Below are 57,243 nucleotides of genomic sequence, written 5' to 3'. Positions count from 1 at the left end.
TCAGGTAGGCGCAGCAAACACCTGGTGCGTCCTGTCACTGTAAATTTCTACCTCTCGCGTTTGCTCAGAAAGGCATGAAGATGTGATTCAAAGGCAGAGTGCAGGGCGGGTTCTTAAATAACCGATTCCAGGCCTTCCAATACCGATTTTCTTAGAGCTTAATAACAGAGCAGAGCTTTTCAAGGAGTCTTTGGTCTCCAAAGCCACTTTCCAAAGTCCAGCTTGTTCCCATAAATTTGTGGCTAAGGCCAGGTCTACAGGGGAAACTTGCCAGTGTAGCTGTGTTGCTTAGGGGTACGATTTTCTGTGATCTTTCTACACTGGCAAAAGCCCTAGTGTAGATGCTGTTGTACCACCATCAACGTGCTTTTGCTGGGAGAGCTTTTTTCTCTTGGGGAACTGGTGTATGCTCTGCTGGCAAATGCCCACTTTGCCGGATAAACGACATCTCCACTTGGAAGGTGTGACTCTCCGTACCCCCAAAGCAGCACCCTGGCACCCCCCTATTCACCACTGTCATATGACTAGGCGATGTTTTGTGCAAAGTGTGCCTTGGGAGGTATCATTTAAGAAGTCTTCATCTGTTGAACATTAATGTCCGGTTGGGTCGTACGTACTATCATTGTGCGTGAAGTTATGAAGTATTGCTATACGCATTACCGAACTATGTTGGGAGACGCCCACAGCCAGCCTTTCAGTAGTGACAAAGGGGCAACCATCTAGTCAGACAGGTGTTGACAGCCGATCAAGAAGAATTCACTCTCCCGAGGCTCCTTAGGGAGGGCACATACCCGAGGCGGACTGCCTGACCCCCATGTCACAGCAAGGATCTTTCTAGCAGCTAGACGAAAGTATAAAAGCGGGAGAGTAACATCATCACTTGCCTCCCCCCACCCTGCCCCGTCTCAACACCTGGAAGATCATCTGGAAGAGAGAGACTTTGAACCAGGGAGATTGGTCCTAGGCTGGAAGGGAGTTCAGTCTGAGTGTTGAGATCATAGGTGCTTTCTAATTTTACTGGGGGTGCTTGACCCCCACTCTGCCCCAGGCCCGACCCCCACTCTACCCCTTCACTCAAGGCCCCACCCTGCCCTGCCTCTTTCTGCCTCAATACACCCCTCCCCTAAGTGTGCCCCACCCTTGCTCTGCCATATCCCCCACCCGGCGCCTCCTGCATGCCTCTGAACAGCTGATCAGTGGCGGGCGGGAAGTGCTGGGAGGGAGGGAGAGCAGCTGATTGGTGGGGCCACTGGTGGGTGCTGAGCACCCACTATTTTTTTTCCCGTGAGTGCTCCAGCCCCAGAGAACCCACTGAGTCGGCGCCTATAAACTGTAAGCTGCCTATCAGCCTATCAGCATCTATCAGGGTGAGAGACTGTTTGATTCAAATCTTGCTTAGTCTGTGAAAGTTAGAATTTAGACTGCGATTTTATGTCTATTTCATATGTAACCAACTCTTATCTCTCTGCCTGCTACTTATCATCACTTAAAATCTATCCTTCCGTAGTTAATAAATCTGTCCTACATGTTACCTAAAACAGTGTGTTTTGGGTTGAAGTGCTTGGGGGAATCTCAGTCCAGATTAACAAGGGCGTTTGCGCGTCCACTACCTTTTTGTCAGTGGTGAAGTAACTAACCAACTTGCCCTGTCCAAGGGAACCTTGAGCAGTGTAAGATGGTATATTTCTGAGGGGCAGGGCTGGGGTGATTGTCTGGTGCCTCTCTCCGTGTGATTCATGAGTGTCTCAGGGAACATCCATGCAATTTAGCTGGGCGTGTGGCTCCATATGCTGATGGCTGAGTGATCACAGCACCTGGAGGGGTTTGCTGCTTGTCACTGGCATAGCTCCATGAGAGACAGCCCAGGCTGGAGAGTTAAGGGGGCACAGCAGCCCCACAGCCCCAGGTTGTACCCCGGGGATCCTGTCACAGCGGGTTAGCCAATCTAGCCATTCTGGTCGAGCTGTACTGGCAAAGGTTTTCCAGGGTGGACCTGATCTGAGTCACCCACCCAGAAAGTCATGGGGTAAAGCGCATTTCCTCCTCCTGTTACATGTTCAAACTTAAACATGTCCCAACTGCAGCCTGTGGGATTCGTTGAATTGGAACGTACACAAAGCCAAGGCAAATTCTTAGGAAGGAGCGTTGTGCAGTTGATCGCTAAATCAGTTATCTGTGGCAGATTGCCCCATCCCTCTGCCAACAGACGGTTTTCCCTGGAAGCCGTATAGCTGAACAAACAGACATTGTGCAGCTGGCCTGTAAAGTTGTGCAAAGTTCCCTGTTTTATTCTGCCAGCGCTCAGGGCCTGGTTCCCTGCTGCGATCCGTCTCCTATGCATTGCTCACGCATTGCAAAGGGACTGGCAGGGCTGGACTTATTGGTGGGTGCCGTGGTCAGGGGGTGCTGTGCTCAAGAGGGTTAAATGAAAACATTCCAATAGCAGCCCCGCTCTGCCCCAGCCTGGCTCTGCACCCCCAGCCCTGTCCTTCAGCCCCAGTTCGGAGCAGGACGCAGAATGGGAGGGGAACAGGGAAGGGAGCTTGCATATAGATTAGTGGGAAGACAATCAACAGGCTGTTTACTCTGGGATAGGGAAGTGAACAATTGGCACACTGCCAGATAGGGGAAGAACAAACGGATTTTGTGCCCTTGTGCCCCCTCCCCCAAAGGACAAAGACCCCTGAACACAAGGGAAGGGCCCCCTCCCCCAAAGGACAAAGACCCCTGAACACAAGGGAAGTGCTGGGCGCTAACGGCTGTGAGTTGCATGTTCCTCTTAAGTGGTTTGGCCAAAGCGTTGTGGTTGTTACAGGCCAATGGCCTTCCTATACCCCGAGCCCCCTTTCCCTGCCATTGCCCCCTTTTCCCCCCAACCCGGCAAGAACTGAAAGACGGTTCCCACCCCTGCCAACCTGTGACCGCGGAGTAATGCACAGAGCAGAGAGCGACAAGCCCGGAGGCTGTGGGCTGGATTCTCATGAGCCCGGTGTACTTCCAGAGCGACCCCACGGCCGTCCATGGGGTCAGGGCTGGGTTCTGCTCTCGGTGTCCCCCCCTGACTTCAGCGAAGTGACCCCGGTTCATAACTAGTGCAGGGCAGAACAGCCCGGGGCTTTCTGTGCAGACAGACAACAGCAGCTAGTTCTGCTGGTTCATCCCACAACGCTGGGGGCAGTTCATGGTGCAGGCACCTCTCAGGGGTTGATCCTTTACCAAGAGCTGATACGTGATTGCCCAGTGTTCCAGTAAATGGTTAATCGTTCTACCTTGGACCCTGACAAGAGTGAGGAGAACTGAGGGGAGCCCCGGAGGGGGAAGGACCTTTTGGGTGTGCAGCAGCTGGGACTGGGAAGGCCCCGGATGGGGACTGAACCGGCACTGGACTTGGACGAAGGGCTGGTGCCACGGAAAACCCAGAGAGGGCGTCGGGAGAAGACACTGGCTGGGCGGCCAAGGGAGTGGCCAATTGGTGGGGGTGGGGGGGGTGAGACATAAAAGCCCCCTGCAAGGCCCCCAGAGGTGAGGATACACCCTGACTGTAGAGGGCATGGAGGAGGTGAGGGAGCGGGGAGGATAGCTCAGTGGTTTGAGCATTGGCCTGCTAAACCCAGGGTTGTGAGTTCAATCCTTGAGGGGGCCATTTAGGGATCTGGGGCAAAAATTGGGGGATTGGTCCTGCTTCGAGCAGGGGGTTGGACTAGATGACCTCCTGAGGTCCCTTCCAACCCTGATAATCTATGGTTCTATGATCTACGATTCTGTGGCTGCTGCATGGCACATGCCAGCACCCCCAAGAGATGGGCAGCCCCTTTGGGACCCAGCGTGAGCCCCAGCAGGCCTGGTGTGGCCCCAACCCCCCGGGGTCAGGCAGCTGCACTCAGCCCTGTTGTGGTCTCTCTGCCTTTCGATTCCCCTAGGGAAGCGCGGGGCAGCTGAGAATCTGGTGCAGAGCTATTGCAGGGCAGGGAAGTGTTCAGTGCAATGCAGCCTTTTCTGAGAAATGAAACCTATGCAGCTTGGCGGCATGACAAGTTTTTCGGTTTTGTTTTCTTCTCAGCTCTTTACCAGGCAACAGTAATCTCAGAGCTCAAATGTCACGCGAAGGTGCCATTGATAAACGGGCGATGACCCCTGGATCGTCCGAGCATGTCACAGACCTGGGGCAGGCTGTGTTCCAGCTGGATATAAGCCGCCTCTGGACCAGCTGGACTCTACCAGGCTGGAACAATGATTAACCATTTACGCAATCACTTATCAGCTGTATATAAAGGATCAAGTCAGTTTGTTCTTCCCTAGCTGGCAGTGTGCCAATTGTTCACTTCCCTATCACAAAGCAAAGAGCCTGTTTATTGTCTTCCCGCTAATCTATATGCCAGCTCCCTTCCCTGTTCCTGTTTTCCTTGGTTGGTGCCCAGCAGAGCTCCAGGCTCCAGTCTGACAGGCTGGATAAGGCCAGCAGGAGCAGGGCTTCCCCCTGGCCCAGCTCAGCCGGTCCCTTGGCTGTAGCTGTCCCCACCTGGCCAGTGAGGATCAGAGCTGCCCTGGGCGTGGGCCCTGCTGGCATGAACCTCCCCCTCCATGCCCCACCGACTGCCCCAGGGACAGGGACAGAGCCCACTGGAAAGGCTCCCCTGACTCCAGTGGGTTTGGCATCCCCCCTCCCAGCCCAGCGCTGTCACCCTGGGGGGCCTAGAGGCAGGCACCCCAGTCAGAGGGGCTGAGGCCTCGGGGCAGCCCAGGCTAACCCGCGTCTGCTACAGCCCCAGGATTATCAACACACCTAGCCCATTAGCTCAGGGGTGCCGCCGGGTGCACTGGGAACAAACCCCCTTGGGGTCAGCTGCAGGGACTGAACCGGGGACCTTGGGAACTGAAAACAGGAGCCTTCACTGCTTGAGTTACAAGGGCCCCTCTGTTAATGAAGAGGCAAGTAGCAAACTCTGCTGTGGTGGGTCCACTAGAGGAGGGCAAAGCCCCACTGGGTCAAGAGGGGTTAGGTACCGTGTGAGAATCAGGCCACGTTCAGCTGACCGGCTTCAGGTGCCTGGGTTTGAAAGCGTCCGTCTGTCGTGTTTGCAATTCTCGGCCCACCCAGCCCCACCGCCCGAGCCGCAGAGACCCAGCAAAAGCGATGAGTTTGCAACAACGGCTCTACTTCAAGCCAAAATCGGGAACAGTTTTTCTTCTACTTGCGCAGAGGGCTCGTTTCCAGGGCCTTCCCGCAGGAATGGGCCCTGGCCTGCAATTGTGATGATTCCCATAAAATAATTTATTCCCTTATAACTGAGAACAAATGTTCCCATGGCAAATCCCCTTCCTACGAGAAGCCGGGGGCGGGAGGTCAAAATAAGGCTCGCGATGGTCCTCTGGCTGCAGCTTTAACTAGAGGGTCGCGTCCTTTGTAGCTTGTGCTGGCTGAGCTCCTTGTACCCACCTGGGATCCTGGTGTCCCTTCGTTTCCTGGGTGTCCCCCGCCCCTTTCCCTCTCTCGCAGGGACATGTGCGAATAGCTCAGCTTGTGTGATTTATTTCTTTTCATCGGGGCCGGCCTTACGGCTGGGTGATGTAGGCGACCGCCCAGGGCTCTTTGGTCAGCGGGCCCGGGGGGCGCTGTCCGAATGCTGCGTGCTGGCCGGCCTCGGCTGCTGGAGTGGGGGTGAATGGCCAGTCAGGTGGGGGGCTGAGTGATGCCACCCAGAGCTGCCAGCTTGGCGGGGAGGCCCAGGCAGCCGGGCTCAACCCTGCAGAGCAAGCCGGCCAGCGACTGGGTTCCTGCGGGCATAGGCGGGAGCCATGCACCCACTCTCCTCCTCCTCCAAGGGGGCCAGGGGGTGTCTGGCCGGGGGAGCCCCCAGGCTCGGAAACTTCTCCCTGGGCAGCCCGGCTGGGCTGTGGAGTTGCGAGCTGGTTCCCGCGCCGCTGTTCTCAAACTCAAAGAAAGGGCACCAAGGTACGAGTTGGCCCAAGGTGCAGTTTTCCCTAAGGCCGGCCCTGCTTTTCGTTCTGCGACGGGGATCGGTCATTCAGGGTGTCCCCCTTTTAAACTCCAGGGGGACGCTGAGCAGAGCTGAGATGGGGAGTTGTTAGGCTGGGAGGTTTTAACAGCTGCCATCAACCAGTTCTTTGATCCAGAGACAATTACAGACCTGGGTAGAGGTGATGGGGAGCTAACCCAGTGCCAGGGGGTCTCTGTGTGCCCCTTTCTCCCCCGGATTTTTACCCAAATTGATAGGGTTCTGCCCATGGATGCCTAGAACATTCCCCAAAACTTTGGGATCGATCGGCCGCGGTGTCCAGAAGTTATCCCGTTACAGCCAGGCAGAGAAGCCACGTCACGTTGACCGTCGGGCTTTGCTTCATTCGGCCACCTAGGGCGCCCCGGCCAGCGTCTGCACAGAGCTGCAGAGAGCAGATGCCCTTCCCAAGCGAACAGGGCCGGTTTTCCAGCTGGCGCAGAGCGGTGTTGCTCCATTGGATCAAGAGGGCCCGATCTGCCGCTGATGTAGGGTGGGGTTGCTCCCTGGGAGTCAAGGGGCTGATGCCGGTTCATGCTGACTTCCTCGCGTTGTCGTGACATGTACGACATGACAGACAGGGCCCTTCCTTCCCTGAGGAATCTGTCTCATGTCGGGTGTGAACCATGCGGATTCGTAAAAACGTTTCCTCCTCCTGAGCTATTTGGCAGCTGGGAGCTTTAGCAGCGAGACCCAGTTCATGCCTTTCTCCCATACTCCCGAATTGCCCCCCCAGCTGCCCCCTTCCCACCAGCCAAACCTTCCATTTCCCCCCCCGCCCCCTACAGTTCCTAGATGCAGTTCTGGGCCACCCGTTCAAACAGTCCAGACACCTCAAAGGATGGGAATGTGGGGGCTGAGGAAACCGAGTGGGGTTTAAGAGAAACAGCTCACCAGGACACCGATGCGTGAGTCATTTTCAGATCTGATGCAATGAAACTGAGTTCTGCAGAATTTCCCTCCGACTCCACTGGGATGACTCAGGCCACCTCTACACTATTAAGTCAGCAGAACATATGTCGGCCCACAGCCACGGGGGTAATTATGGCGGCTTTTCACGCCCACGCCAGGTGCCTTGTGTTGGCGGCGGGGGGCTTCCTTGCCGGGGGCACTTTCACCAAATTAACCGAGGTGGTGGGGCACGGAGAGCCTGGAGCCCTGCCCCCCCCCCCCCGGGCCTGAGAGCCGGAAGAGTCAACGCCGCGTCTCCCCTGACCCCGGGTGGACCGAACTACGTCGACCGAAACGCTGCGCCTCCTGCAGAGGTGGAGTGATTAGGTCGGTGTCGTGGGTGGCTCACGTCGGCGGGAGCAGCATTGTGGTGTCGAGGCTTGTAGACTGAGGTCAGTGTGAGCTGCCTTACGTCGGCCTAACTCTGTAGTGTAGACAGGGCCGGTGCAAGGAGGTTTCACGCCCTCGGTGAAACTTCCACCTTGCGCCGCCCCCCCTCCACCCTAAGGCGCCCCCCCTGCGGCAGCTCCCTGCCGCCGCCCCCCACTCGGCCCAGGGAGTCCCCCCTGCGGCAGCTCCCCCCCCTTGGCCAGGGGAGCCCCCACCATGGCAGCTTCCCCCACCCTCGGCCCGGGCAGCCCCCACCCCGCGGCAGATCCCCGCCGGCCCCTCCCCTCCCCACGGCAGCTCCCCGTTGCCCCCTCCCCGCGCCCCCCTACCCCAGCTCACCTCCGCTCCACCGCCGCCCCCAACCACTTGGCGCGCATGGCGACCGCCTAGTTTGCCTAGTGGTTGGGCAGGCCCTGAGTGTAGACCCGAGACCCCAGAGGTTTGGTTTAGGGCTTAGGTCCAGACAGCCATGGTTTGTTTTTATCCTTGTGTGGACATACTCACCGAACACCCTGGGCATGGACTCATGTTAGTGTCCCAGCCTCTCCCCTCTCCTTTGACTGTAGTTAATACTCCGCCAGCCCATTTCTCTGGTCAGTGGTTTGCAAATTATTGTTCTTGGGCTGAAGCAAAACAGACGCAGCTTTAATCCTGGAGCCACCATCCAGGAGAATATGGGCATTGGGCATCTGGTTGTCTTTAAAGAGACGGGACCCTAAAAGAGTTAGCTGGGAAAAGATCTATAAGACCAAGTCCATGCCCCTGTCAGGACTGGCCTCAAGAGAGGAGGGTTCGAGGAAAATCAGTGGGGTCTGGAAGAATCAATGTTTTGTCACTGATGCGCTGTGTGAGCATGACCAAGTCACTGCACCTCCCTGCCTCAGTTTCCCCATCTGTAAGTGGAGTGATAATATTTGCACACCTACCTTGTGTGTGTATTGTAAAGCTTAATTTGTTCGTGTCTGTGCACTGCTTTCAACACGCAGCATACTATGTAAACGCTACGTTGGATTATTAACCTAGAAAGTTTGGATTTTTAGGAGGCTTTTTAAGAGACCTGGTCGAAACTCTTTTTTCCCTCCAGAGAAAAACTCTTGAGCAAAAAGTTTCCATCCAAAGATTGAGTCCGAATTTTTCACAGGAAACTTTTGCCCCGGTTCAAAAACTCTGACGGTTGGAATCACTGTCCCTGCGGGGTGCAAACTGAATAGTTCAGCTGTTCGCTGTCAGTAACGATTCTTCTTTTGTGAGTTCCTTCTGCTTATTGTCCTGAAGGCCTGGATCCAAACCAGCTGGTGTTTCCTCAATGACTGGCTTTGGATTGGTGGAGCGGGCAAATCCTGTTTGGACGAGTCCAGTGCTCTAACTAATCCTCACCCATCAGCCAGGTGCAGCCTGGGTTTGGTGCTAATTAAATTGTCAGTGTGTATATGCGTGTGTGTTTTCTTTGTCACACTTCAAAGGACTTTGTGAAACAAACCCGCTGGGTGGGAGCTGGGTCGGGCAGGCACTCCAGCTGCAGGAAGATCCCTGGAGGGGTCAGCGGGGGGGGCCGGTTTTTAGAGGGAAGGGGAAGCGGCAAGTGGATGCTCAGAAGGGAAAGTTGAGGCTGGGCCCTGCAGCCAACTGTCTCCTTAGCACGAGCTTTGGGCCAGGCAGGCAAAGGGGGGAGAGGCTGGACTGCTGCCCTTAGGCTGCTTTAACTTATCCCACGGGCTGAGCCCTGCGGGTCCACAGAATACAGAGCACAAAGGGGGCTTCAAGCTGCCTTGACCCACCTCTGTCCCTTTCCCAAGAGCAAGAGAAAAAGAATGAGGCCCATTGGGAGCTACCAGAGCAATGTGACTATGGTACAGGGAGGGCTTGTGAGAACTAGTTGTGGCTGGCAAGGCGCGCTGTGCTCCAGGGTTTAACTGGTGTAGATTTACAGGGCTGTTACTGGATTGTCAATATCTTTATAGGTGGGTGTTGGAGCAGCCTGGTGATATGCCAGAGAGTTCTCACACTGCTTGGCACCATTACTAAAAATGCCCCTTGCATCCCTGGCATATTATTTTCAGAGTGTGCAGGACCCTTCCAGGGGTTTGTGTTGCTGGCGCAGGGCCTTCCGGGCTTTAGATGCTCTTGAAAATGCCGCCCATAGGTGCCAATCCTGCAAAGACTTATGCAAGTACAGTACTTCGCTTGATGCATTGAGTAGCCTTTGAAGTCAAGCAGGCTACTCGTAGACCGAAAGCCCATGGGTGAGTGTTTGCAGGATCAGGGCCGTAAGTAGCACATGGAATGTGTCTTGGTGTTAATTCCACCCCTCTAGAAATATCAGTGGGCTATTGCAGTTTTTGCATAATATTTGCCTTGTGCAATGCGTTTCTTTTACGCAATGCAGGAAATCACAGCTGGTATTTCCCAGTGCTCCAGAAATCTGGAGTCTTTCCCCCTATTGCATAACTTTCTTTCTCCACAAGTTCCCTACAACCCAAATCCCATGAACACTCAAAATTGCTGAACAGAGTTGGTTAGAAAACATTTTTTCCATGGAAAATTCAGTTTTTTGAGTGGAAAAAATTGAAACCCAAATATTCATAGGTGAAGACCAAACGTTTCAATTCAGAAATGCTACCCCAAAGCCTTGTGGGGGTTGTAGTTCAGGTGCTTCATGCCTCTGTTCTTCTCTATGGGCCAGGCTCCCCAGTCGGACTACATCTCCCATGATGCACCATGGCCTCTTCTCTTGTTGAGCCACTGCAGTGCGTCATGACAGTCCTGTGGCCGATAAGCGTCGTAGAATCGTAAGACGGGAAGGGACCTCAGGAGGTCTCCTAGTCTGGCCCCCTCCACTGAGGCAAGACTAAGTATTATCTAGACCGTCCCTGACAGGTAATTGTTCTTAAAAACCTCGTGATTCTACAACCTCAGTAGGTAACTTATTCCAGTGCTTAGCCACCCTGACCATTAGGAAGCTCTTTCTAATGTCTAACCTAAATCTTCCTTGTTGCAATTTAAGCCCATTGCTTCTTGTCCTTTCGATCCTTGACTGAGTCCCCAGTGAAGTGGACAGACAGCAGAGCGAAGTGCAGGATGCCGTTGTTGAAAGCAGGTACAGGAAAATGCGATGGGCCGAGCATAGAGCGAGGCTCCCTGACAATCAATGGACTGCAGCTGTCGCCGAGTGGCATCCATGGGATCTGAAACCACCACTCAGCTGACCTCCAAAGAGGGGAAGATTTTATTGTGGAAAAGCCTGGCTGCACACGGAGAAGGAAGGCCAGGGTAAGAGAAGAACAGAAGACGTGTTGTGATTGGCACAATCTATATGAGGGCTGAAGGACCGATTGATCAAGGTGATCAGGGCTACTTGTTCCCTCCCCAGTGGATAAGGAGAACAATGAGAAGTCCTAAGGAATCTCCATCCTTAGAGGTTTTTAAGGTCAGGCTTGACAAAGCCCTGACTGGGATGATTTAGTTGGGGTTGGTCCTGCTTTGAGCAGGGGATTGGACTAGATGACCTCCTGAGGTCTCTTCCAACCCTAGTATTCGATAATTCCGGGGTTCTATTCCCAGTTCGACCACAATCTCTTTTGTGCAAGTCACTTCACTCATCATAACAACCTTTTACGTACTTGAAGACCGTTATCAGGCCCCCCCTTGGTCTTCCATTCTCCACACTAAACAAATCCAATTTTTTCAGTCTGTCCTTATGGGAGATGTAGTCCAGTTGGAGAGTCAGGGAGCAAGGGCAAGGGTGAATGGGGCCCAGTCTGGTTGAATCAGTATTAATTACTGCATTCGCACCAAACAGAGCGCCTCCGGGACAGGGGAAACAGCCCGAGTTAGGCAAATGGAAAAGGAGCCTCGTTTGAGATGGAAATTTCTCAGCTGAGTGGGGATTTGCATAGCAAAGAGCCTGGGACCCACACTTTTGAGGAAGCTGATCCAGTCACAGTGTCGATAGCTGCTGACACTCCGCAGCGGTGGAATCAGGCGCGTGTGGTCCAAGTGTGACAGTGTATAAGGGTGGGAGAAGACAGCATGTGTGTGGTCAAGTAGAGGGATGAGGCTGAAAGAACACTGTGCCTATGTACTGTGCAGCTCTCACCCCTAGACTGTGCGTGGTTGGGGCCCGGGTCCCTCACAAGAGGCTGTTAAGGAAACTTAAGGCAGCTGATCCAAAGCTCATTGACATTCACGAGTGGCTTTGCATGAACTTCAATGAGCAATGGGGTGAGGCCCAGGATCAGAGGCAAATTATTAATATGGGAGTATCTGTGGTCACCAGCCCTATGCAAGCACACAACACAGAGACCAGCTCTTTTGCAAGAAGCTGTGGGAGACAAATGGTGGCAGGTGGAAACCTGTCCTGTGCTCTCCATGCTGCTTTCCCCTGGAATATCCAGTCGATTTCAAGGCCTTGATCCTTATCTTCAAGGCACTCCATGGCCCGGGCCCAGGGTAGCTGAAGGAGCTGAAAGCTCCGAGATGGGGATCATGGGTAACAACTCTGCTTCTCAGGCACCCAAGGGATCCCTCTAGCTTAATGGTAAAGCACGTCAGTGCAAGGCGAGCTTTCTTGGGGGACCTGCTTTGAAACAGGCGTGAATTCCCCTAGGCACTAAAGACCATCACAAACCTCCCCACTTACAACTAGCTGAAATATTTCAATCAAAAAATATTGGCAAAAAATTAGATGAGTCAACAGTGAAACAGTTTGCGAGTTCATGTCGATTTCGCCAATTTGCTCATTTCGGGGAGCGGGAACCCCCCTTAAATGCCAAAGAAATCACAACGCTTTGTTTTGCCATCTTCCGTTCAAAATATCTTTTTTTTCCATTCAGAAATTTCCTTTCGTTTTAGGCCAATCAATTCAACCCTTTCAAAAAAGAAGCCTTGAAATCAAAACCCAATGTTTCATTTCGGGCCAAGCGAAAGGCGTTAAGTTCCACCTCTTCCCCTTTTTTGGGACTTTTTCTTATATAGGTGCCTATTACCTCCCACCCCCCCATCCCGTTTTTTCACAGTTGTTATCTGGTCACCCTAGATTTAATGCACATCTGGTGACAAGGCCGGGATAAGAACATACTGAACAGAACTGATTGTCACCCACTCGCTAATCAAAAACCTCTCAAGGGCTTTTGCTAAAGCTTTCCCATCGAATGCTTCCTTTTCTCCCATGCTGACTCTTCCCTCCCTTCTCGCTAGGCTGAAGGATTTCTCATAACTAGAAAATTTCTGCTTGGTTCCCGCTCATGCTCCCTGCCTTTCCCGGCCAAGCCTCTTTCTATAGGAAGATGGAAAATGAAACAAGTTTCTCCTATCCAGGAGAAAGGCTGGCTGGCCTTTGCTTTCTGATGGGGATGAGCTAGACGTGTTCTGGACTCTGTAAAGATTTATGCATGTGATTAACTTTATGCACAAATGAACCCAGCAAGTTACTCAGGTGCTTCAAGACAAGTACATGCATAAGTCTTTGCAGAATCAGTGGCTGGTTCTGTTTCCTAGCTACTAAACTCCCTGGATGGTTTTGATTTTCCCCTCTGCATGTCACCGAATTTTGAAATACCTGCGTGGGGCATTTATATCCCCGGTTGCTTGTGGATGGGGTTCCAGTGGAGGGAATTGGGTGGCTAACTCCCTTGAGCTGTGATGCTTCAAAGAAACCTTAAAACAAGTCATGATCATTCTCTGGGTGATGGCGTGCGCAGGGCTTAAATTCAGCCAGAGCTATCCGGAGCGGAGCTCCAGTAAATATTTTCAACCCTTCTGGAGGTTTCATAGCATGTTGGGCTTGGGGACTTCCAGAAAATACTCTGTGCGTGATACAGGGGAGATGTTCTAAAGTCTGTTTGGAAGAGAAAAATCTAATCTTGAATAGCATAAAACTGCACCCAAGGTTATTGTCTCATTAGCCGAGACATTCAAACAGTGCACAGCTCAAAAGCAATATATATTTTTATGAGGCTGTTATTGTAAACGTTCATTCTGGTACCGAACGCGCTGGTTGATTTCAGATTCTGTGTATAACACCTAGCTTATGTTGAAGGGGCCATTCTGACCATCTAATCTGATCTCCAGTGGGTCACAGGCCAGAGAAACTCACCCAAGGATTCCTGCATTGAGACCATAACATGTGGGGGAGCTAGAGTGTATTTTAGAGAGATCCAGGCTTGATGGAAAGGCTTCAAGTGAAGGAGAATCCGCCAGACCCTTTTCTATAGATGGGGGGAACTGGAAGATTGGGTGGAGGGATAGCTCAGTTGTTTGAGCATTGGCCTGCTAAACCCAGAGTTGTGAGTTCAATCCTTGAGGGGGCCATTTGGGATCAGGGCAAAAATTGGAGATTGGTCCTGCTTTGAGCAGAGGGTTGGGCTAGATGACCTCCTGAGGTCCCTTCCAACTCTGGTATTCTATGAATTGCACCTGGATCTCGTAAATACCTGCCCCCGACCTTAAATGCAAGGTCAGCCTTGCACAGCTCAGTGTTCTTGTGCCAAAGCTAATCAGTCATTATGACTTTCTGGAATGTAGGTGACAAGGGTCAGTGTCTAGAGCTCAGAAACCAAGGTTAGCTTCCCCAACCTGTGTGTGACTTATTATCGAACAGCTCTCCCAGTTAAGGCTGCAATGGGGAGCCCATTACAGGTATGTCTGTATCTGGGAGGGTGATTAGATCCCACCTAACCTCAATGTCTTTTCCTAATGCAGACATACCCTGCAGGGCAGATTTTGTTCCCTTTATTTGAGGATGTAACCAACGGCCTCTCTCCCCCGGGTCACTTTGCATTGCTGGGGGGCTGTCAAAGCCAACCCCGAAGGCAGAGGTTCTCGCAAGAAATTGTCTGGTAGCCTCAGAGTGCGGCCACCAACTCTTGCTGGTGTCCGCTCGGACACTTTTCCCTAAAATACTTAATTATCTTTAGGGAAAACAAATAAATCTGCCTCAACACACGGCCAGATCATTGTAATTTATGTACATAGCATTTTTAAAATTTTTTTTGCAGATTCAATAATAAAAACAATGGTGGGGAAAGAGATATACGTGTGTTTGCTAATATCACTTTTCACAGCAGACTTAGTAGCTAACTGGGAAGCCCTGATAAGTGATATTAACAAGCCTACAAGTATCACTCATCAGGGCCCCCCAGCTAGCTTTGCTGTGAAAAGTGATACTTGCATGTTTGTTAATCTCACTTTTCTCAGGTTTCAGAGTAACAGCCGTGTTAGTCTGTATTCGCAAAAAGAAAAGGTGCCGCAAGTACTCCTTTTCTTTTTACTTTTCTCAGTGAGCCCCAGGGCAAATTAAGCCCTGGACGGGCAGCTCAGAGCCGGAGGCAGCAGGGGCCAGGGGTGATGAGGGGGGGCTGTGGGGACCTGGGGGTGGTGGATTGGAGATTGGGGGAGGCAGTGAGGGCCCAGGGCGACGGGCGTGGTGGTGAGCCTGTGTGGCTGCAGCCAGGGGTCAGTGCCCACCGCTGGGCGGTCGGAGCTGAAGCCAGGGATCAGAGCCTGGTGCCACGCGGCTGGGACCCAGGGCCAGCTTCCACCGCCCCACAGCCAGAGCCGGGGTCCAGAGCCTGAAGCCGGGGCCACGTGGCTGGAGCCAGGGGTTGGTGCCTGGAGCCCCACGGCCAGGCAAACAAAGTCCCACATAAAGCGGTATAACTACGCCTGTCTGACAAGGGCCCAGTTCTCTCCTCCTTTCCACATGTCACCCCAGCCGTGTATTGCCCTTGTAACACCACCGTGGGGCCGTGTCTGGCGTGGGATGGGACCTAAGCTCTGGGTACTCCATGTACTGTGAGTCAACAGATTTCTGTGGGGGGGAGGGGGCAGCGCTCCCCCCAGTGAGAGGGAGAAGAAGTGAGATCAGTTCCAAATAACCTTATTTCTGACCCACCCTGAAAACTCCTCTTTCAAAGGCAAGACTGTTTGCATGGGGCTGAGTTGCCTATGGCTTATATTTGCTAAGACTGTTGCTTTTCCTTATTACATGGACTTGGACTTGGATCGCTTTGTTTTCTTGATTTTTTAATGGCCTGTTGCTGTTGTTTTTTTTAAAAAAACTACTAGAGGATAACTGTACTGGTGTCACTAGGCAAACACATCCCGTTTGGGGTGGAAGGGGTCAGCTCTGTGACTCTTTTAGAGGCCTCAGCATGGTGTATTCTGTGCATGCCGTCTGGGGACCAGGAACGCTCGTGTAGATATGATCCAGGAAGGATGAGGACATGCATGGGTGGTGGGTAGCATAGGCAGGGGAAGGCTGTACCTCTGCAAACAGCCCTGTGAGGCCCCGCTCACGCTCCGCCCTGCTTGCCACGAGTTGGCCCCAGCCGAGGCAGCCGGCTCCTCTTCCGGGAAGCCTGCTGGGGCTAGGGCAGCTGGGGCTTGGGGTGGCCCCCGGTCCACTGGGGAGGCCCCCGGTGCTGGAGCTGTGCTGCCCAGCCCTCCGGGGCTGGGGTGAAGGGGGTGGGCGGCCATGTGGCACTCACCCACCCGCTCAGCGTTCTGGGGCTGCGGCAGGGGGCCGTGAACCGCCTGTCCACTCGGCACTCTGGGGCTTGGGGGGGGGGCACGCCATCCCCTGGGCGCTTTGGGGCTGGAGGCGCTTAGGTGGCCCGGGGCTGGCGGCCGTGTGGAGGGGGCCTCTGGGCTTCTGTGGGGAAGGGGGGGCAGGCGGAAGGGGTGGACCGGACCGGGGGCTAGCCTCCCCGAGCCTGGGGTTCACCCCTCACCCTTGAGAATGTGCTGTGGATTCTCTTTCTATTCCTTTTCCTGGAGAGGTGGACGCTTCAGTAGCCACTGAATCCAGCTGAATCAGGGGCAGAGAGGCGTTGTATGTCTGATATTTTAGGAACCACTGACAATGATCTTAGAACTCTCCCATGCATAAAAATGTCATGGCTCAATAGTCAAATATTCCAGGTCCCGCAGGCGTAGCATTGCATGCTGGGAATCGCTCGGATGCTGTGTGAAATTCCCATTTCTCAGGCTGCAGGCCTGTCCCTCAGTCAGGACAGAATGTTATGTTAGGCCCTAGGGAGAGGAGAGGAGAGGGGAGGGGAATTTGGGGGGGAAGGATGGTGCAGAGGTTAAAGCACTAACTTGGGAGACCCCCAGTTCAATTCTGTGCTCTGATACAGACTCCATGTGGTGTAGGTTAAAAAAATCCCTTCGTTTTTTTCCACTGCCTGTAAAATGACCATGATACAGACTTTCCTATCTCAGGGGCTGTCCTGAGGCAGTTACAGTGCTGGGGGCGGCATCAGTATCTAACACAGATTAAGGGAAATCCCACCACCTGGGGGAAAGAACAAAAGCATTTCCACAAAGGTCGATTACAAAGGAAAGGCTGATGGGAGAAGCAGAGCTGGGTGGGGACTAGTTTTCCTACCTCATGAAAATTTTTGCGATTTTTAAAAAAATTTCCTGTTTCTCATCAGGATGAAACCGAGCCCTTTTGGAATTATTTTCCAAAAAATGAAAGAAAAGATTAAGAACATAAGAACAGCCATACTCGGTAAGACCAAAGGTCCTTCTATCCCAGTATCCTGTCTTCCGACAGTGGCCAATGCCAGGTGCCCCAGAGGGAATGAACAGAACAGGTCATCACTGAATGATCCATCCCCTGTCATCCATTCCCAGCTTCTGGCAAAAAGAGACTAAGGACACCATCCCTGGTCCTCCTGGCTAATAGCCATTGATGGACCTATCCTCCATGAATTTATCTAGCTCTTTTTTGAACTCTGTTATAGTCTTGGCCTTCACAACATCCTCTGGCAAGGAGTTCCACAGGTTGACTGTGCATTGTGTGAAGAAATACTTCCTTTTATTTGTTTTAAACCTGCTGCCTATTAATTTCATTGGGTGGCCCCTAGTTCTTGTGTTATGGGTAAATAAAATGTCCTTATTTACTTTCTCCACACCAGTCATGATTTTATAGACCTCAATCATATCCCCCCTTACTCGTCTCTTTTCCAAGCTGAAAAGTCCCAGTCTTATTAATCTCTCCTCATACAGCAGCCGTTCCATACCCCTCATCATTTTTGTTGCCCTTTTCTGAATCTTTTCCAATTCCAATATACCTTTTTTGAGATGGGGCGACCACATCTGCACACAGCATTCAAGATGTGGGGGTACCATGGATTTATATAGAGGCAATATGATATTTTCTGTCTTATTCTCTATCCCTTTCTTGATGATTCCCAAGATTCTGTTTGCTTTTTTGACGGCTGCTCCACATTGAGTGGACGTTTTCAGAGAACTAGCCACAATGACTCCAAGATACCTTTCTTGACGGGTACCAGCTAATTTAGACCCCATCATTGTATATGTATAAAGACAGATGGAGAGAATACCCCATATGGCCGGTGACCTGGGCTGTGGGAGATCTAGTTTTATGTCCCTGCTGCAATAATGATTTAATTATTTATACAAAGTGGACAAGCTCCCACGGGAGTGCGGGGGAAGGACACACCCTATAGCCCAGCAGTCAGGACGCTCACCTGGGGTGTGGGAGACCTTCACTCGGGTTGTTGCTCCCAGTCAGGTGGAGCGACTGGGGTTTAAACCTGGGTCTCTCACACCCCAGCTGGGTGCCCTAAGCAGCAGGCTATAATGAGTGGGTGGGGGGGTGGGAGGTGGGGCGCAGGGGGGTGTCTTTCTGACCAGAAATTCCATCCTGGCCCTGATGTCCCATCTGCCTAAATGTCAGGGTTCAGTCAATTCTTCCGGCCAAACAGGAGCAGGGAATGGGAAACCAGCCCTGCTGATGTCAGTGGAAAAGGAGCCTGATTTGATATGGAAATCTCCATGCCGAGACGGAATTTGAATTGTAAAGCACCCACTGAACTAAGGGTCCTCAGCCTGGGACCGGCACAGTTCTGCAGCGCAGGGGCGGGTGGATGGTTGTGTGTTCAGTTGGGTAGGGTGGGTTGGAGGATGGGGTGGCCCAAGGCACAGGGCTTCATTAAGGTGATCCAGGCACACCAGAACCTGTCCTGCCCCACAATGGCCATTGTGCCCTTACCCTGACCCCTCTTCTGTGACAGGGACTAGGTTTGCAACAGCGGTGTGCTGGCTGGATTGGGGGGCCCTGTCTGGTCTGGTTTTGGGGCAGGCTGGGGTTCTCTGCCTCCCCAGAAGGGCAGGAGCAGCTGCAGGGATCACTATCCCATCAGGAGAGCAGGGGTAGCAAGGAGTTCCCACTCCACTCCACAGATGCCAATCTGGCAGTGGGAGTCCCCAGTACTTAGCCCAGCAGCTGGGGTGTCTCTGTTTGGAGGAGGGGGACATTGTAGTCTTCCCCATCTGCCACACACACACAGCCCCATGCTGGAGTGGGGTCGACAGGATGCCCTGAACAGTGGGGTTGGGAGTTAGCACCCCATTGAGATGAATGGTCAGTTGTTCCCCCCAGGTCACAGAGCAATTGGTTCAGGCTCTCTGCAGATTTAGGCAGCATTGCTGCATTGATTATACTCAGAGCCATTCCACTATTTCAGAGCAATCAGTTCAGGCTCTCTGCAGACTCAAGAAGATGTCACTGTGTTGGTTACACTGAGGATACTCTTTTAAGGTTTTCCACACAACCTCAAGAGCTAGAAATTGACTACTTCATTTAATATGAACTGAGACACCCGACAATAATTAATTGCCAAAATTAGGCTATCCCATCATACCATCTCCTCCATAAAGTCACCAAGCTTAGTCTTGAAGCCAGATAGGTCTTTTTCCCCCACTTCTCCCCTTGGAATGCTGTTCCAGCGCTTCACTCCTTTGATGGTTAGAAACCTTCATCTAATTTCCAGTCTAAACTTCCTGCTGGCCAGCGTATAAAACTATATACAGAGGAGTTTACAAGAAAACGTCAGTTTGAAGTTTAGCTTGGGAAACTGCAAATGCTGAGTAGTTCTCTTAAAATGCGTCTACCGGGAAGAATAGCTCTGTCCATTGGTTTATTTTTGCCACACTCATCCTGATGGCATGTGAGATCTTTATATAGTTGTAAAATCCACCCTGGAATGTCATCCTCTCCCACTGTCCTACCACTAGGTGGCACCGTGCATAACATACCTTATTGACGCTAACCTCCCTCATACCTGGCTGGGCATTAAAGGCATGTATGGAAAACACATCTCTGGTTTCTCTCTCTCTAAAGGGAGCTCTGTAGCCCGTCCGGAGCTAATACAGATGACTGACTTGCTAGGAGCAGCCCCATGCCCTACTAAGTACAAGGTGTCTGTGACGGGGCGGAGAGCCGGGTCGAGAGGAGAGGAAAGGGGACGGTCCTCATAGTGGAGGCTGAGAAGAAACGGTCCTTCCTTCCCCACCCCACACCCAAAGAATCCCAGGACTTTGAAGCCATTGTGAGTTCTGGCTTATCTTTGTCTCTTGATAATTTTTTGGCCAAGAGGATGACTGATGCTGCGGCTGGTCAGCTGGGCTGGGGGATGGAGATATCAACCCCCCCACCAAATCAAAGCTCCCTCCTCCAACCCTGCATCCCGTCAACCCATGTTGCCTCCCACAAAGGTCAATCCATGTTCCCCCCCGCCCCGATTCCCAGGCCTCCAGCATTTCTGGCGACAGCTGCGATACGTTTATGGTTTAACTAGGGGCATGTGAATAATCTGGGAGCAGCCTAAAATAAATTCTCTTTAAAATCCCCTATGACCCATACGGGGGCCACTGTGCTGACAGGCCCATATGTTTTCCATTTTAGGTCTTTAAGAGCCTCTGGGTCTCAGTTTGATTGAAGCTCTCCCAGGATCCCCAGCCAGCTTCACCACAGCAGAAACCAGAGAGGGGCAGCGGGTACAAAATGCAGCCCCTGTCTGGAGAAAAACACTCAGGCCCAGAGCTGCACTGGGACGTAGGCGATGTGACACTGAGCATCCCAACGCCTAACTTTTTGGTGACTAGAAAACCACAGGTACAACCTTGGCGACCCACCAAGCCTAATCCCCGTCTGGAATCTGCTCGCTTAGGTTCCAAAGTGGTATCTTGTGAGAACGAGTTGGACACCTACCGCGCTCCACAAAGCCCAAGGGAGGAGGCATAACTTTTTGCCTGGGCAAGGCACTCACCTGGGACGTGGGAGACCTAGATCCAATCCCACCCAGTGGGGAGAAAGGATTGGAGCAGGGCTCTCCTACCCTTCAGGTGGCTGCTCAAGCTATGGGATATTCTTCTTTCGGGCTCTCGCAGGGTACGTCTACCCTGGAATAAAAGACGTGAGGCACAGCTGTGCCTGGCCAGGCTTGTGGGGCTTGAAACTGACCCCGTGAGCGGGGAGGGTCCTTGAGCTCAGGGTCCAGTCCAAGCCCAAATGTCCACGCCATAGCTTTGCAGCCCGAGCCCAAGTCACCTGACCTGGACCAGACCCAGGGGTTTAATTGCAGTGTAGACGTATCCTCAGGTTCTTCCCATGCAATTGGTCCACACCGTATAATTACTGAAAGAATCACGGGGAGAGGAGGAGACAGAGAGCAAGAGACGGTGCGAATGTGTCTGTCGCCTGGCGGTAGGGCACTCACATGTGAGATCGAAGGCCTACGTTCTCATCCCCCTGCTCCAATGATCCCACAGACATTGTCATGGCCACGCCAGTCAAGGAGAACCAACCAGCAGAGGTGCCGGGGCTCAAGCCATTTTTTACATTCATAAATGACCCGGCAAGCCCAGAGACGCTGGGGCAATGAACTGCTGAGCCTAAAGGAGGCGGGGCCCAGCCCTGGCACAAATTAAGCAGTGAACCCAACCTGGCTCTGGGAATAGAATTTAAAAGGACAATAGGCATCAAGCTGATTTAAATGCAGGTTCTCCATGTGCTGATTGAACTCATGATTCAATTGGGAGATTTAAATCACTCCTCCCTGCTTTAGTCAGTTTCAACACCGGTAGCATAAAGTTTTGCTCTAGGTCAGGGATCGTCAACCTTTGGCCCGCGGCCCGCCAGCAGCAGCCAGCACATCCCTCGGCCCGCGCCGCTTCCCGCAGCCCCCACTGGCCTGGGACGGCGAACCGCAGTCAGTGGGAGCCGCGATCGGCTGAACCTGCGGATGCAGCAGGTAAACAAACCGTCCTGGCCCACCAGGGGGCTTATCCTGGCAGGCCACATGCCAAAGGTTGCCGATCCCTGCTCTAGGTGCTCCTTGACCCATTTGTAGCATACACTTCTACAAAGAGACGGTGCTAGGCCCTGCCTTCCCCCAATCATTAGCAGAAATCATAACCCAGCATCTGACAACACGTCTGCAGCATTGCACGCTCACAGTTTTACTGCGAGTCTCATCGTATTTGGAGTATTTTTTTAAAAAGCCTCAGCTCCCGGAGTCAGGTGATTGAGGTGAGAAACTCAGCTTCCATTTAAAAAGGAAGGCTCTAGCCCTCCCGGTTGTAGAGAGGGGCCTGACAATGTGGCCTCTACATTCACAAAACAAGATGCAATACAAAGAGAGAGCCTGAGACGTGAGGCCTGGTATGAGGGGCCTGAACTGAAGCAGTCAGGCCTTGGTGATATAAAGCAAAGTTAGCAAAAATCAGGCTGTGAGCAGAAGTCGGGCCTTGCTACAAAACACGCTTGCTTGCAAGCTCACAGAACCTGGCCAGAACAGGACTGGTGTTGCAAAAACACAAGCACTCCTAGGTACTAAGTATTCATGTAAACGCATTCAGAAGTGTCAGGACAGAACACCCCGCTACACGATCATGGTGTAAACACACTCCCAGAAGGTGATAGGGGGACACACTGACCCCTCTGAAAGATAAGGTCAGCATGATGGATACAGCTCTCTTAGCAAGCCAACACGTACAAGGTGAAGGTAGTTCCTGACCATGTCAGAGAGTGGTAACGAACCATGTCGGCGGGGCAACATGTAACTTGTTTGTATTGATGTATAAAGAAGGGTTTCAGAGAAGCGTGTCTTTGCCTGGCCAAGGGGGAAATGTAAAATCCCACCATTGACTGAGCCGAGGCCATTCTCATGGGCATCTATGTCCCAGTATCCCCATAAAGTCTGCCGGGTGTTATTATGGGGCTTCGTTGACAATAAACCCGGCTGGTAGCCTTCGCTATGGAACTGAGTCTGTGGTTTTTTTTGGGCCATTGGATCGAGGTCTGCTGCGTACCCGTGCAGAGCTGGGACAGCACGCACCGAGAACACTCCTGCAGCCAATGACCGATTACGCCAAATGACAAATAAACGGAACCCGGACTTCATCCTCGCTTTAAATCTCCTGCTTTTTAAGCCAATCCGCTGATTTGGAGTTGGCTCAGTTCCAGCCGATCTGTGGGTGCTGAGCACATTGGCAAATCAGGCTAAAAGGGTGACAGCAGCTGAATCAGTAACGTGAGATCCAGAGGGGGTTTTCATCCTGCTTTCGCTGCCAATATCAGCCCAGTTGTCTCTAAGGAGTCGTTACGGACACATCCAAGCCGCAAAGCCTGTTGTTCCTGATCCCTGCTGAGACCTTGGGAGCGTTTGTTGTATTCACTGTGTCTATTTGACTACCACACAGCAGGGGAGCAACCAGTCCAGTTCATATAACTACACATTGTGCATTAGCAATGGAAGCTGGGATGTGGGGTGGGTAGGTGGGTTAGAGAGACCTAGGGGAGGAGGGAAGGTTTCTGTTGTGTTGTGTTGTGTTGGTTGGAGCTGCCGGTTGCCAGCTCAGAGGTGGCACATATAGGGTAACAAACTGCTCCCCAGCACAATTAGCCACTGGCAGCAAATACTGACATCCACCTATTAGCTATCCCTGGCTATTAGTGTTTGCTACCCCACACCTTTCTCCATCCCCTGGTCCAGGGCTAGGAACAGCGCTTAATTTGCACCACTTGTAACGCCGACAGATTCCCCCGTCGGCGGCAGCTGGGAACAAACCTGGGATGTCTGGAGCTTAAGGCATAAGCCTCTACTGGATGAGCTAAAAGACGCACCTCTCTTGGCCAAAGTTACAGCAGGCTCAACAATCGCTAGCTGGCCTAGCTGCCACAAGAGGGGGACAGAGCCCCACACCAAGCAGGCCTGGGTTACATATGGACGGAGAAAGGTACAAGGGAGAGCGACTGAATTAGTCCAAAGGAAAAGGTCTGCTGATGTAATTCAAGGACTGGGTTAAAATCATGGCTGGTCCACACAAAGTGTGACCCAAAGTTGGTGTGTTGGAAACTAGGCCTAATTGGTGACCAAAATATCCCATGCCGCCCACCACGCCCCTGTGAGGGCCTTAATGAAAGAGACTTTGAGGCGAAAAATTGGCTCCTGGAGTGACTGACTGGCCTGACTGCCCCATCATCTGCTGGGACCCCAGACCTTCTGCGTCCTACTGAGAGACGTCCTGCCCTGACCAGACCAGGCCAGAGAGAGGGACCCGGATAACATCGGCATTTTCTGCTGAATCCCAAACACCACCCCGGGATGAAATGGGATCGGACTTTACCAGCAACAACAGCAGCTCCAGCCCATCTCAACTAACTTCTTCTCTCTTCCCCCAAAGGACAATAGTTGCCATCTGTGATACCGTCTAAGGGACTGTCTGACCAGGGGAGGGGCTTCCTTCTTTAAAAACTCTCTCCAGCGAAAGGGGACAAGGGGAGTTGGTACCATAGAGGACTTACTAGAGTTGATACTTTACATTCCAAAGGCTTGGACAGTTTTTCCTTCTTTGTCTTTATCTTTAATTAAAGGTTAGGAGGAGGATTTGTAGTGGGGGTTGCCATGGTCCTGAGCAAGCTGAAGTCTCCATGTACCAAACCTCAGACCTTGTTTGAAAGTGTCCAGAGCTGGGCAGTGACTGGGGCATGTTAACCCCGTTGGCCCATAGATTCCTTCTAAACCATACAACCTCACTCACCTCCTCCCCCTGGATACCCCTAATGTCCCAGTAGCAGGCTCATCAAAAGACGGGGGGGGGGGCGGTGAAATCCGGATCCACTGAAGTCAAGGGAAAACTCTCATGGACGTCCATGGATTTCACTCAGGGAGTGTAAAGGTGCCTTAAACTTAAAATCACTTTAATTGCCCCTCCGCTCCCGCACCCCTGCACCCCGCACATGGATGGAGACACTGTGAATTAAGAGCTGCTCTACACTAGAAGAGTTATCCCGCTCTAAGTACCTTGTCTGGGGCTGTGAAATATTTTTAGCACAATAATTACACTGGTGAAGCCCTTGGTGTGGACAATGGGTTATACTGGTAATGGTGGATTAGCCACTGGGCCAACGGGGCCTGGGCCAATTGGGGGGCCCCCAGAAATATGGGTGCCCTGACCCACTCTGCCCAGCACTCCTGCCAGTAGGGTTAGGGTGCAGTGGCCCCCACTCCCTGGCAGGAGCGCCAGGCGGGTGAGGGGTTGGGGGGGCAAGGCCCCACACCCTGACCCTGCTCCCCAGCAGGGGTACTGGAGGGGGGTTGGAGGGGTCTCCATCTGCTCTGGCCCAGGGCCCCAAAAAACAGTGATCTGCCTCTGTATAAAGGTGCCCTGCACCTCTACAGGATATTCCCTCCCTGCCAGGGGATCTGGGTACCAATCTGAGCCCCTTTATCCAAGTACACCCCGGGGAGCCAACCAGGATGGTTAGGGCTGCAGGCCCCTGTAGTGCAGACAGGCCCCGAGTCCAGAGTGGCCCTCAGGTTTCAGCGCCCGGGGAAATCTGCCCCCAAGCTGTGTTGCACGGGGAGACTTTAACCCGGCCTGACCTGCCTGCCTCAGTGACCCTGCAGTGCTCACTGGGCCACAGAGTCTTTGGCTCGGGTCCCTGGGGCAGCTCAGCTTTCTGCCACCCGGGCATGTTTCTGTTTCTGAAAGACGTGTCAGGAAGTGGATTGTTTTTGATTTGAAATCCTCTCCAGGATGCAGTTTTAAAATTTGTTTTGTTTCAGCTTCCTGGAATATTTACGACTGACACCCAAGCAGGGAGGAGCTGTGGGGCCAGTGTATAACCCGCCTGCTACAGCAAGGGACCGACACAGGACTGTGAGTGTCTCACAGTCCAGCAAACCCTCCCTGATTGGAATTAACCCTTTCGCTGCTGTTGGTCCTCCTGCGGGGAGCTGTCTGGCTGCTGCCCAGGTGAGCAGAGAGCAGCAAGAGCTGGGGGGTGGGGTGGGGGGGCAATATCTGCATGGGGAGCTCTCCTTGGGCTGCCTCCATTCTGTCTCTCCCCGGCTTTGTCCCCACGAATCCAGTTTAGCTCCCAGCTCAGTTGCCCCAGCGGGTCTCTGAGGGGCTGGTTGCAGGGGGCTCCTATGGGGCAGGGTGAGCGGGGGGGCAGATGCAATGCCCCTGGGCAGGCTGTAGTGAATGGCCTGGGATGTGTCCGCCCCGCAGAGCCAGGTGGGATCTGATTGCTTCACCCCACTGCAAAGCACCCGGATTTGTGCCCTGGGGTCAGACCCTTGGTGCCAGCTCCATTGGATGCCTTTGCTGGGGCCGGAGCTGCCAGATTCACTCCCCGGGCTCCTGCCCCGTTGCTCTGCCGCTGGCTGGCCCTGCAGATAGGGACCCTCCTGCAAACACCCTGGGCAGCAGCTGCTGCTTCTCTCCCTGCCAGAGCAGATCCACAGAGAGACCAGAGAGCGCTTGTCAGCTGCTTTGGCTGGACTCAAGTTACCGATTATTAAATTCATAGGCCCTGATTTTTCTTTTTGCTGGCGGGTGCTTTTGAAGAGGTTGTGTGTGTTTTGGGGGGCATTCTGCTAGTTTCGGGGGGAGGCTATTTTCAGCATATGTATACATTTCTTTCATATTCTAGTTATTGGATGTGTCAGTCATTGGTATCTTTACTATTTGAATAACGATTCAGTTGTTATTTTTAGCAACTACCTAATTACATTCTCATGAATTACAGTATATTAAGATCATTGCAGTCACCTAGAAGCTGTGTTCACTAATGTCCCAGTTTCAAGACATTATGTCTCCAGCCAGCAATCGTATTTACATCTAGTTCCCTGGTATGGTCTTGATGCACGTTCAGGACAGCTGCATTATCCAGGAGAGAAGACTGGAGAGAATTTTTAAGTCTTCTGAAGCTAGAGAATGAGTTGGGGATGACACAGGCACAGTGAGATGGATTCAATTTGCAAATACTTCCAGAGTCCTGCAAATGATTCCAAGGTCTCTTTCCTGATGGGTAACAGCTAATTTAGACCCCATCATTCTGTATGTATAGTTGGGTTTATATTTTGCCATGTCATCGAATCATAGAAGATTAGGGTTGGAAGAGAGCTCAGGAGGTCATCTAATCCGACTCCCTGCTCAAAGCAGGACCAATCCCAACTGAATTTGCATTACTTTGCATTTAACATTGAATTTCATCTGCCATTTAGTTGCCCAGTCACCCATGTTAGGGGGCTTATTCCTTCACCTGTTTACTTCCCTGGTCCTTCTCGCACGAACAGAGAGCAACAATACCCGAAGTCCAAAGGTGCAAACAATTCGATGTTTATTGGGCTGAACTTCCAGCAAGCATGATTCCAGTTTCCTTCCTTAGTGTCCCCCTTCCCAGCTCTGACACCACAGAGCCTTACCTGTGTCCCTGTTCCCATTCCCCACCCCCCTTAGCAAAACATGATTCCAATTCCCCCCCTAGCAAAGCACGATTCCAGTTTCCCCACCTCCATTCCCTGTTCCCATTCCTGCCCCCCCTTACTTCCTGATTGACTGCAGACTATATAGTAAAACTTGAGTTCTGCTTAGCTATACCTTAACCAATCATTTTCCTGAAATTTAACTAACCAGTCCTAACATATTGTAACACGATTATTTAACCATTTTATATCCCACCACCTTAATTAGTTTACACCCAGCAAAATTAATTATCCAGCAGACAGAAACAATCACAGAACCAGACAGAGACCCTGCAAATAAACAATAGCAAAGTGGGAACTATAATGACAAAACAATACAGAAGTGAGGATTTATTTCTTTATTTACACCTATAAGGACATAAGGGTTTCCCAGCTGTGTCTATTGGTAAGTGAGTTCTTACCAGACAGAAAACTATCAAACTAAACTTCCTTTTACATCCTCTAGGCCCTTCCCTTTCTCTGGAGGTGATAGATCGGATCACCTTTCCAACAGCCCCAGATTGCCTTATTTCAATGTGACTGGTTTGGGATGTGAGGATGTGACCAGTCGCTTCCCAGCTTATGGCAGCCTCTGTTGCTTAGCCAAAGGCCTGAGCCTAAGAACAGGGCCTCAGACCGTCGCCGTGAGAGAAGGCCCTTACACCGGCAGACAGTGATTTTGATTCTTTCTTTTGTACCTCTAGAACTAGCCAAGTGACAAGAATACACCTAAATTCTTAGAGAAAAGGCCTTTACAGACAGGCCTGAATAGCTATATCCTAACAACCCAGTTTTCAGAGATCCTTTCATAGCTCTTCGCAGTCTGCCTGGGTCTTAACTATTTTGAGTAGAATCATAGGACTGGAAGGGACCTCGAGAGGTCATCAAGTCCAGTCCCCTGCGCTCATGGCAGGACCAAGCACCATCTAGACTATCCCTGACAGGCGCTTGTCTAACCTGCTCTTAAAAATCTCCAATGATGGAGATTCCACAACCTCCCTAGGCAATTTATTCCAGTGCTTCACCACCCTGACAGGAAGTTTTTCCTAATGTCCAGCCTAAACCCCCTTGCTGCCGTTTAAGCCCGTTGCTTCTTGTCCTATCCACAGAGGTTAAGGAGAACCATTTTTCTCCCTCCTCCTTGTAACAACCTTTTAGGTACTTGAAAATGGCTATCGTGCCCCCTCTCTCTGTCTTCTCTCTTCTTGTATCAACTGCAAACGTTGGCACCTCACTGCTTACCCCTTTTTCCAGATCACTGATGCATTTTGCACAGTGCTGGTCCAAGTACAAGCCCCTCGGGGGGGACACCTCTATTTACTCCTCTCCATTCTGAAAATGGACCATTTATTCCCGCCCTTTGTTTCCTACCTTTTAACCGGAGCGCCTGGCAATGCTTTCAGGATCATCAAACCTTCATTTCATTTAATGCCAAGACTTTTGCTCTCTTTGCATTGGCCTGCTAAACCCAGGGTTGTGAGTTCAATCCTTGAGGGGGCCATTTAGGGATCTAGGGCAAAAATTGGGGATTGGTCCTGCTTTGAGCAGGGGGTTGGACTAGATGACCTCCTGAGGTCCCTTCCAACCCTGATGGTCTATGATTCTATGATTCTATGATTCTTTCTTAATCCCTCTGCCTCTGTTTCTAAACAAACTCCCTGCCCCCGGGGCAGAACCTGTTCGCAGCCCAGAGCTCATGAGAGCTCTGCCTCCATGGTGCTGAGCACCCCACTACTTCTCTTCCTTAGCACCCAGGGAGTCACATCGGTGATTGAATTGCTGCCCCAGCTTGTGGGTGCGTTTGTGCGGGAGCGGCGGGTGTGTGTAGTTGCGTTGGCTATGTGAGTCTGTCAGGATGTCATATATCATACGATCTGCCAGCCCCACTGTGTAAGCTGGATCCTGTGAGCAGCCGGGGACAAATGCCCACTGTGGCAGATGGTGTTGGGAGGAAGGCGGGCAGGGCTGATCCTATAATTGTGCAGGGGGAGCGACATAGGAGAGGGTGGGGGGCAGCTCTAGACAGAAGCTGTGCAGTGGCAGAGACTAAGATCTAAGCCGAGAATGCTGCGTTCCTTATTCTGCAAGTTTCTTGCTGACTGGTGGAAAAAAGTGACTCTAGGGTGTGTCTACACAGCAGTGAGCCCAGCTCAGACTCAGGTTTGAGACCGCGCCCCTTTTTGTCCACACACAGATCAGTCTGACTCCGGTCAAGTCAGGTCCTAGCATCCTGCTGGGGCAAGTCTGAGCCTGCGTCCTGGTGTGACTCTGGTCCGAGCTCTGCCATTTTGCAGTATGGACACAGCTCAAGCTGCAGACCCATCAGAAGGTCTGTGCGGTGCGGTGTGGACCATTAGCACAGCTGAGAGGCCCCGGGCCAGCAATCATAAGCCCAGGTTTGCAGTGCAGTGTGGATGCAAGTGGCCACAAACCTGGATCCCACAGAGCTGGGTTGACCATGCCGTGGAGATGTAGCCCTAGTGATTCACTGGCACCAGCCCAGGCCAGGTGTAGTTGCCAGTGGGTTGGTGATGATGCAAGTGTCTAACAGAGAGGGGAGAATCCTAATCCGGTGGCATTTTATACCCCACTAGGCAGGGGGCAGAGATGTTACAAGGTGCCGGGCAGGGGAGACTCCGAATCCCTGTACGAGCACAGGAGACTCTTACCGGGGTGCATTTTCTGTCTCCCGGATTCCTGCCCTTGTAGCATTTTATGACACACAATGGGACTATGGGGCAATGCCCAGCTGGCTGAGGTAGCCGTTACCCCCCTCCCCCATAGCTCTGCTAATACCCTAGAGGAGCTGTGAGAGGAGGGGGCTGTTTGTTTAGCTGCCTTTTATTGTTTCACTGATGGAGCTGTTTATTGCCTGACTGGAATGACTTTTCATTTCCACTCAGGGGCAGGTGTCATTTTGCAGCAGCTCTCCTGAAACCACGCCCCTGACTTGAAAAGGCGGCAGATTCAAATCTAATGAAATACGTTTTCACCCAAGGCACAGCTGGCCTGTGGAACTCACTGCCACAAGATCTCCTTGGTCAATCTCCTTTTCTAAATCCTGCCAAGCTCTTGACATTTATAGATATAGTGGGACTGTCCAGAGTTATAAACATCAATATTACAAAATAACCTGGAGTGGGAAGGGCTCTAAACCCTCCTGGGCAAGGTATAAGCCCCAGCTTCTAACCAATGGGGGTGAGGGAGGAATCTGTCCCCGGGGCAGGTTATTCCATCACCGTCCAGTACAGGGGTGTCCTGCCCCTCCCGCTGAAGCAGCTGGTGCTGGCTGGTGTTGGAGATGGGGTGCCCCCTTCAGATCTGCTCAGTAACAGCTCTGCTGCGGCCATAGGGTGCAGCTGGGACTGTCTGTCTGCTGCTGTTCTCCCAGGCCCTGTCCCACCAGGGGTGCAGGGACTTCCTGGGGCATCCCCCAAGGGCAGAAAGAGGGAACTGCCCCCGGCCCCCCGTGCAAAATTCCAGGCACTGCAATTAAACCATAACGACTTCTTGTAAACTATTTGCATAAGGGGAAGTGATCATTCCTGCCAGTTCAGGTGTGGCTGTAACAGACATATACACAGACCTCACCCATCAGAGCTGGGGGTCAGGACCCATTGACTGCAGTGCAGCGATGGCTAATTTCACCAGCTGGGGATCTAGGTTTAGTGATTTCAATGGAACTGCCCCAATTCACACCATCAGATCTGGCCCCACTCTCTCTACATGAAACTGACCCCAGTCCAGCGCATGCCTCCATGGGTTTGTCGAGTGCTTTGGGATCCTTCAGATGACAATCGCTGTAGAGAAACCCGGGCAGTCCTCGCTCTGCCAGCTCTAACTGCCCCTGCTGTGCAGGGCTGTGGCTGGGCAGATAAAACCCCGACACAAGCCAGCCAGAGTAACCCGACAATTCTCTCCACAGGCAAACCTCGAACCCAGACCCTACAGAAACCAGTAAGAGGAAACAGAACCAGGATGATTCTGCGACCTGGAATTGATTTGGTCAGCGCCTGCTAAGGCCTAGTTGACCCTGGGGATAAAAGCCGTGCCAAGGATACCTTTGAAACAGTTCATTCGAACACAGCTCGGGCCCAGCCTGGCTGGTCGGAGTCTTCAGGTAAAACTCACAATCCAATTGTATTTGAAAGGAGTTTTTCCTGATCACCCCACATAGCCAAACCGCACCTGAGCTGTAATCCAGTGAGCTGCTTTGAAGATCTCCTTACGAAGGGCTCTGCCGGCACTGCCAGACCCACTGTGAACAAGGCCGTAGTTACCACTGGCCGTAGAAAGGTGAACATGTCCCCTGTTTTGGAGTCCGCAATTCTTTCGGAGACAGAAAAGATGTGGAACGGGTTGTATCCTGCTGAGAAGATAAAGCCAAATCCACTCCTGGCTTCCCATGTAACCCAAATGAAACCAAACGGAACAACTCATGTGACCATCCCACCAAAGGATGGAGAGAGCAGCAAAATTTACCCTACAGGTACAGCTGCCTCTTTGGGATCTTCTTACACTTTAACTCAGGAGGGCCTTTATCTCCCTTTAGTGGCTGGTCCATGTAAAATACACTTAAATTAGCCACGGCCTTCAATGTACTGCAGCTTTTAGCTCTGTGTCCAGAGATCCCTGCTTCAGTCCCTGCATAGTCACCCCACCTCCTCCATCAGTGCGAGACAGGCTGGTCAAATGTCCATCAACGTCTTCTGGGTGGAAAATGCTTTTTTGAACTAGACAGATTTTTCCCCACAACTCTTTTTGCTCAGAAGGTTTCTGGGTTTCAAATGGAAACAAAGCCAATCTTCATTTCTAATGGGAAGGGTTTTTTTTGGTGGTGGGGGGGAATTTTGTGTTTGAAGTAGGAAAAGAATCCCTTTTTGATTTAAAATGTTGGGGTCTGTCCGTCCCCCCCCATTCTCTCCCCTTTTAGATAAACACTTTCACTGGAAACAGTTTGAAAGTGCAGGGGGAAACTCCGAAAACCTCCAGTTGAAACCCCTGTTTTTCTGATTTTATTTTTATTTTTAAGTTGAAAGGACTCCCCCCTGCCATTTGGAATGAAAATTTTCACTTCATGCTCTCTAAATTTCTCTCTATATATTTGAAAATACCACCCCCCCCTTTTTTTTAAGCCAGCTCCAGCTGGTGCTGCTGATCAGTGCAGGGCCCATTTCTCCCTGCTCTAGCCGCCCCGTGAGCCTTAATGGCTGTTTCTATTACAGGTTTGCTCTCTAGGTGGAAATCACAGGCACGTCGCTGGGCAGTTCTGAACATGGTTCTTGTTCCCATCCTGACCATCACTGTCATCACCCTCATCGTCGCCCTCATCGCCCTGTCAGGTGAGCGTGGAGCCTGCACTGGCCCCGTCTCTGTGTCTTACACTCCATGCTGGAAATCTCACAACACCCCCCAACTTCTCCCCTCTCCCCCCCTCCCCCCACAGCCCACCCCTGCTTCAACAGTCACATCAGACTCTGCTGAGCCCGGGGTGTTTCTGTGGGGTCTCTCCCCCCTCACCCACCATAGTCCAGCTCCCACTGGCTGTTGGCTCGCTCTGCCATGTCACCCAAACACACCTGGTTACCCAGGGCTATGAGTCACCGTGTTACCCCCCTGTCTCCAGCAGGGAGACACCTGTCTCCATCTTTTCCCAGCTGGCTGTCAGCTCCCTAACCCCACCAGCCTCTCAGCCTCGCAAGCCCTCTCCTCCCGGCTAGGCCAGCCCTGGCTTTACCTTGTAGATAACAATAGCTGCACCCCAACCCCTGTGTCCCTTTGCAGCGTGCCCCTGTGACCTCCAGCCCTGGCACCCAGATCCTCTGCCCCAAAGGTGCAGCATGCCCGTATTTACCAGTTTTACTATAAACCACCGCTCCTGTGAGCTCCCTTGTGAGCATGGCTAATAAACAGGAGAGGTTTGTTCAGGAAAGAAAAACGATTTAACTAGAAACGAGAGAACGAGGTGGGCACAAATGATAACAACACAAAACACGAACCTGGGTCCACACTCACCTTTCCTGTCTCATGAAGCCGCTTTCCCCCCAAGTCCAGCGTCTTGCCGAGCTGGCCGGCTTCACGGGCACCTAGATCCAAGCCTTCATGGAAACCCCCCCTGCTCCCCCTCAGTGAAAGGATCCAGAGGGTCTTTTCCTCTCCTCTGGTAGATTCAAACTGAGAGACAACAGCACCCCCTGGTGTCTGGTTGCGTCTATTCTATACCTAGCATCTCACCTGTGGGTGTCCAGGGGGTAACAGCTCCACCTGGCGGCTGATTATAATTATCTCATCGATTGGTTGGTACCACGGGAGGCCTCACCACTGGCCTTTTTTCAGAGCACGGTTTTGTGCCCACGACACACGGCTCCGGGATTGCTTCCCCCGCAGACCAGCCCTGCCATGCAGAAGCCGAAGTGCCCGACATGCGGGTGCAATCACCGGCACCGGCTGTGCCTGCGGTTAACTGCAGGGGGGCAAAACTGGGGCACAGCAAAGGAGACCAGGGCTGGAAACGTGGCTCCAAATTCACAGCCGGTGTCGCTGTGGAGGGTGCTGGTGGAGGGCGCTGGCCTCTCCCTGTTGTAAAGGGGAACGTGTCCCGGCACAAGACCAGCTTCCCCTGGTGTGCGTGCACGGTGTTCCATGGTGTGGTGTCGCTGGGGGGGCGGGTTCCCTTGGAGGGAGACCACTACAGAGGGAGACGGGCAGATCTCTCACCCTGCTACTTTCTCATCTCCAGCAAGGAAATCTGAGCCGTGTCCAGCTGGTCCTGCCTGCCCGGACGGCTGGCTCGGGTACCTGGGGAAGTGTTACTATTTCTCAGAGACTGAAGGAAACTGGACCGACAGCCAGAACAACTGCTCAGCACTCGGTGCCTCCCTGGCCGTGATCGACACCCAGCAGGAAATGGTGAGCCCCAGATTCTGGGCTGCACAGGGTGGGGGTGGCAAAGGCGGCTTTCTGCTGGGTTTGTCCTGGGGCTGTCAGGGCCCCAGATGCTGCTTGAATTTAGGGCAACTTCTCACATCCCAGAATAGCCAGAGTACAGAGTGCTCCACCCACTCTCCATCCTCCCCGTTCACTAGGGATTGAGTCGGAGCAGTGTGGGGCTAATGTGCTGACCTCCAGGGGAGTTCCCAGTGGGGGAATCTAGATGCTTTCCAGCCCCTTTTATGTGACAGGAGCAGCATTGCCAACCCAGGCATTTAAAAATCAGCAGTCAGGACCCCCAAAACCATGAGATTGACTGAAAAATAACAGCTGCCAGGGCTTCTAATTTGTTTTCTGGTGTTGTAGCTTTTAGGGGGTCACATTTTCAAGTTTATCTCTGCAACCATGAGAGTTAGAAACTTATGAAAGATGAGAGTCTCTTGTAATCACCTGACTCCAGGAGCTGGGGTGTTAAGAAAAGCACCAAACAGCATGAGACTCTCAGTAAAATCAAGGGATTTGGTCAGCATGTAGGAGTGGTAAAGGCCTGGAGTGCAGCTGAGAGCAGAGCCAGATGGCTGCTAACTACCGGAGCTGGTTGAAAATCAGAATTTCCAGCCTATGGGAAATGTAGGATAAAAATAAATGTCAAAATATTGGAATCGGGACAAGAAGCTGAAATGACTCAACTTTTAACTTTCCTGTCAGTTCCAGAAATATGTGACAATGTCTGGTTTTGACGTTTGATCAAACCAACTTCTTTTGACACTCACAGATCAGAACAGTTTGATTTGTCAAAGCAAATCAAAACATTTTGTTTCAGCCTGGTTCATAGAATCATAGAATCATAGAATATCAGGGTTGGAAGGGACCCCAGAAGGTCATCTAGTCCAACCCCCTGCTCGAAGCAGGACCAATTCCCAGTTATATCATCCCAGCCAGGGCTTTGTCAAGCCTGACCTTAAAAACCTCTAAGGAAGGAGATTCTACCACCTCCCTAGGTAACGCATTCCAGTGTTTCACCACCCTCTTAGTGAAAAAGTTTTTCCTAATATCCAACCTAAACCTCCCCCACTGCAACTTGAGACCATTACTCCTCGTTCTGTCATCTGCTACCATTGAGAACAGTCTAGAGCCATCCTCTTTGGAACCCCCTTTCAGGTAGTTGAAAGCAGCTATCAAATCCCCCCTCACTCGTCTCTTCTGCAGGCTAAACAATCCCAGCTCCCTCAGCCTCTCCTCATAACTCATGTGTTCCAGACCCCTAATCATTTTTGTTGCCCTTCGCTGGAATCTCTCCAATTTATCCACATCCTTCTTGAAGTGTGGGGCCCAAAACTGGACACAGTACTCCAGATGAGGCCTCACCAATGTTGAATAGAGGGGAACGATCACGTCCCTCGATCTGCTCGCTATGCCCCTACTTATACATCCCAAAATGCCATTGGCCTTCTTGGCAACAAGGGCACACTGCTGACTCATTGAACAGCATTGAACAGCACCTGTGGTTCCTCAAGCGAGTTGTCCTTTGGGTGCCTTCTGCCCCCTTTTGTGCATTGAGATCCCGGGTTGGACTACATCACCCATGATGCCCAGCAGTGGCTCAGCCAATAGGGAAACCATGGTGCTTTATGGGAGATGTAGTCTAGGGGGAACCAGCCCATAGTAGAGGGAGGTGGAGGTGTGAGGCCCAACTATAATTCCCACAAGGCACCCTGGTAGCTCAGCTGGCTACAGACTAATGCTGAACTGACCCAAAACACAATAATTGCTCAGTGGAAATGGAAAAAATTCAGCGAAATTTACTTTTGGAAAAATTCATTTTTGCAGGAAACACATTTTCTGTCACAGAATATTTTGATGGAAAAGCTCCAGCCAGCTCTACTAAGCGCACTAGACTAGTTGCAAAAAGAAAAGGCACCTTAGAGACTAACAAATTTATCTGAGCATGAGCTTTCGTGAGCTACAGCTCACTTCAAATAAATTGGTTAGTCTCTAAGGTGCCACGAGTCCTCCTTTTCTTTTTGCGAAGACAGACGAACACGGCTGTTACTCTGAAACTAGACTAGTCTTAGCACAATGTCCACACATGGACTGACTTCCCCGTAGCTCATGGAGCGGATGGGTGCTGCCTTCGAGTCTGGATTGTCATGTCTTGGTGTCGAATTCCCAGCCTGGACCCCCTGCCCAGCGCCCCGTGTCGTAGCTCAGAGAATCAAGTGCAGGTTGTAGGGGCCCAGAAATGGTGTGTGACGCATACTTACTTTTATTTTTCTAACAAAGGATTTCATGATGCGCTATAAAGACATCCCCAACTATTGGATCGGCCTCCGGAGGGACCTGAACCAGACCTGGAAATGGGTCAGTGGCACCAAATTCAGCAACTGGTGAGTCCCTCTGAGTTCTGTTCACTCAGTGAATGATGCAGCTCACATTTAAAACGGAAGACAGGCCCTGTGGTTAGGGCCTGGGGCTGTGATTTAGGAAATCTGGTTCAATTCCTGGTTTCACCCCAGGTTTGCTGTGACCTTGGGGAAAATGGCTTGGAGCCAGATTATGGCTGCTAGTGGAGGCTGCTTTCAAAGTTTTGTTCGATTTCTGATTATTATTATTTGTTGCTGTTGCAGGTTTATAATAGCAGGAGAAGGGTTGTGTGCTTTTCTGAACAGTGGCGATATTTCCAGTTCAGGCTGCTCCAGGGAGGGACGCTGGATCTGCAGCAAACCAGTGGAGAAAACAGAAGGCAGAGCACAGTGACAGTGACCTGGATGAGGCTGGGCCTTGTCCTTTTACCGGGCTGTCCCAAGCTGCCTCAGCAAGTGGGGGACTGGATGGGGCTGGCGAAGGGGGACAGCCCCAGCAGCAAGGAAGAGAGACGGTCGCTGAAAGACAGCGTATAGCTCCTCCCCTTGGAGCCTCTGGCACCCATTGGCCCATTTGGGAATGTGGGGTGCTCCAGGGATTTAACAGGGAGACCACATAATGTGGGTCTTTTATGGCTCCATTCCAGCAGCCCCACCCTGAATTAGGGGCGAGACTCCGTGGCCCTCCCAGGCTGAGGGCAGCCCCTGTGTTCAGGTTTAATAACATTTGGAGCCTGCAGCTTAAAAACCAGGCGTAGGAGCCTGAGAAGAGCTGAGCGATCTGGCCAGGGGAATGAAGGGGCTGGGGTGAACCCCTGCAGCCTGGCGGAAGGACCCCTGATCTCCTGCTGTAAGGCGAGAAGGGCTGGTTTGCAGGCCCTGCTGCGAGAGCATGAAGAGAAGCAGCGAACAGGAGGGGATGTGAACCGCTGCTCCCAACCCTGTAGGGAAACTGAGGCAACAGCTGCATCCTGCCAACAGGGGAGTCCCCACAAGGACTAATAAACTGAGGACAATCCCCTCCATCTGTCCTTCTCTCCTATCTAATGCCTGCCTTTATACCACACTCTTCACTATAATGTCCTGCCTTGTGTATGTCCCAGTGCTATAGCTGGAAAAACAAGAGCACCCCAACAATCGGACAGATGGAATACACTATAGCCATAAGACAGGACATGGCAGTTGTTTGTACTTCACAAGCAGTAGGGGGTGAAAAATTGGCAGCAAATCCTGCTGGGAGAGGAAACGGGTATAAAAGCCAAGGCCCCGTCTATGGCACAGAGACAGAATCTTTTGACTAGGAAACTGGAAGGGGAGCAGCCAAACCTGCAGCGTCCCTCCTCTCAGAGACCCAGGGCAGGAGCCGGAGACGAGCAGTGGCCGGACTGATCTGCCAGAGACTGTCTCTGGAGGTGTTGTGGCCCCTGCAGCCATGGGGGAAGGACTCAAACTCCTGCTGTAAGGCGAGAAGGGCTGGTTTGCAGGCCCTGCTGCGAGGGCTGCAGGAGCGTGAAGAGGCACCGCGGACAAGAGGATTGCTGGCACGTGCTAGGATAGACTCTGTGTGTGTGTGTGTGTACATGTACGACATTTTTATAATAATAAACCAGCTCCCAGAAGGGACATTTTTATTTTGTAAACCTTAAATCCTCATGTGAATGGCTCCTCCCACCCCAACAGGGAAACTGAGGCAGCAGCTGCATCCTGCCAAGAGGGCTGTGAGTGCCCCTCCCACCAAGTGTGTGTGTGTGTCTCTCTCTCCTTTTTCTGCCCGATCCTCTTCATCTTTCCCTCTGCCTGCCAAGGGGTGATGTTCTCTAGGGGAAGGGCTCTCCACTCACTAGGGGAAGGGCTTTTCCCTGGTCTCTGCATATAAAGGGCAGGGCTCAGCCTGATGTCTCTTCCCAGGGAAGGAACTTGTCTGTCATGAGCACAGTGGAATGTGTGTGTGTGAGAGAGAGAGAGATCAAAGACCTGAGCTGTTCTCTGTCTAGCCATACACAATCCCCAGGAACCATTACTGATAGACAAACTGCAAACAATTACACACGAACCCACACCACCATGCTAAGCATCAAGTATGACACCAGTGGTTAGAGGCTCCAACTGAGATCAAGGCCCCGTGGTGCCGGGTGCTGCCCAGACACAGCGAGAGACAGTCCCTGCCCCAGCTGAGATCAGGACTATATTGTGGTCTCTTCACCATCTGAACAGACAGGACAGACAAAGGGTGGGAGAGGAAACTGAGGCACAGATTGGGCAAGTGACTTGTCTAAAGTCAGATCCAGGGTTCTGTCTGCTCTGTGACCCGTCAACAATAAACACACCCAGCTTTCGCACGGTTTAACAGAAAACTTTAATGTCCCCATGATCATGATGATCCCTAGCTCCGATCTCGAGCTTTGCATCTGTAGATCTCAAAGTGCTTCATGCAGGAAGGTCAATATCAATATCCCCATTTCGCAGATGGGGAAAGTGAGGCACAAGGGCGATGTTTACACGGCAGTTGGACACCTGCGCCTGGCTCATGCCACCTAACCCGGGCTCGAGCGAAGGAGCGGTTTAACTGCAGGGTAGATGCTGGGGCTCTGGTTGGAGGCCACACCGTCTCCCTCGTGTGACAGCACCTTCAGCATGTTGCCTTCGTCCAGCCCCAGGACCAAACCCTGAACGGGCCAGCGCTCGCCAGCCCTGTCTCTTCCGCGGACCGGACAAGCTCTGTCCTGTTGCACTCACAAGCCCAGTTGTCTCGGGGGTGGCTCCTAAAGACACTTGGGTCTGTTTGGAAGGTCACCTCTCAGCCTGGCCAGCCGCCCTGCCCTCCAGCTTTGCCAGGCCATCTCCTCCTGGGCTGCCGGGCCACGGGGTAACAGGGCGTTCGTTAGCCCCCAGCCGTCCCCGTAGTGCCCCCCTCACTGCCATGGAGCACCCCAACCCGGCTCCTCTGACAGAGACAGTGACCCCGGAGAGCGTCAAATAATGCACAGGGAAAGGTTCCATTTGGGATCGGGGTTGGGGGCACTGATCTACTTAAAGGTGCCCTAAGGAGGTAGCAAGTGGACAGCACATCCACACAGAAACCTCTGAAGCTGAGACCCCATCGTTAGTGACAGGAGTTAACGATCCGTTAGGGCAGGATGGGCAGAGGTGCGTCAGGTCACAGGCTGGACGGGAGCAGTGGGTGGGCCGGGGAAGAGAGCGGAGAGCGGAACCTGGCAGAGAGGTGAAAGGAAATGAATCGGGTGAAATCCAGGGGAAAGCCCAGATCCCCAGTTGGGGTCAATCAGTTCTGCTCCACTGGACACCAAATCCGGGCTGATTTACGTGACCTGGGGCAGACTCTTCTCTCCCAGTCCTGGGGGGGGTGAGGGATAAATTGCCCCAGGGCTCTGCAGAGCCTGATACCTGCAGCCCAAGCCCTGCCAGCCAGCGCTGGGCGAGGGGGAGGGGCTGGGAGCCAGGACTCCTGGGTTCCATTCCCAGCACTGGGCGACGGGGAGGGGCTGGGAGCCAGGACTCCTGGGTTCTATTCCCAGGGCTGGGCGAGGGGGAGGGGCTGGGAGCCAGGACTCCTGGGTTCCATTTCCCACTTTGCCACCAATTCTCGGTGTAATTTGGGCAGGTCAGTGTCTGCCGTGTGGTTTCCCCTCGTGTGACACGGGGATAACGGTGCCGCGCTCTGAGGTCTCCCCCGTACCCTGCTCAGAGCAGGACGGCGTCTCGCTGGCAAATCCACTGCAATCCAGAGCCGCAGGTGTCAGAATGAAGCCGATTCCCCTTCACCATCCCACACCTGTTCCCCTCAGCCGGGCCTGACACCGGGAGCCTGCGGGACAGAGGAGACGGCCCCTGTCAGCGCGTGTGGGTCCATCACACGCAGTCGGTAGCGGCTCTTCCCTGTTCCAACGGGATCCGCAGCCGTCGTCTCCTCCGGCTCTGCCCTGGGGGCTGCCCCCTCTCCCCACTGTCAGGGCCCTGGCCAGGGTCTCGAACAGCCTCTCCCTGCCCAGAGCCCAGGGACCTGCTCCAGCCTCCTCCTCCCCGCTGGGCTAGACCCTGCCCATCTCCCTCCCCTGCTCCGCGTCCCCTCCCCACCCGGCTGGGCCGACGCTGCCCCCTCCTGGTCCCCTCCTGCCTCTCTGGCGGCTCTGTGTCTCCCCCTCCCCCCTGCCCCATTGTCTGGGGGATCCCCAGGGCTCTGGCCTGGCCCCTTTGCCCTTCTCCCAGAACACCCCGACTCTGGGCCACCTCCCCTGCCCCCAGGGCTCCAGCTTCACCTCCTCTGGGGGCCGGGGAGGGGGAATAGAAGGGTCTTTGTCGTCACCTTACACTGAAAATGACTTCCCCCAAAGTCCTGACCTTCCCCCAAACATCCCCTCCCCCATCTCTGTCCCCGGCCCCTGCTGCCCATGGAGGGGAGGGAAAGGGTTTGACTCAAGGAATCACTCACAGGGTCTGATCCAGCAGGGAGCCGTCCAGCCAGGTCCAGGCCTTCTCCGGGGAGGGGCGGGACAGTCCGACCCAGAACTGATACGTGCCTCGTGTCAGGGCCTGGAGGGACTCCTGCAGGGAGTGTGGGACAGGCAGCTGGGGACCAGAACCTGCTCTCGGCTCTTTTCTTGCAAATCCAAGTTCTCAACAACTTTAGCCCCAGAACTACTGTCTGGCTGTCCACCTATCCCTGTACACACCTATCCATCCCCACGCATACCTGTCCATCTCGCCAAGTATTCCCCATGTAGACTCTTCTGTCCACCCAGCCCCACACCTACCCCCTCTCTGTAGCCCTCAAGCCTCATAACTCTCTCTCTCTCTCTCACACACACACACTCACACTCAGCCCCTCTCTCCAGCTGAGTTGTGTTGGGCGCATCCCAGAAGGGGGAGGGTACCGGTAGCTTTAATCCACCATTGTCAGTCCCTGATCTCAGGGCTGGTGATTTAGGCTGAGATTTGTCGTAGCTGCCTAGGGGATTTGGACACCCTGATATTAACAATTAATGGGAGTGGGGTGTCCAAGTCCTTTAGGCAGCATTGACAATCCTAGATCCACCATGTAGCATATACGAGTCCTCGGACTCTCTACCCAGGGCCCAGGCCTGCAGGGGCAGCTCCCGCAGGATGTTACCGTCCCCTTTACCAGCTCCTCCTTGTCCTGGATCACCAGCAGCTGGGAGCCCCTCGCTGAGCAGTTCGAGCAGCTCTCGCTCCACGTTTTACTTCCACTGCCGACCCAGTAGCACTTGTCCCTGTGCAGCCGCCAGTCCGTGGGGCAGAGTTTGCACCCAGAGCCCCCTGCAGAGAGACAGGATTCATTAAAGCTCTGAGCCCTCTGGGCCTCATTCCCGGCTACTCCCTTCCTGCGACTGGGGCTGGGATGGGGATAAAATGGGTTTGAGTCCCCTTTGTGCTCCCTGAAATCTGGGGTTAGGCCGGGCCTTGCCTGGTTCCTGGCGTCAGTTAGAGCAGCCTCGGGGCTGCTCTGCCTTATCCATTGCTCCCATATGGGCCCTGGGGAGCAGAGAATACCCATAGTGCACTGCCACCCACGCCAATCTGCTCCCTACTTTGGGGGTTGGGAACAGAGTGTGTGAGGGGCTCTTACTCCAGTCCCACCCTAGGCAGGGAGGTCTCCAGGGCAGAGGAGACCTCATGGGGCTATTTGCATCCATTTTAAGGCTACATTATTCTGCCAGAATGGCCTAGAAGGGGCTTAGGACAACTGAAGATGCGTTGGGGGCTGGTTAGTGGAAATCTAACAGGATATGGGAGGGGAGGTGGTAACTGGGGAGCACAGGAGAGAAGGTGGGATCCCAGGGATGGCTGGCAATGGGAGGGGGTGAGTCCATGAGACCGTCTCTCTGCTGGGATCTGTCCCTGCTCTGCAAGCATTTGGCCATCCTGGTATTAGATTATTTTAAGACCCCCCCCCCTTGAGCAGTACCAGACATGGCCACTAGATGTCGCTCGCCCCCCGTCTCAGCAGAGCCCTCACACCCAGTCCCAGCTGAGGCAGGTCCATTCCTAGCCTGGCACCCAGCCGGGCTGGTGGCTAGATCGGTGCAGCCAGCAGGGGGCGGCGTGTCCCTGCCCTGCAGGATCCCCACGGGCTGGGACGGCCGCTGGGTTTCCACTGGCCGTGCCCGGGGCGGAGGGCGGCTCAGAGACACAGGAGCTGGGGTTACCTGCTGGGCCGGGCTGGGCCGGGGGGCACAGCTGGGATCGGAAACGCTCCAGGCGGGCGCTGCATTCTGCCGTGCTGCGGTCTGCGCTCCCAGGGGGTGTCGCTGTATCTCTGCTCCCGGCCCCCTCGCTCCCAGGGGGTGTCGCTGTATCTCTGCTCCCGGCCCCCTCGCTCCCAGGGGCTGACGGGGTCCATCCCTTCTCGGACATCAAGTGGGAAACTGCAAAGCAGCGTCGGTGGGAGTGAGGTGGCGGGTCAATGTGATGGGGAGTTGCTGGGGAAAAGCACCGGCTGAGACACAGGGCCTGGCCCAAAGCCCACTCAGCCCCACCTTCATCGACTCCCATGGGCTTCAGAACAGCCCCAAAGGGCCACAGTCCAAAAGAGTGGCTTGGGATTGAAAATCAGTGGGAGCTGGGTGCCTAAATCCCTTGGGCCTCTTTGCAAACCCACCTCATCTTTGCATCTAAGTTATCCAGCCCCCATCAAAGCAGTATCAAAACACCTCAGAGTCTTTGCTAGATTTTGCCTCCCAGTCGCACCCTGTGAGGCAGGGCACAGGGCTGTTATCCCCATTGTACAGGTGGGGAAACTGAGGCACAGAGCTCTTCACAGTGGTGTGGACCAGCCTGGGTTCCGAGCCGGGACAGGCCACCTCAGCCGCCCCTCTGGGGCTGCAGGTTCAATACAGTGTAGCCCTCCTCACTGTGCGTCCTGCCCTGGAGAGAGGAGGGTCCGGGAGCCACGTGGGCGGGGATGTGAGATCGCACAGGAAGCCGAGACTCTGGGCTGAAGCTGTGTGGGAGTCAGGGCCGGGGTCACAGCGTCCGGCGTCAGGGGCTCTCTGCTGCTGTGGAAGTTGGCTCAGTGAAAACAGGCCTCCCAGAAGCCTCCCCCTCCAATGCAGCCACCCAGAGGGGCACAACCTGTCTATTGCGGAGTTTATCTGACCCCTGTCACTTGTTGTCTCTGTCCTTCACCCACATTCCCTATGAAGAAGGGGAGGATCATGGGGACAGATTGTTCAAGGGGTTTAGGCACTTAAAGCTGCAAAGAGACTCCAAGTGGGGTTTTCAGAAGCACCTAGGCCCAGATCCTCAACAGGATTTAGGTGCCTAACTCCTGTGGGTGTTGGGCACCTAAATACATTTGAGAACGTGGGCCCTAGGAGCCCAATTCCCATTGACTTCAATAGGCATTAGTCACCGAGTGGGTTGTTTTTCGGCGCCTAGATGCAGTGTTAGGTACTTAAACTCCTGTGGAATTCCAGCCTTAAGGGACCAGCCCAGGGTCACACGGGGAATCAGTGGCAGAACCAGGAACAGGTCCCAGAGCTCCTGAGTCCCAGATTAGCACCAAAACCAGTGGCCAGCCTTCCTCTCGGGATGCCTGGGAGCTCCTGCCCCGTCCCACCATCCTGCGGCGAACAGCCAGCTCTGTCTGACACATCAGTCTGGCGATGGGAACACGACCTTCAGGGGGAAACATTCCCAGCCACATTTTGGGGACGCCCCTTCTCCATTTTATCCACCAGCTACATTTCCTCACTATTACGTGCTGGGGACAGTTGTATGGAAACGCCCACGGCTGACGAAAAGCTGGGGGTCCACTAGGATCATTTCCCCCTGCCCCCAGATTTTGAAGCAAGTGGAAATGTTTCAAAATTTGAAATTACAACAATCCCTTTACAACTCCCCAGCCGGTGGTTCAGCCGAGTGCCCAGCGTGATCAATGGAAAGGCAGCGTGAGGAGGAAATCGGGATTCAGACTTAGCTCTGCCGTATGACCTTGGCCAAGTAATTTCAACTTATTTGCTTTGACTGTCTTGTCTACTGAGATTCTGAGCTCTTGGAGGGGCAGGGACTGTCTCTCCCTGTGGCTCTGTGAAGCGCCCGGCACAACGGGGCCCTGATCTCAGCTGGGGCAGGGACTGTCTCTCGCTGTGGGTCTGAACAGCTCCTGGCACAACGGGGCCCTGATCTCAGCTGGGTTACTAGTGCAATGTTAATAAAACTTTCCATTGACTTAGATGACCTTTGAAGTTGAATCGCCCCCTCACTGCCCAGTCTAGTGTGGAAACAGCTCCTGTCCTCATTTTACTTCCTCTCCCGTACCACAAAGAGAAACCACCTATGTCGCTCCGGCCGCCCAAGTAAACAAGGTTACAAACAGGGACAGGGCAGCAAACGGCATCTTCTGCCCAGAGCCCAGCTGGCTCCTTACAGCCCAGCACAGACACATTCTAGGCTGCAGCTAGGCCGTAGCCCCTCGGACCAGCCTTCTCTTACTGGTATTATATCTATGACTGTGGAGCCGAGAGGCCCAGCTGTGCCCAGACACCCAGCGAGAGACAGTCCTGGCCCCAGCTGAGATCAGGGCCCCGTTGTGCTGGGCGCTGCCCAGACACACAGCAAGAGACGGTCCCTGCCTCAAAGAACTTGCAATCTGCTTAGATGAAGGAGGCACGATCTCCATTTTTTCGATGGGGAAACTGAGGCCCAGAGCACTTGCCCACAGTCACACAGGGAGTCTGTGGCAGAGTCAGGAATTGATGCTAGAGCTAAGAGCGGCTTACAGCCAAGTGGAGGGTATTTAATGTCAGTGTGAAGGTGGTGCTCCTAAATTCCTTAAGGGCTTCTGAAAATCTCCCCGTAAATGGACAAGGCAAATCATCGGCTGGGGAGGGAACGGAAACACAAAGGCAAAGTGCCTTGTGCAAAGGTCACCCAGCAGATGTGGAAACAGAACCCAGGTCTGTTAAAGACAATATCCTCTTTCTACAGGTCTGGTGCGCTCCCTGTGTCTCCATTACTGTGACTATCTCTGGGGCTGTGTATGTATTAGAAAGAGTCGGTCAAAAAATCCGAATTTATGTGCCACAGGCAATTCCAATGTTTCAACATTTGTTTTTGCCCTGAATTGGGACGAAAAGTCAAAGTATCAAAAGCTTGTTTGTGGAAGGAAAAATTCAGAATCAACCTGATTGGGAAGCATGAAATGTTTCACTTCAGGTGGGTTCAATATTGACCTGCCACGCCTAGGCTGCTGGGAGTTGTAGTTTCGTGCCTCTTTACTTCTGCAGGTGGGTATTGTAGTTGTAAGAAAGCTTGACAGAGATCTTGTAGGTGTTTGTCTCTGTCTGAGGGGTTGGAGCAAATGCGGTTCCTCCTTATGGACTAGGCTCCCTGGCTGGACTACATCTCCCATGATGCACCGCAGGCTTGGGACTCCCAAGGTGCACTGCAGTGACACAGCCGGAGCGGAGATATATATACATGTCAGGTTTCAGAGGAACAGCCGTGTTAGTCTGTATTCGCAAAAAGAAAAGGAGTACTTGTGGCACCTTAGAGACTAACCAATTTATTTGAGCATGAGCTTTCGTGAGCTACAGCTCACTTCATCAGATGTTTACCGTGGAAACTGCAGCAGACTTTATATACACACAGAGAATATGAAACAATACCTCCTCCCACCCCACTGTCCTGCTGGTAATAGCTTATCTAAAGTGATCAACAGGTGGGCCATTTCCAGCACAAATCCAGGTTTTCTCACCCTCCACCCCCCACACAAATTCACTCTCCTGCTGGTGCTAGCCCATCCAAAGTGACAACTCTTTGCATAATCAAGTCGGGCTATTTCCTGCATAGATCAAGGTTTTCTCACATCCCCCCCACCCCCATACACACACAAACTCACTCTCCTGCTGGTAATAGCTCATCTAAACTGACCACTCTCCAAGTTTAAATCCAAGTTAAACCAGAACATCTGGGGGGGGGGGGTAGGAAAAAACAAGAAGAAACAGGCTACCTTGCATAATGACTTAGCCACTCCCAGTCTCTATTTAAGCCTAAATTAATAGTATCCAATTTGCAAATGAATTCCAATTCAGCAGTTTCTCGCTGGAGTCTGGATTTGAAGTTTTTTTGTTTTAAGATAGCGACCTTCATGTCTGTGATTGCGTGACCAGAGAGATTGAAGTGTTCTCCGACTGGTTTATGAATGTTATAATTCTTGACATCTGATTTGTGTCCATTTATTCTTTTACGTAGAGACTGTCCAGTTTGACCAATGTACATGGCAGAGGGGCATTGCTGGCACATGATGGCATATATCACATTGGTGGATGTGCAGGTGAACGAGCCTCTGATAGTGTGGCTGATGTTATTAGGCCCTGTGATGGTGTCCCCTGAATAGATATGTGGGCACAGTTGGCAACGGGCTTTGTTGCAAGGATAAGTTCCTGGGTTAGTGGTTCTGTTGTGTGGTATGTGGTTGTTGGTGAGTATTTGCTTCAGGTTGCGGGGCTGTCTGTAGGCAAGGACTGGCCTGTCTCCCAAGACTTGTGAGAGTGTTGGGTCATCCTTTAGGATAGGTTGTAGATCCTTAATAATGCGTTGGAGGGGTTTTAGTTGGGGGCTGAAGGTGACCGCTAGTGGCGTTCTGTTATTTTCTTTGTTAGGCCTGTCCTGTAGTAGGTAACTTCTGGGAACTCTTCTGGCTCTATCAATCTGTTTCTTTACTTCTGCAGGTGGGTATTGTAGTTGTAAGAAAGCTTGACAGAGATCTTGTAGGTGTTTGTCTCTGTCTGAGGGGTTGGAGCAAATGCGGTTGTATCGCAGAGCTTGGCTGTAGACGATGGATCGTGTGGTGTGGTCAGGGTGAAAGCTGGAGGCATGCAGGTAGGAATAGCGGTCAGTAGGTTTCCGGTATAGGGTGGTGTTTATGTGGCCATTGTTAATTAGCACTGTAGTGTCCAGGAAGTGGATCTCTTGTGTGGACTGGACCAGGCTGAGGTTGGTGGTGGGATGGAAATTGTTGAAATCGTGGTGGAATTCCTCAAGGGCTTCTTTTCCATGGGTCCAGATGATGAAGATGTCATCAATATAGCGCAAGTAGAGTAGGGGCTTTAGGGGACGAGAGCTGAGGAAGCGTTGTTCTAAATCAGCCATAAAAATGTTGGCATACTGTGGGGCCATGCGGGTACCCATAGCAGTGCCGCTGATCTGAAGGTATACATTGTCCCCAAATGTGAAATAGTTATGGGTAAGGACAAAGTCACAAAGTTCAGCCACCAGGTTAGCCGTGACATTATCGGGGATAGTGTTCTTGACGGCTTGTAGTCCATCTTTGTGTGGAATGTTGGTGTAGAGGGCTTCTACATCCATAGTAGCCAGGATGGTGTTATCAGGAAGATCACCGATGGATTGAAGTTTCCTCAGGAAGTCAGTGGTGTCTCGAAGGTAGCTGGGAGTGCTGGTAGCGTAGGGCCTGAGGAGGGAGTCTACATAGCCAGACAATCCTGCTGTCAGGGTGCCAATGCCTGAGATGATGGGGCGCCCAGGATTTCCAGGTTTATGGATCTTGGGTAGTAGATAGAATATCCCAGGTCGGGGTTCCAGGGGTGTGTCTGTGCGGATTTGATCTTGTGCTTTTTCAGGAAGTTTCTTGAGCAAATGCTGTAGTTGCTTTTGGTAACTCTCAGTGGGATCATAGGGTAATGGCTTGTAGAAACTCGTGTTGGAGAGCTGCCGAGCAGCCTCTTGTTCATATTCCGACCTATTCATGATGACAACAGCACCTCCTTTGTCAGCCTTTTTGATTATGATGTCAGAGTTGTTTCTGAGGCTGTGGATGGCATTGCGTTCCGCATGGCTGAGGTTATGGGGCAAGTGATGCTGCTTTTCCACAATTTCAGCCCGTGCACGTCGGCGGAAGCACTCTATGTAGAAGTCCAGTCTGCTGTTTCGACCTTCAGGAGGAGTCCATCTAGAATCCCTCTTTCTGTAGTGTTGGCAGGGAGACCTCTGTGGATTAGTATGTTGTTCAGAGGTATTTTGGAAATATTCCTTGAGACGGAGACGTCGAAAATAGGATTCTAGGTCACCACAGAACTGTATCATGTTCGTGGGGGTGGAGGGGCAGAAGGAGAGGCCCCGAGATAGAACAGCTGCTTCTGCTGGGCTGAGAGTATAGTTGGATAGGTTAACAATATTGCTAGGTGGGGTGAGGGAACCATTGCTGTGGCCCCTTGTAGCATGTAGTAGTTTAGAAAGTTTACTGTCTTTTTTCTTTTGTAGAGAAGCAAAGTGTGTGTTGTAAATGGCTTGTCTAGTTTTAGTAAAATCCAGCCACGAGGAAGTTTGTGTGGAAGGTTGGTGTAAGCCCCAAGGTGCTTCCCTAGGTTCCTGGGGCTCTGTGTGCCAGTAGCTCAGGGAGAGGCGCTATCCCTGGGAGGAAGGCAACTCCCAGGTTAGAGACCTTTGTTGGGAGGGGGGTTTGAGCATTGTCCTGCTAAACCCAGAGTTGTGAGTTCAATCCTTGAGGGGGCCATTTAGGCATCTGGGGCAAAAACTGGGGATTGGTCCTGCTTTGAGCAGGGGGTTGGACTAGATGACCTCCTGAGGTCCCTTCCAACCCTGATATGCTGTGTCTGTGAAAACTCCCCCCACACAGCCTGGCTGAGTTTAGCCCCCATCTCCCTAGGGAAAATCAGCCACCCCATGGCACCACTGCTCTGGCTGCTAGCCCGGGGCTGCCGCTGGCGGGGAGTGTGGCTGAGTGCTGGGGTGGGAGACTGAAGTAAGGATTTTCAGGCTAGTTTAGTAACCTGCCCCCGGAGCCGTACACCCCTTGGAGGTGAGGAGAAATCCTGGGAGCAGCAGCAGCCTGACCCCTGCCTGAAGAGGACACCTGCCCGCAGTGATCATCAGCCCCTCTGCAGTCCAGAGCCATCTCTGACCGTGAGGATCCGGCGTGGAGTTGTGAGTCGCCATCCTTCCGTTAGCTAGTCAGGGAGATGGTTCGGGAGAAACCCCCCCTACTCCTGGGAAATGTGCCCTCAAGCCAGCGGGTCTGGGTTTGGGGATTTTATAACCTGCTGACTATTAAACCCGTGGCGGGACTGACGGCCTTATCCCACGCGTGAGTCCTTTGGGCTGCACTGAGCCCAGTCAGCCACGCTGCTAACAGGCACAGATGATATTGTGGTCACAGGTCGTCAAGAGCCCCTACAAGTACGCACGCCAACGGGGCACTAATTTCACCTTTGCTAGATCAGGTCACGTGACTGGGGAAATTCATGGGTATTATCAGCGTGGACACCGGTTTCCCCTGGAATAGTGTTATATTTATCTCCTGTCTAATATAATGACGGTGTGGAATATATTGTATGTGTCTGTGTTATTTCTTGGGAGTCTCCAGCTAACTGGCAAGTAAGTGGGGGTTACCCTGGGCTGAGAATTTTCCTCCCAAGCTGCCCTGGTGACCCTGCCAGGCAGAAGTGAGGTGGGTAGCGGCACCAGCAAATAAATTCATACGGGAAGCAAATAAAAATGTTACACCCTTGGGAGCAGAAGGTGGGATCCAGAAGAAGACAGGCCCGTCCCTCAAAACCTGTCAGGGGATTGGTGCTAAAGAAGGTAACCGGGGGGATAGGGAGCACTACACATATAGCAAAATCCAAATTTCCTTTTTTAAAACACACATTTGGCTGACAAATTCTCAACCAGGGCTAGTATTGGAGTTGGCTGAAATTTTTTGCTAATTTTAAAATGTTTATGTAAATTTGAAACAAAAAATGAGGGAAAATGTTGATGAAACGGTCACCCAATTCTCCCCACTCCCTCCCTTTTTTTCAGCCAACTTACAGAGCTTTTCAAATTCTGAGCTTTCAGAATTTAGGGGGATCTTTTGAATTTTGAACAGAGGGTGACAAGGATTTTTTTAAAAATATATCAGTAAATTCCCCCCCTTATTTTTAACCAGTTCCAGTGTATGCCTGGATCTATCTAGTTTTCCATCCATCCCCATTCACACCCATCTCCCTATATATTTAATTTTCTCTCTACGTTACAGTCAAGCTCTTCGGAGCATCAAAAAAATGTACCAGCTAGTGGGAGGGGCTCCACAATGGAGTGCTGGAGGGACAGGCTAATCCATGCTATACACTGATGGACCCGCACAAATAAACACGGAGCTGTCAGCTACTCACCCCAAATCCCCAGCGCTATCACAGCCATCACCAGGACAACGTTCCCAATCCATCCGACCCACAGCGCTGTCCGATGCCACCGGGGACTCGGGGGACCTGTAAGAGCCAACGTCTGGTGAAAAACAATCGGAACCTGGTGTACGAAAGACCGTTTCAAAGAAAAATACATCCCCAGCGTGGGTAGAATCCGATGCCCACAGGGAGTTGATTACAGGATTGGGGCCTATACACTCCCCTGTTCATCTGGTTTCCCTTCGTAGGCCAGTCTGGGATGACTGGAGAGCTGTCTGACTTTTAATGTAAAGGCAATGGGGTGAAATTTTGGCCCTTTTCTTGAAAATGGGAAATATGAACATTTAGGAAAATATGAACATTTTCTCAATATTTTACATTTCCCACATTTTTAAATGACCTCCCCTTTTTTTATTCTTCACCATATTTGTTTGTTGTTTTTCAAGTTCTTTTTCTGTTTGATTGCATTATTCTTAATTATTGTCTATTGTGTTCATTATGTATATTGTCAATTTGCATACCTTGGCTGTACCGTGCACGCCAACGGAAAGTCCAGGAGGAAATAATGTCACAAATTGGCAAGGTAGCAGCTGCATGGACCAGCTTAAACACGATTCGGTCATTGCAAATCTACAGTTTAAAGACCAAACTATGAGTATTCAGCTCAAATGTTATTTCCACCCTAATGCATAGATGTGAAAGCTGGAAATCCACCAAAGGCATAGACAGATGTCTAAATACCTTGGAAAGCAAATGCCTTAGAAAATTACTAGACATTAAATGCAATTAATTAATAACAAATGCCAAGAGTCCAACATCACCTGCTCTCTTAAGTTATCCAGAACAGAAGTTGGAAAGATCTGGGATGTGTTTTCTTTGGCCACTGTTGGCAGACAGGATATTGGGCTAGATGGACCATTGGTCTGACCCAGTCTGGCCGTTCTTAGGTTAAGAATGAAGCAGAGCATTGGCCATCGGGCAGCTGGAAGAACATGCAAAGGGGGCCTAGCAAAGGATCCCTCCATCGAGCTGTCCTCCGAGAGACAGAGAACGTACAGAACATGACAACCCCAAATACAGGCAAAGAGCAGCCCAGGTTAGCCAGGGATGGTGGAGTCTGGGTCGTGCCCTGAGCAACCTACAATGGCCCGGGCAGGATTCGGCATCACTATTATTACTTTGCTTTCCCAGCTTTGATTTTCTCAAAGGTTTCCCATTTGCAACTTTTTTGGCTGGAAACATTTTCCCATTTGTAAATATCTCTAGTTCGGTGCTTTCTCTTTGCATTTTCAAGGTTTAATTACTATGTTGCATGGCCAGCTTAGCCAAATGACATTATTATTTCAGACTTAACATCTTTCAATCTTGAAGACAGAGAACCACAGAAATGTAGGGCTGGAAGGGACCTCAAGAGGTCATGTAGCCCACCTTCCCCCTCCCTCACCCCTCACGGAGCTAGGACCATATTTACCCCTACACCGTCTGTGACTGGTGTTTGTTTAACCTATTCTTAAAAACCTCCAATGACTGAGTTTCCACAACCTCCCTAGCTAACCTGTTTTAGTGCTTAACTACCCTTAGCGTTAGAAAGTTTTTCCTAAAATCTCCCCTAAATCTCCCCTGCTGCAAATTAAGCTGATTACTATTTATCGTACCGTCAGTGGCCATGGAGAGCAATTGATCTACACCCTCTTTATAATAACCTTTTTCATACTGGAAGACTGGTCGCATTTCCCCCCTCCTCCGTCTCTCCTCTAGACTAAACACGTACAGTTCTTCAACCTCTCCTCGTAGATCATGTTTTCTAAACCTCTTCTAAACATTTCTGTCTTGAAATCAAAACATTTCAAAATGATGATGTTTGAGAACAAAAAATGGTGATTAAAAAGATTCCATGGAAAAGGTCCAAGAACAAGAATATCTGCCCTTGTCACAAACTGATGGAACTAACCACAGTTTAACTACGAGCTACTCAGAGATTCCCAGGCCGGAAGGGACCATTCTGGTTGTTTTGTCTGTCCTCCGGTATTACACACGCCAGAGAGCATCCTCAAAATAATTCCTAGAGCTGATCTTATAGAAGAATCACCCAGGGTTGATTTAAAACTTGTCAGTGATGGCGAATCCACCATGACCCTTGGTAAAATGTTCCAATGATTAATTCCTCTCCCTGTTAAAAATTTACATCTTATATCCAGTCTGAATTTGTCTAGCTTCAACTTGCAGCCATTGGATCTTGTTAGAACCTTTCTATGCTAGATTGGAGAGCTTGTTATTCAATATTTTTCCTCATGTAGATACCTATAGACTGTCATCAGGTCACCCCTCAACCCTCTCTTTATTAAATAGATTGAGCTCCTTGAGTCTATCACTACAAGGCAGGTTTTCTGATCCTTTAATTATTCTTGTGGCTCTTCTCTGACCCCCTCTCCAATTTAGCAACATCCTTCCTGAATTGTGGGCACCAGAACTGAACACAGGATTCCCGCAGCGGTTGCAGCAGGGCCAAATCAAGAGGTAAAAAAACCGCCCTGCTCCTACTCGAGATCCCCGTTTATGCATCCCACGGTCGCATTAGCCTTTTAGGCCACAGTGTCACACTAGGAGTTCATGGTCAGCTGAGTATCCACCCCCCCTTCCTGAATCCTTTTCAGAGTCCCTGCTTCCCAGGACAGAGGGCCCCATCCTGTAAGCGTGGCCTGCATGCTTTGTTCCTGTTGGACTCAATCATGTCAGTTAGGGCCCAGTTCAACAAAACATCCCTATTCAGCAAAGAACTTGGACGTGGGTTTAACTTGAACAGTGTGCTCCGGACCCATTGACCGTAATGGGGCTTAAGGAAGTGGTTAACGAGAGGCACGTGTGTTAAGTTCTGTGCTGAATTGGGGCCACAGCATAAGGAAGAATAATTCTAATCAAAGACAGCATCTGTAGGTGACAATCTCTGGCCTGGGTTACGGGGGTGGGGGGGAACAGACTTGACGATCAGAGTGACTCTTGGACATGCAACGTGTATGAATCACGTTGCGCCTAGCAAGAGACATGCCCTGCCTTGAAGACGCTGGGTGCACGGGATGAAATTCACCCCTGTGTAGAGAACCCCCACAAAGTCCAGACACCACTCTAGTCCTCTTTCGCAGGCTGGAAGTTGGGCATTGGCCTTTGCACTTGGCCCTCTGCAGAGATGTGAATTTCCCCCACCGAGGTTGGGAGAGGAAACAATAGCTTAAATATAGCTGCTGTGAAGTCACGGCTGCCCAGAGCGAGTTGAGAACCGTAGCTTCTCGAAGAGTTTCTTAAGAAGCGTGCTAATGCTGTGCATTGCAGAGATTCTGTGCAGCAGGGGAAGTGCAATCCCGGGGCTCGTGATTCTGGGCTTCTCCAAATCAGTCCCAGGTGTCAATTAGAGCAGCCCTGGGGTTGCTCTAATTTATGGACAGTCCCGAGAAACTCGGATTATCTGGAGCAGCAGAAATTCTCCTTACTGCTCCCAGGCCCACCCCTGCTGGAAACTGTTCTCTGCTAGGGTTTTTCTGGGGGGAGGTACTGTAGCATGTGACTGCCCTACGCTGTACCTGCAAATTCTCCTCTGGCCACTTGCAGCAAAATCCTGCCCCTGTGTGCTGCAGATGTGGGGTGTGAGGGCCGAGGCAGGCTGGGTGCTGAGCTGTGTACGGAAAACTGGCTCCAGCTCTGGGGGGCTGAGCACCTGACCAAAATAAGGACCCACCATGTCCAGATTCCCAGTGCAGGGGCTTACCCCGGAAGCTAGCCTTCCCCGCCCAGCCAGCGCTCCTCAGCTTTCGAGTAGCAGCTCCGTGGACCATTACAGAGGATGCCCAGAGGCAGCATTACGGTTGTGTGTACCGGTTTTCCTCGGAAGGAAGAGTCAATTACGGTAGCACCCTGAGAGGCTGTGTGAGATCAGGGCCCTGTTGGGCTGGGGGCTGCAGGAGCATATAGCCAGAGACAGCCCTCGCTGTCTAGGTAGCACGTAGAGTTCATGCAGTAGCTTTTGTGGCTCATCCCCACTCTAGGGTCGTGTCCGAGCAGTTCAAATTATTCTTGCCAATGCCCTAGTAGCCTGAGTCCGTCATGCAACCATCTATAATTCCACAAGCCCCCAGCGAGAGCTTGGTGGGTCGTAACTGGAGAAGTCGTCTGCACCACCCGGGCAGGCAAGTGGGTGCATGGACTTCCCCTTTCCACCCCAGGCTTCTGCACCGAGAGAGCCCCGCACACAGAAGTGAGCAGCTACAGAGAGCTGATCAAAAGTGTTGCAGCCACCTCCCCCAAAGCCAGAAATTCCCCTGGCACAGACCTGCTCTAGGCTTCCCAGCAAAATCCGTCTTTGGGTTTACAGCGAACCCCCCGGGAAATAAAGGTCACTTACTGAGAGGCTGAGCTGAAAGGGGCGTCCTGGAGCCAGGAAAGCCAGAGGGGAGGTTCAGATCAGCATAGACTATCTCCCCAGCCATGATGCGAGCAGCTGATACGAGCACCTGGCTGTGCTCTCAGGGCAGCCGGGGCTTGGTCTGTGAATATAATTGACATCAATCCCATGTCAGGAAGTGCCGCCTCTGAGAGCTGAATTCCGCTCCTCTCACATGTGACTGCAAAGGGTCCTGTCACAGCCAGGGCTGTCTGGGTCCTGCAGCCTTAAACCAGTGCAACTGGCCTTGAAATGTAGAGACTGGTGCAGCCTTGGGGCCAGGGATTTCAGAGGCACCGTAGCTTTCAGGTAGCTGTAGGCGGGTCTAGTCACAGGGGCTAAACTCTTGGGCTGGGAATTAAAATTCCTGGCTTTGTTCTCATCTCAGTTCTGACCTGCTGTGTGAATTTGCACAAGTCACTTCTTCCCCCTCTGCTTCAGTTTCCCCACCTGCTTCGTATGTATTTCAATTGTGAACTCTTTGCAGCGTGGACTCCCTGTGTGTGAAGCACCCGGCACGATGGGGCCCTGATCTCAGCTGGGGATCAACTCCCATTGAAACTAGGTGCCTAAATATCTCTGAAGGTCTGCTCCTAAGTGACTTTCCAAGATGACACACTAAATTTGTGGCAGAACTTTGCAACCCAGGTCTCCTGGGTCCCAGTGCAGTGCATTAACCAGAAGACCATCTTCAGTTCTCTTTTTAACACCACTTGAGGACATTGGTTCAGCCTGGGAATGATTTACCCAGTGCCGCTGTTGTGCCTGGCATTTTGCTGGTGAAAGGTTCACTGAGATGTAGCATTAGAACGGATCAATATCATAGTTCAAAGAGTTCACAGGGACTAATGGAAGAACAAACTAGCTGGACTAGTTATTGACTGAAACCTTGGACGATGTAGTTTGCAAGTGTGGCCTGAGCACGCATCGGAAAATATTACTCTCATACCACAACCGGCCAGCCGAGAAAGCTGTCGTGTGACAGTGGTTAACAAGTATTAACAGGGCTCTTGGGCCAGATCGCAGCTGCTGTGAATTCGCCCTATTTCTGTTGGAATCCATAGGGCCAGAGAGCCCCCCGCCAGAGCAAGGTAATTTTTTTCCAACGTGCGAAGTAATGCACATTAGGAAAACTAATCCCAACTATGCTGACACAATGATGAGGTCTAAATTGGCTGTTGCCACCCAAACAAGAGATCTTGAGTCACCATGGCTTGTTCGCCGAAAACGTGCAGCAGCCGTAAAAGGGTAGCAGTATGTTAGGAAAGGGATAGAAAATAAGACAGACAATATCATAATATATATCTGTGTATAAATCCGTGGTGCGCCTACACCTTGAATACTGTGTGCAGTTCTAGTCGCCCTGTCTCAAGAAGGAGATAGTGGAACTGGAAAAGGTTCAGAGAAGGGCATCAAAGATGATCAAGGGGATGGACCGGCTTCCGTACGAGGCGAGACAAAGAAGATTAAGGCTGCTCATCTTAGAAAAGAGACGACTAAGGGAGGATATGATCGAGGTCTATAAAACCATGGATGGTGTGGAAAAAATGAACAGATAAGTGTTATTTACCCTTTCCCACAACACAAAACCCACGAGTCACCTAGTGAAATTAACAGGCTTCAGGTTTAATACAAACAAGAGGAAATACTTTTTCACATAGCACACATTAAACCTGTGGAACTCATTGCAAGGGGATATTGTGATGGTCAAAAGTATAACTGGGTTCTAAAAAAGAACTGGGTAAGTCCCTGGAGGATAGGTCGATCGATGACTATTAGCCAAGGTGGGCAGGGATGCAACCCCATGCTTGAAATGAACCTAAACCTCTGACTGCTAGAAGCCAGGAGAGGTGGGTGGGGTGAATCTCTCCAAAACTGTCCTGTTCGGTACACTTCTCCAGAAGCTCTGGTACTGGCTAGTATCAGAGACAGGATACTGAGCTAGATGGACCATTGGTCTGACCCGATATGGCATTTCCTATGTAAATTGGCCCTAGCTCCATTGGAACCAATGGGGCCAGATCCCTGCTGTGTATCTGAATTGATTCACTGAGCTCCCCAGGGCTGTGCTGGTTTACACTAGCTGTGGGTTTGGCCCATCGCACTTCAGAGAAGGCTCGGTTGCTATGTGCTGCTAACCACATCCCTATTCCATTGAGGGAAGTGTGTCCTCTTACTTGACATGGCTCTTTCTCATGGTTTCACGCCACCCTTTGGTGTGTTTGGTATAAAGGGGATGTGAGGGGACAGGAAAAGGGGCGTGCAGATTTGAACTGTCCGTTCTCGGTCGAGCCCTCCCATCCCTCAGAGACGCGAATCGACACAGCGGAAAACTCAGCGAGGCGAGAAATAACCCAGCCGGAGGCTCTGGGGTGGAAAGACACAATTTAACGGGAAGGCCAC

At 52.0% G+C, this 57,243-nt stretch overlaps 2 protein-coding genes across 6 annotated transcripts; one reads left to right on the top strand and one right to left on the bottom strand.

Moving 5' to 3' along the window:
• The first annotated feature begins 25,248 nt into the window (after positions 1 to 25,248).
• Positions 25,249 to 37,862, top strand: LOC311531082 (early activation antigen CD69-like). The gene is made up of 6 exons (XM_084648161.1): positions 25,249 to 25,433; positions 30,855 to 31,418; positions 32,155 to 32,271; positions 33,669 to 33,838; positions 36,143 to 36,246; positions 36,487 to 37,862. Exons 2-6 carry the CDS (start codon positions 31,232 to 31,234, stop codon positions 36,614 to 36,616), a joined length of 708 nt encoding a protein of 235 aa, XP_084504287.1. The 5' UTR covers positions 25,249 to 25,433; positions 30,855 to 31,231; the 3' UTR covers positions 36,617 to 37,862.
• A 692-nt stretch (positions 37,863 to 38,554) lies between these two features.
• Positions 38,555 to 55,209, bottom strand: LOC311530394 (killer cell lectin-like receptor subfamily B member 1B allele C). 5 transcript variants are annotated; one of them, XM_084646945.1, is made up of 7 exons: positions 54,802 to 55,209; positions 50,397 to 50,492; positions 42,408 to 42,626; positions 41,351 to 41,517; positions 40,673 to 40,785; positions 39,920 to 40,048; positions 38,555 to 39,434 (listed from the first exon to the last, which is right to left on the bottom strand). In XM_084646945.1, the coding sequence occupies exons 1-6, from the start codon at positions 54,884 to 54,886 to the stop codon at positions 39,925 to 39,927; spliced, it is 804 nt and encodes a 267-aa protein (XP_084503071.1). In that variant the 5' UTR covers positions 54,887 to 55,209; the 3' UTR covers positions 38,555 to 39,434; positions 39,920 to 39,924. The 5 variants fall into 5 exon arrangements, with proteins under 5 accessions (XP_084503071.1, XP_084503073.1, XP_084503074.1 ...); XM_084646947.1 differs by having other exon boundaries at positions 38,555 to 40,048; positions 42,408 to 42,545; positions 42,588 to 42,626; XM_084646948.1 differs by adding an exon at positions 50,930 to 51,038 and having other exon boundaries at positions 38,555 to 40,048; positions 54,802 to 55,208.
• Between the last annotated feature and the right edge of the window lie 2,034 nt (positions 55,210 to 57,243).

The sequence above is a fragment of the Lepidochelys olivacea genome, assembly GCF_965140295.1.
Source record: "Lepidochelys olivacea isolate rLepOli2 genome assembly, chromosome: 14".
Taxonomy (NCBI): domain Eukaryota; kingdom Metazoa; phylum Chordata; order Testudines; family Cheloniidae; genus Lepidochelys; species Lepidochelys olivacea.
Note: the sequence above shows the minus strand (reverse complement) of the source record. Positions and strands in the feature narration are given on the sequence as shown.

Bases quoted from the DNA above. Each gene is read 5' to 3' on its own strand.
- LOC311530394 (XM_084646949.1), bottom strand. From the start codon at position 54,886: ATGGCTGGGGAGATAGTCTATGCTGATCTGAACCTCCCCTCTGGCTTT. The intron at 42,627-50,396 runs GTGAGTAGCTGA...GCTGCTTTGCAG, and splicing joins GATAGCGCTGGGGATTTGGG to TTTCCCACTTGATGTCCGAG. The intron at 40,786-41,350 runs GTAACATCCTGC...CACTCCCTGCAG, and splicing joins AGGAGCTGGTAAAGGGGACG to GAGTCCCTCCAGGCCCTGAC.
- LOC311531082 (XM_084648161.1), top strand. From the start codon at position 31,232: ATGTCCCCTGTTTTGGAGTCCGCAATTCTTTCGGAGACAGAAAAGATG. The intron at 32,272-33,668 runs GTGAGCGTGGAG...TCTCATCTCCAG, and splicing joins CGCCCTCATCGCCCTGTCAG to CAAGGAAATCTGAGCCGTGT. The intron at 36,247-36,486 runs GTGAGTCCCTCT...TTGCTGTTGCAG, and splicing joins GGCACCAAATTCAGCAACTG to GTTTATAATAGCAGGAGAAG.